Genomic DNA, 72,089 nt, shown 5'->3' with positions numbered 1-72,089 from the left:
TCATCCTACATTATATTATTTTTATATGGGTAATACTTCACTTTGTAAAATTTAAGCCAAAGTTCATATTCTGTTCTGAGCTTTCTAACAAAAGAATAAAATAGAAAAAGTGCTTATGCAAAGATCTTTTCTCTAGGTCACTCCACCCTATGATTGTATTGTCATCTAGATGAGGGCCATTTCACTGCAAGAAATAAAATCCCCACTCCCACTTTATAGCTTTCCCCAGCGACCAGTTGCCCCTGTGGTGTCCTTCACACGTAAGCCTTAGCACTGACAATCTGGTCACTTCTTGGGAGTCCAGAATGCCCCCAGGACAGAGACAGAGGCCTGGCACTATTCCAGTTCACATAATTGCACTCTTCTTACTTAACATTCTCTTATATTTTCAATTAAATGTAACACTTCAGTCTATCAAATCCCTGTGTGCCAGCATACAGTTGCTATGTCTCAGGTTTGTTCTTCACCTTCATGACAGGCAAAGTTTGCAAAGTCTGTGAATTTATAGCCTTGAAGATCCTATGTAAATGCAAACTATAATCAATTCCATCACACATCTGACTTTGGCCATTTATGAAGGATCTACAGAGCCCCAGTACCTCACCCATAATGTTGGTAATTTGCCCAGAATTGTATTTGGGCATTGTCCAAAAATTTGTTGTCAGGTGACCTTTGCTGTTTAATGGAAAAGATAAAAATTTTTATACCAAAGAAACAGAATCTGAATGGATTGGTGGCAACAGGCGGTGAATGATGAAAGCACATCACATAACACTGGAAGAAACCATAAAGCTCCATAAAGGCCACCTGCTTTCTAGGCGATTATATCAGATAACAAAAGTCAGACTAACACTTTGGTGAATTTACTCTTATATGGTTTCAATTCAAAGGAAATAACTGTGGATCTGACATAAAAATCTCAGCATTAGATTTCTGGGTTCATAGAATTACAGCATTTAATCATGTAACTACTTTTATAAAGGTATCTTATGCTTCATTTTGAACATCTTCACTTTAGAATCCATAGGAACCCCTTTGTTCAACTTAATTCTGCCAACAACCTTTTGTAGTGATATGTGGGTCGTCACTGACTACGGCTGCCAGTCATGATTTTGCTCTCTTTGCAAATTTTCAATAATACTTAGCCTGTAACCAACTAAGTAGAATGAAAATATACCATTTTAGTTTGTCCTTTGTCATGTCTGACGTTCTCCTTCCAGTTAAATCATGAAGTCCTTAAGCTTGTACCTACACTTTCTGGTGTTTAACGGTATTCAGGGCACAAGGCGTGCATTACATGAATGCTTACAGATGAGAACTGTCTGGCCTTGGGAGTTAACTGATTCAAGTCATCACAGCCAGGTAATGTACATACCAAATCTAATTGTAAGGTTTCTGACTCAGTGTATAGTCAGCTTTTCCCTTCATTGCAGAATTACTCCCTAGATAGAAAATTTGCCCTTAGCATCCTCAGCTGTCCTTTGGCACACTTTTCTGCAGAGTATACATTATGAAGTAAAACATGCCATTTCAACTCATAACAGCTTTATTGATCTGAGAATGAATCAGTTGTGGGTTGTTTTTTGTTTGTTTGTTTGTTTGTTTTGTTTTGTTTTGTTTTTAAATTTGGGGTAAGTGGTAAATCCTATTAGTACATAAATCCACAGCATTAGTAAGGGTTTTTCTGGCTGGTTAGGAAATCCACTTAAATCTAGACACTGAACAAAAGCATATTTAGGTTTTAGGCAGAATGTAATCAGTAACGCTACAACCACCAGCTGCATCAGAGCACTGACTGTTTACTGCACTTTGGCCCCTGGACCAATTTCTAAACGTCTCTTTACCTAGAACTGTGCCTAGAAAAAGAGTAAGCAGTTAATAAATGTTTAGTGGATTCGGTTTCACTGTTATATAATATATAAACTTTCTAATATGCTTATATGTTAATTCAAGGAGATGTAACATAAAAATAATAGAGATGTGGAAACTGCAGTATCCCAGCGGTTTTCCTGGGGAAGGCCACAGGGATACTGCAATTTCAGAGAAGAATATGATTTAGTGGCCACTGGGACTATGAAGAGCCGATGGTGGAAAAAAGGATAGAGAAGTTAGTTTACAAGGACCTTCTTGGGGATGCATTCTTGGGATGCATGAGTGTGCAGCAGATTAGAAAGGACATAGCTTTTGGGTATCAAAGCTTAAACTAAGCATCCACATATATTACTTTGTGTCATCCTCGAAGTAATCCCAGGACATAGGTACTGCTTTCTATTCTACAAAGCTAGAAAGCACATTTCAGAAAAAAAAAAAAAATTACAAACAGGTCTTTCTTACCTGAAAGCACTTGGCTTTACAGTTTATTCTGGTGATAATGAAATGCAAGTCAATGTGAAGATAAGAGTGTAAGAGAACATTGTTGAATGGAGGACCCTGACATATAATTTATAAGGGAGATAACTGAGATGGAATGCCACCCAGGATTAAATACATTTCAAGCTTCAAATGGCCCAGCTCAAAGCTTCAGATGTGCTAAGACTGAAACTCTGGAACATTTGTCCAGGGATTCCTTTGAATATTGGTGAATTTCTCTGGTTTTCCTTAACACACCCTTTCCCAGCTGGAAGGGGATGGGGAAAAACTAACTTGAAGTCCAAGCTTTGGGTTTTGTGTCTTGTATTGTGAGAAGCTTGAAAAGACCAAAACTCTGAAGATTCCTCATTGGTGACAGGGAAACGGATGTTAATCTCTGGCTATAACCTTCCAGTCAATGGTTTTAACCCTGTCTGTGCTTAAAACTTGAGTCACCTACAGGCTTCAAAATAAATGTCGTTATCTGGGCTTCTTCAGTCTATAAGATTCCAAATTTCACTGTCCAAAGTCTACTACTATTTATCTAGAGTTCAATTTTAGATAGTTTGTTGTTGTTATTGTTGTTGTTTTAAATTCCCCTTGGTGATTAACATCAGAATCTAAGTCTGAAATCAACTGATAATCCTTCTCCTCATCATGAAAGGAGGAGGGAAATTCATATCTCATAAGCAAAAACAAAACAAAAAAAGAGCATGAAGATCGTCATTAAAGTATAAAATCTGAAACTTTGATCATTTTAAATAGACTCAAAGCACATGAAAAACTAAAAAGCCAGAAGAAACAATTCCATATTGCAAAGACCCACATGAAAATAAGCATCACAATCTAGAAAAGGAAATAGATCTATATGGTGTATTTAAGCTGAGAATTCTAATTCGGAACAAAAGATAAGCAGTTTCCTTAACCTGTAAAGTCTAGAAGAATTAGTTAAAGTTAAAAGTGAAGGCACACAAGCAAAGGAAGAAAATCTATTCTTCTAAAATAATGGGTTTTTTTTTTTTTGTATTTTTGGATTAGGAAAAATTTAAACTATTTCTTAAGTATTATGATAACAGAAATTGAAAAAAACCTGTTAAATGAGTACTTGTCACTAAAAAGACAGAGAGACTTAGCAACTAGTTTGATAGAAGCAAATTAATTTTCAAAACATAAACTTATTTTTATTGTACGTCGAATCATTAAAAGTCTAAGATTGTACTGTTAAATAAGACATATAAGGCACATTCTGGACATTCAACCACTACATGTTTCAGCAAGGTTTATATGGCTTTTGTTGTTGTTTGTTGCATTGCAATAATAAATAATTAGATTTTGCATTCTGCAAAGATTATCACAGTTTACCTGTTTGATTTTTGAAAGTTCAGTTTTGGGAAGTCACTGATGGCACAAGAAATATGGAGGACTCAGTAATAAATACTTATATTTCCAACTATATTAAAGTCAGTGCAGCCCTGGAAATTAATATGCTCTGCCTGACGAGAGAAAGCTCAACCAAGATGTGTGCAGACACTTGGCTTTGTTCACTGTGAGAAGCTCTACTAACCAAGCATTTGCCAGCTTTATTAATTTTCCCTGACTGTTGGGTCTTCCTGATTGTTTATTTGTTTATTACCATTAGCAGAGTTATTTTATAAATTCTCTCAATGTTGCCATATGCTGCTGCCTACCACCAGCCAGGAGTGGACTGGAGCAGCCAGCAGAGGAAATTGCATTATGACAGAATTGAGGAAGAGTGTAGCTATTTCCTTCTTACTGAAATGCAATTTGTTCTTTTCAGCTGGTGATACAGAATTAGGAAGAATTGCCCAATGAAACAATTGTGGTACCATCCAAATGGACAGAACTTCACTACCAGCTCTGTATAGAAGTTAAGGAATAAAACAACTCATAGCTTTTGTGCCAAAATTATACTAGTCATGTTGAATTTCTTTATAATTCAATTTCATGTGGTAAATCATCTACACATATTTTCTTTTTGAGTAGTTTTCTAGGTAAGACTTTAGACAGCCAGATTGTTTTATTGCTGCTGATTATTTTAATAAGACACTAGCACAATTAAAATTTCTCCCTACAATCAAGAGAAATCTATTGAAAGATCTCCAATAGCATCCATGATTACATAAGAAACTTTTTTGAAAATACTAAAATTCTATAGATAGTATTTGAAAATAAATAGATTGCAAGGTAGGATTAATCAAAAAGTCAAAAAATAAACCCCATGTTTGCCTCAATATGTAACGTTTATACTTGAAAATACATTCATTGTTAGAATTTTAAATTTTAGATATCTAGAGAAAAAAACTATAGACAGAGATTAGGTTTCTGTCCTATTCTGCCTTAAATTGGGGGTATTTTAGTAACCAAGTCACATAATCCATCTACCTCAGTTTCTTCCTTCAATTAGTGAATATTTACTTTGTGCCTAAGGCCAGCAGAGAGAAAATCAGGTGAATTGAAGGTAGTGTGTATTTGATAAACACAAAGGAGGTGAGCTTGTGGATAGAGCGGAGCAATCAAAGAGCAGTGACAAGAGAAAAGAACAAGAGGTAAGAAGTATACCAAATTAGGCTTTTACTCTGAATAAGAAGGAAAGATATTGGACTGGCACAGCAGAAAGATGACTTCATGTATAAGGTGCATCTCTGGTTGCAACGTGGAAAATAGGAGAAAAAAGGAATACGACAAAGGGGCATGGAAATAAGTTAGCCTCTATTTTAATGGAATAGAAGAATACTATTGTGCTACCAATACTATTGGTCCAGAGTAGTAGTAGCACAAGCAAAAGAAACTGAAGGCAGAACCATCAGTATTTGTACATGGATTGCTTAGGTAGTGAGGAAGAGGAAAGCCAAGACTGCTTCCTTAGGCTTCCAGTCTCGAGAGCTGGGAGTATTGAGCTACCATTTTTGAGATGATAAGATGAGAGGAGGTGGTCTGGGAGCAACATCAAGACTTTGATTTTAAAAATATTAATTATGAGGTGTTCATTATACATCAATATACATTATGAATCTTTCTGATAGTCACCTTTGATAAGCCTGGAATTTAAGACAGTTGTCTGGCTTTGAGATATAAATTTGAGAGCCACCAGCTTGTAAATAGAATCTATAGCCTTGAAATAGGATAATACAACTTAAAGAGTAAATATAGAGAAGAAGTTCAAGAAATAAGTCATGGAGTATTCTAAGAGTGAAAGTTTGAAGAGGAGAGATCAGTAAAGTGGACCCAGTAGGAATAGATAGTAAGGTGGGGGTGAAAGCCTATAGAATAATGCCTTGTGGGCCAAGTAAATAAAGTATATCAAGAAAAAGAGGCTGATCAATTACTGCAAGTTCTGATGATTGATGAGTACCATGGGGTCAGGGATTAGGCTACACTAGCCTGGATTAGATTTGTTGTGGCAATTTTGAGATTACTGGTGACTTGGAAAAAATCTTTCTACAGAATGATAAAGACAAAAGTTTGGACTAAATTCAAAGGAAAATGAGAGAGGAAGTAGTAGAGGAGAGTACAGATTAACTTTTGAGGAATCTACCTCCACAGAGAAGCAGAGAAATGAGAGCAATTGATGGAGATCATTTTGAGCTAATGAGAGGGGCATGAGTTGCTTTTTCTTAAAGTACAGATTATTTGTATGCTATATAGGAAAAGGTACTGTTGAATCAAGAGCAAGATGGAAGAATTATTGAAGTGATGTCCTTGAGTTGGTGAGAGTAGATGACTCCTACTATACATGTGCAGGCATAAGTCATGGTGAATAGCATCAACCATTTGTTCAAGGTAATAATAGGGAAGACAGTGTATATGATGCCATCTGACTGTTCAGATGCCTCAGAACAGACGATTGTGTTGATATTAGCTTACCAAAGTTATCTTCTTATTGTTCAACTTTTCTCTATAATCTAGAAAACAAAGCCATCAGCTGGTAATGAAGAGAAGATAATTGGCAGAAGGTATGAGGAAAAAGGAAAATATTTATGGTCACCTAAGACCATAATACTCAAAGTGTAGAATTTATAGGGCTGCATGCTGCAAAGGAGGAGCTTTCAAGGAAAGACCTCTATAACATAAAATTCCATTATGCTGAATGAAGAACAACTTTCAAGGAAAGAATAATTGTAGGAGATCTATAAGTTGAATAATTAGCAGAACACATTAATAGCCAATGAGTCTTCAAATTCTCACTAGCCAGCATGGAGCAACTTTGTTGAATACTAGATGGCTGCAGCTGAATCTGCAGAAAGGCCATGCCTTAGTCGTGGGGCTAAATTAACTCAGTGGAAAAGTTATAACAAATCATTTTTAATAGCTTAAAAAATGTTAAGAAGATCAAACTACCCACAAATAACCTAACCAAATGCAAAAATAAAATCTAAGACTCTTTAAAGGAAAACAACAAACTGCACACTCAACAATATAAAGTACACGATGGCAATACACCAGTAAAAAATACCAGATGTGAAAAAACAAACAAATAAACAAATATTACCCATAACCATCAGGGTGGGGTGATGGGATCCAGAAATGACAGAAATAATGAATGAAGGCAAAGAGAAACAAGAACTAAATAACAAATGAGACAAATAGAAAACAAAGACTAAGGATGGTAGATAGAAAACATATCAAAATATCAATAATTACATTTTAAGCAAATAATCTAAATACATCATTAGAAAGCAGATCTTGTAAGATTGGATAGAGATAAAACACAACCCTTTGCCATTTAAAAAGAGATACATCTTAAATGAGACAAACAGAAATTAAAAGTAAAATAATAGAAAAAGAGATCTCACGCACATACTTATCAAAAAAAATATGAGTGATGGGATAAATATCAGAAAGTAGACGTTAGGACAAAGAATAATACCAGGAAGAGAGGGGGGTATTCCATAAGGAAAATAGGATCAATTCATGCAGAAGATATTATAATCCTAAATGTTCAAAATACACGAAGCAAACACTGAAAGAATTGACAGAAGAAATAAATCTACAATTGTGGTTGGAGATATTAACAGTCCTTTCAATAGCTAATACTGATAAAATTAAGAAGATAAAAATAAGTAAAGGGAGAGAAAATATGAAGTATACTATTCACCAACTGAACCTAACTTGCCTTCATGAAATACTGCCCACTACAGTGGGTGGTATAGTGTCCCTCTAAAACTTTATGTCCACTTAGAACCTCACAATGTAAAACTATTTGGAATGAGAGCTCCTGCAGATGTAATTAAGATAGGGATCTTGAGGAGAGATCATCCTGGATCAGGAGAAGGCCTAAATCCAATGACACCATCCTTATAAAGACACTAAGGAGAAGACACAGAATAAGATGATGTAAAGATAGAGGCATAAGGTGGAAAGATGCTTCTATAAACCAAAGAATACCAAAGATTGTTGGCAACCACCAAAAACTAGAAGAGAGGCGTGGAATGGATTCCCCCACAGAGCCTCCAAAAGGAACAAATCCTGTGAACACTTGATTTTAGACTTCTGATCTCCTGAATGGTGAGAAAATAAATTTCTGTTGCTTTAAGGAACCCAGTTTGTGGTAATTTATTACAACTGCCCTAAGAAACTAATATACCCATCAATGACAATGTAATACATATTCTTTCCAAGTGCACGTGGACCTTTTAACAAAATTGAAAACACTTGATAATTCCAAAAAAAAAAAAAAATCACTTGCATAGAGAATCTGCTCAGACTACAAGATTAAGTCAGAAATTAGTTACAGAAATATATTTTGAAAATTACAAATATTTTAAAAAATTAAACAGAAAACTAAATCATAGATCAAGGAGGAAATCATATGGTTAACTAGAAAATATCTTAAACTGAGTAGAAGTAAAAACACAACATATCAGAGTCTGTGGGAAGCAGTTACAACTATGATCAGAGTTATATGTTTTGTTTTAAATACTCCTATCAAAAATAAGAAAGATTTAAAATCAATAATTTAAAAATCTAGCTTTTTGCTAGATGACTATGAGCAAATTAAATCCAAATAAGTAGAAACAAAAAAAAAAAAAAAGTAAGAGAAGCTAATGAAAGAGAAAACAGAAAACACAAAGAAAAAATAGGGGAAAAATTAATAAAATAAAAATGTAGTTCTCTAAAAAGATTAAAAACATTTATACATCTGCAGTTAGAATCATCAAGGAAAAAAACTAAAAGACACAACTTACTAATATCAAAAATAGAAGGAGAGATTCACAGATCCAATAGACATTGCCAGGATAATGAAAGAATATAAAAAAACAATTAATGTCAATAAATTCAGCTATCTACAGGAAACTGACAAACTACTTGCAAGACAGAAATTACCAAAACTGACTCAGAAATAAAATAAAAAATCTAAATGGCTGTATAATTTATCACCAAAATTGATTTTGTAATGAAACACTGCATGCAAAGAAAACAAAAACCCCACACCTTTATGAGTTCTGTAAAACATTATTAGGAATAAATAACATAAATCCCACACAACCTCTTCTAAGTATCAACATGTAATGGACATAGTATACCTCAATCATAATATAGAAAACTACTCAGCAATAAAAATGAACAAACTACTAATCATGCAAAAAGATGGTTGCATCTACAAGTATTATACTGAGTGAAAGAAGTCAGATCCAAAGGAGAATATACTAAGATTTTACATATGAAACTTTAGAAATGAGACAGAAAACAGAACTTAAAAATTAGCAATTCACTTAAAATTTTAAAAAGTCTGTGAACAGATAGAAATCATATTAATTTTCCATCTCTTATTTCTGGCTAAGATCTATTTCTTTACATTGAAATATCCCTACTATTCTTATGACATTCCACTCCCCATTAGTGATTGTCTTTTTTTTTTTCTCTTTCTATATAAAGTTCTAACTACAGAAACTGATCTATTTTTAATAAGTTAATTCATTGTCACATGAATGGAAAAAATATATCAAATGAGAAATTTTGTATTTTAAGAAATAACTAGATTACTCAGCTTTAATTAAGCATTAATTTAGATTTTAATCCCATATGTCTTTATATTGTGTATATATCTCTATGTGTGTGATAAGGATATAATTACTTTAAAGATTTAAGTGAAGCTTTTTCCATTGATATTATTTTTCTGCCCATTTACTATTATTCTCAGATGTCATATTTGCTGACATGAAATCTACATTTAAGAAATGACATATGAATTCTATATCATAATAAAATAACCTTTTTTTTAACCTTTGGACATATTTTTCTAATAGTAGCAAAGTAAGAATAGATGTGAATATTTCAACTCAATTTAAGTTTGCTTAGTAAACAAATTTAAAAGAGTGTAATATCTCTTCAATAGATTTTGGGATTGAAAGGAAAAGTTGGCATTATGTTCTCAGTTATTTAGGTCTCTTATTAAATACGGAAGAGATTGGAAGAATCTTATCTAATCTAAAGAAGAGTTCAGCCACTGTTCATGTATTCATTCTTACACCTAGAGAGGCTAAAAACTTCTCCTAGAATAGGTTTTCTACTCATTTTTCACATTGATTGTCTCCAGACCCCGACAGAATTAAAAGTTATGGAGTTTCACCTATACACACACTTTTAAACAATGTATCCAAGTTTTGCTGAGCTTTGGAAAGTATGCTGGAGGTTTATTTTGTGTTCAGGGCAAAGGTTGACTTCTTTCTTATTACAAACTATTTTGCTACCTCAATCTTTCCATGAAACAAGAGACAGAAATTCCCTTCAGAAAGTCATAGTCTTGCAGGGATACAGAATTATAAGTCAAGTAAGCAGGCCTCAGGAAAAATAAAACTTAATAGCAAGTGACCTTATTTGCATGCTCATCCTATCAAACAATAGTCTCCTGGATTTCATGGCTTAGTGAGAAAATGATTTTTTTCCCTTAAATCTTGACAGTATGTTCCTGCTGCTTTCCTAATCTCACATGTTAAAACACCTTCTATTGATGGGATTCTGAGCAAATACAGTAATTACATTAAAAGACAGAAGTATCTATGATGTATTTCACATATGCAAATCTACTTAACATCATAATAAAGGATATCCTAAAATTTGGTAAACCCTGACCTCTAACAGCAGCTAATATAAAGACAATAGTCCAGGAACACTATGATGATTCCTCTTCAGGATTCACAAGTAAGAAAATAAGTGATCAGCATTAATTGCGAGTAATATAAGTATTTCCAAAAAAGATAGGACAAAATAAAAGAAATAAGCATATGTTCACACTTACTTAAACTTGCAAAAAAAATAAATAATCTGATTGGCATGCATTATTAAGCATGCAAAAAATAAAAATAACTACATTTTCTGAGAGGATCCAGGTTCTATTTAAGAATTCTTATTTGGAATCATTATTGATACACTCATCTGTCTCTACCTTACATAAGAGATGAATGCTCATAATTGATTTAGGTACGCTTCAGATAATATTTTTACCTTGCATGAATGAGAGCTCATACAATCCCACATATTTTCTAAGAAAGCTCAATTATCTTCTTTTGAACTTTAAAAAAATTATCAATGACTGACTTTAATACATAAAGAAAATATATAAGACTTGAATCTATATCCATAATACATATTTGTGAATATATGTGTCTATTGTGTATATGCCTGTTTGCAAGGAAAGAACTTCACAGAGAAGACTGAAGTACATCCTTTTGTCATCTGTTCTCCAGTTATTTTATTATCAATTCAGTAAATAGATTTTTAATGAATATTAATATGATCTCAATTAATCTTCTTAATGCATTACCAACATCTGAGTTCTTGTTTCTATGGAAAGTACCAACATTTGAGTACCTGTTCTACAGAAAGTACTTATTAGAAGCTGAGGATACAAAGATAGGGAATATGTCTGCACTCAAAATCCATAGTATAATGAACCTTACTAAATTTGAAATATTAAAAAAATGAAGCAAAAATTTCAATCTCTAAAAGGAAAATATATTAAGACTTCTTATTTATCTTTCTAGTCTTTTGAGAGATAATCCATATTTTAATCTATTTGCTCAATGTTATTTTAAGTTTGAAATACTATTCTTATTAAAGCAATACATCCTCCTAATTTAAAATCCCATGGGCTCAAAAGCCAGTGTTTTCCTTCCCCACTGCTCAACCCTCTGCTACTCTCATTTGAAGAACTACTGTTAACTGTTCACGTGTTCTCATTTTTCTGATGGCTATTTTCAAATCGAAATAATATGCTGACATACCTCTGTCTGGACGTTCCATTGCTACAGATTCTTGATAAAATCAAGCTGCTAGGTTATAGATCTTTTCTGTCATCATTTTACATCAGGGACAGAACTTATTCTCTGCTGCCTAATCATAATTAGAACTTCTCTTTGTTCTTTAGTGAGTTTTAAATACTGAAAATGCAGTAAACCAGATTATGTATTCCTGTGACTTTACAATTATTGTTTAATATACTGTCAAGCCATGTGCTATATGATTGCATTTCCTTTCTTGAACAACTCTTATAGTAGTTTGTATTTCTGGTCTTATATATAACAACTTAAATAACTTAGCTCTACTATATTTTATCTGGATTACTTTTAATATTTGTTTTTTTTTTTTTCCAAAAAATAGCATCTAAAATTTTGCTGATCATGAGATTTTTTTTCCTTAAAGTTTATTTCTGCTTTAATTATCTCTGTCTGCACTAGGGCTGATTTCAGATTAGTTTCTCTTTTATTTTTTTCTTCAAATATTTCATAGATTTTTTAAATTCATCCATATTTAAGAATGAGGCAATAGAAAGGTTGCTGGGATCTCTCAGTATCTCAGTGGGTGTTACTGACTGGCAGAAAAGTTTTAGGAACAGGTGTTGGGCAGATGATCCCAAATAGAATACAGAGGCTCTAATTTATAGCACAAATACCCACACTGGCTGAACTGTCATGTCATGATTACTATTTTTTTAATTTATTTTTAAACTATTTTTTTTTACAATTTTATTTATTTGTTAATGAGAGACAGAGAGAGAGAGAGAGAGAGAGAGAGAGGCAGAGACACAGGCAGAGGGAGAAGCAGGCTCCATGCAAGAAGCCTGACGTGAGACTCGATCCCCGATCTCCAGGATCAGACCCTGGGCTGAAGGTGGTCTAAACTGCTGAGCCACCTGGGCTGCCCTTTTTTTAATTTAAATTCCAGTTAGTTAACACACAGTGTAAGATTAGTTTCAGTTGAGTGCTTATATTTTTGTCAGAAATATTATTTTTCAAATATGTGTATATTTGAATTATTATTAATTATTTGCCTGTAAATTCTTTTCATATGCAGTGTTTGGAGAGTCAGTTATTATGTGCTGGTATCCTGAGTGAGTCTTCTGTTTCTTGCCTAACTTCTTACTGCTGCCTTTCGTTATCCATCTGAATCAGGAGCCCATGTTGATTTTGCTAACAGATTGCATATTCTGACGGCAATTCCTCTCTTCCATTTCCTGAATCACTCCTCTTCCATATGCTTTCTGTTGTTCTACTGCTACACTTTAAAACCTCCTTTATTTTCATCATAATGTAGTTTCACATAGGAGACACTATAAATGTTTCCTGTTGCCAGTGACCACATGGGTGATCTAAAACAAGGCATATAACTCACTTGGGTTTCTAATTTTCCATCTATAAAATGGAAGGGGATTCAGGCATTTGGCTTAAATTAGCATTCTCCTCACTATGTTCCACAGAATATTTGTTCCATTAAGTATTAATAGATATTTTATGATTAAATAATAGATGCAGCATAATATATCTATCACTAGCAATTCACATACACTTTAGTATAATAAAATCTGGGGAAATCCAGCAAAGGAACCTATTTAACATTTAGTAACCCAGCATCATTTACCATGGAAATCTATAATTAATGGAAAACCTATAGTATCTCTGAGAATTAGTGGTCTTTACTAATTTCATATATAATGATTCTATGAAATTTTAGGAAACATATATGTGACAAGAATCTCAGAAGGAAAAGTGGAAAATCTTCACAGCATATTTGATCAATTGTTTAGAAATTCCTGTAAAACAACCTGCAAAAAGAATCGATTGACAGAAGTACTAAAAAAAGGAAAGACATCATGATGGAGTCAATTCTCTGTTGACATTTGTAAAACAACAAGCCTTCTTCTTACAAATAAAGTCAAAAGTTTAGGCCCTGGTAAACATTCTCAGCCATTGTGCAAATCTGTACTTTATAAGACTTTAATAAGATGACCTAATTGTTCTGATGCTTAAAGGAAAGTAAGGCAATCAAAACTCTCCAAAAAACACTGTATGAAAAGTTTAAATAATAACAGAATACCGATTTTCTTGGCATTTTCAACTTGCCGTATGACTCTGACTCCTAAAATATTGTATATTCAACTATGAAATTCAATGTTGGGCTTTAAAACCTGAAATGAAAATCTTGAATAAAAGATAGCTTTCTAAGTCTGGAAGACATAGAGTTAATTCTAGGCATGTCCCCTTATTTCAGTTTCCTGTGTAGACTTGCGCTTGATGTCACTTCATCCTCCCCTATTCTCTGAAACCCTTCTCAACTTGTGCACATTGACAGAGAAATCACTTCTCTAAACTCTTGAAGTATCTGTAACTTTTGCCACGCAATTTAGCACTTGATTTTGGTGATTTTTGTGCTTTATTATTTATTGATTTGATGTTTATATTCTTATCCTTCCTATTTAAAGTGTGATTTCTTAAAAGCATGGCACCTACATAGTGAACAACCCATTAAAATCACCCAAGATGTTTGTTGGTTGATATGAACGTAAAAGTGAGAATCAAGAGTTGTTTGTAAGCCAAAATATTAATCATAGGAAATAAAAACCTGAATTGTTACAATGGAACTTTTAGAGAATACAGAAATTGATCAATAACCTTGAACTGTCTTTGCTAATAATTCAATGAACATATAATAAAAGCCCAGCTTTCTACCCAACTAACTGTACTGAAACATTTACTCCCTAACTGAGCATATACTTTGGCAGTATTCACAGAACCTTGAAACATAACCTTGCAATCCCCACTTTAAGATCCATGGCTACACAAATGAATAAAAACAATAAGAATATAAGTTCTCAACAATTTTTCAAGATCAGATAAAGCCAGTAACTACCCAATGAAACAATATAAACAGAAATATAACACTGCTATGAGTAGAATACTTTTCATGCTTTGGGAATTTGCTTTCATTACTTAATTGTCAAATATTCATACAACTATGAATCGATATTTTCAGCCATTTGACATATATAATTGACATAATTCTTTATAGTATGTTCAATGTAATTATATGTATCCACACTTCTTTGTGTAGCTGAAAATATCTCTCTAGATTAAGGGAAAAAATTAATAAAGACAATTCAAATACAATGACAATGATACAAGGTTTGCCAGATATATAAACAACTATCCTATAACATACCTAACTACACATTGTGTAGGATTAAAATTTAATAACCTTACCTATCTAATCTACCCTCAAAAATAGAGTAAAATAAATAAAGAGTATAAATAAATGTACTATATTAATTTTAATTTATCACTATTTTTAACATAAAAATAATAGAAGAAAACCAATGAGAAAGATGATGGGTAATGCCCTGTAAAGAGATAACAATTAAACTGGATACACTAGGCTTTGAAGAGGCATAAAGAATCTGGAGTATATTCTTCAGGATACATTTATTCAACAAATACCTAACAGATGCCTACTATGGACCAGAGGTGTTTTTAATAGTAACAAATCTTCAACTTTGAAGACTAGCTATGGTTCATTAAACTTTGCAAAATCACTAAATTCTACATAGTGATGAGTTTAGGTAATACTATGCTTGATCTAACAGTATATGTGAATTTAAAGTGATAAAATAGAGTTTTGATTATAGCTTGTAAAATAACTCCAAAGAAAATTTTTTTAAAGTGCTACATTATCTTGCTTGGTTGCAGTAGTTTTTGGAAGAAAAGGATAATTTATATTGAAAAACACATTCCTGGATGAAAAAAATTTTTTTTTTCTTTACAAATCATAGCCACAGCAAAGATCCACAGGCTGAAAACAGTATGAACCAAGGTCTAAAATAAGCCAAGGTCAAGACTGAAAATGTCACAGATCATTTAGATACAGCTTGTTTCTTTTACTTCATTGATTAAGTTAATTATCAATATTCCATACCTCATACGTCTAGTATGATGCTTAAGTAGATCAGACCTATTAAATAATTTGTGTTTTGAAGATAAATTTGCTCAACTCAGTAAGTATGAAATATATGTACTGCCAGGAATTAATTAGCTTGATTACTGTTTTCTAAAGTATATTCCTAGGAATCTTAGTCCAAAAAAATGTTCCTACAGTCAAAATAAATTTCAAGCCACAGACTTAGATATGCAAAGAATGCAATTTTCTATACTTTTCTTCTACTAAGCATAATTTCTAACTTGAGTCTCCATTCCAGCTGGTTGTAGAAATACAATTTCAATCGCTCAAGGCCCTTGGGGGGACAGGAGAAATTTTGTCTAGGTTGTCATTGCCTACCCTAGGTGGCATCTTCTTCTGAGGTGTTCCTTTCTGTTTCTAATGTTCAATGATTAGGCCATGCAGACCACCTCCACACTGCCTCATTATGTCCTGTTCAGGGATCTCAGTACTGGGTCCATGCTGGTACATAGTCATGTAAGAAACAGTGTTCTGCTGAACTTTCAAGGAGCTAGGACACAGATTCACTTTGCTTTTACTTCTTAGCTCTGTTTCCCCTACAGCACTCTCTCCTCTCTATCTAGTTCAAAAAAATAAACTCTAATGAGTTTCTGAAGAGGATATATAATCACAATAGTAATCTAAACATTATGAATCCAAGCCCTTTTCAATTTGGCATTCTTCAAACTTATTACAGGGTGCTTTAAAACAAACAAACAATTAACATTTACCTGAGCCAATGTTCCCTGGAACATAGCTTGAGAAACACCTGCATTCATCCTTGAAATAAACTGGTAGCAGTAAAAATGCTATTAAGACTTTTTGTCATTGTTTGGAAATAATGAAGAAAACTTATTTTGGTTTAAACAAAGTTACCAAATTGTTTTGACATGCAATCATATCTATTTTAAAATTCTGTTCAGTTATTTTATAAATGTTTTGTTTTTGAAAGAAATATTTAAAATAGGTACTCAGTGAACAGCATAGGACATTTTATTCTAAATCTAAATTATGTAATTTTGAAATAGTTTCCTTGTTTCAGGGAAATATCTACAGTCTTCACCATGAATCTGACACCATTAATAGATAATGAATGTCCTTTGTAACATTCTCTAGAGAAAGAGCAGTCTGCCTGCCATGTAATGTCATGTTTAGGAGTTTCATTAGGCTTATATAATGCCTCACTAGGTAGATCTCCAAAGCCTAAGACCTTTTCAAGATTTCTCCTTTTCAGGGCTAATCCACAGTTAGACAACTACTTTAACGTACAATTTTGAGCTATTACTAATGCATTTATAAATTTTCTAACAAAAATTTAAAAATAGACAAGTATATGCTTATCATTAAAAAGCATTCCTACATGTTATGAAATCAGCATCTTGTTTAATTTTATGTTGTAATGAATGTTCTTTGGGAAATAGAATATAAACTTATGATTGATGAAATCATAATTACCTTATGAATTTTGCTCTGCATTTATGAGCAAAATAAGTTATGTATATTAAAATTTCAGTTTCATCTATCAACTTGAAATTTTCCTGATTTACTAAAAGCCTTTTAGAAAAGGTCTGTAATATAAATATGGTAAAGGTATGTCATGAATGAGGGAGTGAGGATGCCTTATTTGTCTTCTGATAGTCAACCTTTGACTATGTTAAAATTTGATTCTTTAGGACTAAGAATCTCTGCAACAAGAAAAAATAAAGACTAGTACAAATAATATGAGAAACAAATACTGGGATTATGCAGATCTAGACAAATCATCGCATGATATAGAAGAATGAGTATTTTTTCATGTCATGAAAATTATGGAAACTTCAAACTTCACTTTTACACAATTGATGTATCTGAAATCTTTTGATTCTTGCTATTAAACAATATGTGGCTTTCTTGAACAATATGTTTTTAAAGATAGGATTTCAACATACAAACATCATTTTTTTAATTAAATAAACTGGTTTCAAATTCAGGAAAACTGGAATCTGTATCTTTGTGATTTAGTTGTTCCCAAATATAATGCTAATAAAATGGGTAAAATTGTGAGACTCACAATCAGCTGGGAAGTCATTCTCATTGGTGACTAAGTAGAAAAGGTCAGAAATCATTCTCTACCTCTCATTGGCTATTTGCCATTTGGTAAGGAACTTAATTATGTGCCTCAAATTAATCCATTTATAATAAATGCCTGTCTTCCAAAGAAATTTTATGACTCTATTAATATAAAACTGCTGTAACCTGTTGCATTCAAGGTCCCCCTAAAGTGTCGATCATTCAATTATATATTCATCTCAAGTTTTGCTTTATCATTGAAGTCTCTGTCAACCATGTGCTGAAGTCTGTTGGAGGGACCAAAAATTGAGGTATGTCTGTGTTTGATGAACTTCAACTCTATAATAACAGAGGGGTTTTTTTGAACAATGATCTTGGGTAGTATTTGGTTTACCACCAGTATAACCCACTGGATAATTTTCAAAATAGCCTAGGAAAAGAGAAACAAACACAAACTCTATTATTCTAAAATGACAAGATCAATAACAATTTGAATAATCGTGCAAAAATCTTCTTTGGGCAGCTGTCCATCTCTGCAGTGAGATCAAGCAAAGTAACTCAGAAGTAATGTAGAATATAATTTTCATACCATAAGAGCTCTCAGAATGCAAACGAGTACCTTAAACTCCATCAATGTTGGAAACAAACCTGGGCATGCAGATGCAAAGAAAAACAGAGTTCTCAGTAGGCCAATGAATGCCAAGTCTCCAATGTCGCCTAATCAAATTATAAGAAATCTCATTGGTGCAGTGTAGGTTTCCCTACACCAAATGTTATTTTGGTGGCAAAGTTCTATCAGCATGGTAACATACTCTGCAAAAGTCAAAAGTAAAGTTAAGGATAGTCTTTACCACTAAAATAAAAAACTTGGGGGCTTAAAAACTGGGAAAATCTTATTATACATAAGATTTATCATTTATTCATTGTACCTATAGTTGCTATTATAATATAAATTCTATTAAAAATGACATTATTTTCAGATCTTTAGTTCTATTTTTTGAGGTGGATTCTGATGATTATTTTCATAAAAATTTGGATGCTCTTAATTAGATTCACATCAAATGGGCTTTTTCATGGATCAGTTTGTTTGGGATAATGAGGAACATCCTCTATGTAGCAAGACCAGAACTCAAAATCATCGCACTTTTAATACTTAATCCAATGATCACATTATACCAGAAATCATTTAAATGCATTTCAACAAGGGATGCCTGGGTGACTCAGCAGTTGAGCTCAGGGCGATATCCCAGGTCCTGGGATAGAGTCCCGCAGCGGGCTCCCTATAAGGAGCCCGCTTCTCCCTCTGTCTGTGTCTCTGCCTCTCTCTCTCTGTGTCTCTTATGAATAAATAAATAAAATCCTTTTAAAAAAATTAAACAAATAAATGGATTTGAACTATATCACACATTTAAGTAGTTAGCTAGATCCTAATCTTTACAATATCTCTTGAGCAAATGATATCCATAGTAAAATAAGAAACTACCGGGAGAACAAAATATTGTGTTCACATTATTTTGATGTGCCACATATACCCACAGAATTAGAAAACTGAAATAATAACCATATATAAGTACAAAATAAAAATTCTCCCTTTCACCTGAACATGGATATATTGCATTCTTTCTAATAAAATTTATAGTGCTATTTTTAGTTATAATCTATTCTCTAATATAGTGTATTTGGAAAACATAAAAATTTTTTAAAATAACATAAAATCACTCATCATCACAATACCCAGAGATGACAACTTTGAACTCTTGATTGAGATGGCTGGCTATTCACCAGACCCTTTGAAGCTCCAAGACTGAGAAGATAAATACTAATTATTTGGGCAGCCCCAGGGAAGTCAGGATGTAGGACACATGGATCAATTATTTTCTTCTTCAGAGTAGGGGGAAGGACCTATGGCATCTACCAGCCCAAGGTGCCCTCCCCTTTTTCCTCCAGGAAGCTGTAATGTGTCAGTCTTCTGAGAAGCCTCCTCAGAAAAGTTGGGGTGCTGGATGCATAAAGCAACCCTTTCCCATCCCAGGAAGAAGCTAGGAGCTAGTGGGTCTCTTTGATTGTATGATTCAATATCAAGCATAGAGGTTCATCAGAATGTCCTGAATCCTCTACTGGCTTCAGTGAGTTCGGATTCACATTCTCCCAGAATGCAGGAGCCTTTCAATTCATTTCTCACAAAAAGCATTTATCAGTGAATTTTTGCTGACTCTTTCTGTTTATGGGAAGAAAAAGAGTCTAGAGCTTCCTACACTACCATCTTGCTGAAGCTACTTTCTTCTTTCTCTATTACTGCACATTGAGTTATTAGTAACATGGATGTCTTTAAGAAAAGTAATTTGAGTTTAAATCTTCTATCTTTTAAGGTATATCCATTTAAATAAACAGGAATCACAAGACCACAGCAAGAAAAGTGAGTAAAATCATAAGATTCTCCACCATGGCAGAAAGACCTCTTCTCAACTATTTCCTTATATTTAAAAATGCCACTTTTCCCTATCATTTGTTCCTGGATTTGTGTGAACATATAAATAACAAAAATAATACTGATAATAATGACTGTAATAGGTAAATAGCACGTTTACTGTGGGCAATTACATTATTAATCAGCTTTAAGTTGCCTCTCCTACCTATTTGAGAACACCTTTGGAATACATACAAATTGTAATAGAAGCAACTGTTAAGCAGAATTTGAATGAATGCTATTTACAACTCATGAAATTGTCCTTTCACCTAGTTCAAAATTATATATATATATATAACTTTTCCTGTTTTATAGTGCTATAATTATAAGCAATGATGAACAGTCAGAGTAAAAGCAATACTGTGTTATTTATAAGATGAATTTTGCTAGTTCTACAAAAGGAATCTCTTCCAAATAATAATCAGACATATGTATCTTTACCTTGGAGAAGGCATGGATTATACAAATTGTAATAATATCATAATTGCTCATTTCTAATATTTTTTGTTTTATAAATAAGGTTTTACTGGCACTTACTCATTTCTAATATTTTTGTTTTTATAAATAAGGTTTTATCAGTAACCCATTTGTTTGCATATTGCTTATGTCTGTTTTCATGTTCTAAAAACAAAATTGAACATCTGTGACAAGACATTGGCCTGCAAAGACTACCGTATTTAATAATTGGCCCCTTACAGAAAAAGTTAGCTGACCTCTTTTTAGATGATGTAAACAATCTAGATCTAGATGAAAGAAAGTATACCAGCAAGAATCACAAAAACATAAGATATATAAAAATATATTATTGGTAGAAATTAATGACAACTGGAAGAGGTGTAGTAAGAAAACAAAATTTTTAGAATGACTTTTAAAGCTATCCAGTTGTGCTGTGTGAGTAAATACTGTGTTAACTGAAGGAGGTAACATGAAGCCAGAAAGTTTGAATGAGGACTTGATACAGAGAGAGAATATGATCAGGATTTTACTCAGAGCTTTTCACATTTGAGTGTTCTTACAACCAAATAAGGATAATACAGATGACTTCAGTGTCCAGGAGGAAAATTGGGGCTAAAGAGAAAAAAACTGGGAATGTTTTTGTGTCAAGAAAAGAAAATATAGAACCTGAAAAGAAAATGCTAACAATTAAAAAGTTACCACACAATTTATCCTTCCTACAGACTCAATGTTTTTTTTTTCAGTATTCCAAGCTATAGGTTTTAAGTTTTTATTTAAATTCCAGTTAGTTAACACATAATGTAAGTTTCAGAAGTAGAGTTTAGTGATTCATTACTTACATATAATACCCAGTGCTCATCAAAAGTGCCCTCCTTAACTCCATCACCCATCTAGCCCATCTCCCACAGACCTCCCCCTTCAGCAACCCTGTTTCTTCTCTATAGTTAAGAGTCTGTTTTATGGATTGCCTCTCACTCTCCCCCCCCCAACCATGTTCATCTGTTTTGTTTCTTAAATTCCACATATGAGTGAAATCATAGGGTATTTATCTTTCTCTGACTTACTTCACTTAGTATGATACACTTTAGCTCTGTCCATGTCTTTGCAAATGGAAAGATTTCGTTCTTTTTGACGGATGAGTAATATTCATATCTCTATATATGAATATATATTATAATATATATAATAATATATATTATATGTGAATATCCTACATGTTCGTGGTATTTCTATATTCATATTATATATATATATATATATAGGCATATATATATATATATATATATAGGCAATTGAGTTTTGTATTCTAATTCTCAGAGTTAACAACTCACTTCTTGATTCATTCAGGCTGTATATATATACACACACACAGACATAATTTCTCTCACAACTTCTTTATCCATTCATCAGTTCATGGACATTTGGGTTGTTTCCATGATTTGCCTATTGTTAATAATGCTGCTGTAAACATCAGGGTGCATGTGTCCCTTCAGATCATTATTTTGTACTCTTTGGGTAAATACCTAGTAGTGCAATTGCTGGATCATAGGGTGGTTCTATTTTTAACTTTTTGAGGAACCTCACAGTTTTCCAGAGTGGCTGCACCAGTTTGCATTCCCCTCAACAGTGCAAGAGGGGTCCCCTTTCTCTGCATCCTCACCAACATCTTTGGTTCCTGTGTTGTTCATTTTAGCCATCCTGACAGGTGTGAGGTGGTATATCATTGTATTTTTTATTTGTATTTCCCTGATGATGAATGACATGGAGAATCTTTTCATGTGTCTGTTAGCTATCTGGATGTCTTCTTTGGAAAAACATCTATTCATGTTTTCTCCCCATTTCTTAACTGGCTTATTTGTCTTTGAGTGTTGAGTTTGGTAAGTTCTTTAAAAAAAAAGATTTTATTTATTTATTCATGAGAGACAGAGAGAGAGAGAGAGAGAGAGGCAGAGACACAGGCAGAGGGAGAAGCAGGCTCCATGCAGGGAGCCCGACGTGGGACTGGATCCTGGGTCTCCAGGATCACACCCTGGGCTGAAGGTGGCGCTAAACCACTGAGCCACTGGGGCTGCCCTGATAAGTTCTTTATAGATTTTGGATGCAAACGCTTTATGGGCTATATCATTTGGAAATAACTTCTCCCATTCCTAAGGGATGCCTTTTAGTTTGTTGAATGTTTCCTTTGCTGTGTAGGTTTTTATCTTGTTGAAATCTCAATAGTTCATTTCATTTCTAGTAATTTTGAACTGTATATTTCCTATACGTAAATGATGAATCACTAAATTCTACTCCTGAAACCAATATTACTATATATTAGCTAACTAGAATTTTAAATAAAAATTTGAAACAGAGAAAAATATAATTGAACCGAATAAAGTATATATAGAGAATATATATACATATATACATATATACATATATATATATATATATATAATTTCACGTCCACAAAAAAAAATCTATTTCTGTGTAATATACAAAGGTATTCCCATGCATTTTCCCATTTGATCATCACAAAATTAAAACCAGCACTTATCCATAACCAATGTATGGAGCTGCTTGAAATGGACAATTATTTTCCTTTCTACCAAGGGACCACTTCTTTTTTATCAGAATAGTTTGAATCTGACTCTTCACTTTACTATGAATTTCTATAATCATAACACCATGTTGTGGTCTTATAGTTAAAACTTGTCTGTAATAATTCTAATATTTAGACTTTCTTCCAGTTTCCAGAATTCTGCTAATGATTCTTTAAGAATAGCAGATGTATGTTGGGATAGGACATATGGTTTCAAAGGGACCACATAGGGATAATGCCTTCAAAGTTCTTTGCACAATTATGTGTTAAAATTCATTTCCTTTGCTTTTTGCACCATGCTCTGTCAGTGACAAAGGCAGATTGAGTTTTGGATTCTAATTCACACTCAGAGTTAACAACTCACTTCTTGGCACTTGATTCATTCAGGCTTACCTCTCAACTTTATTGTCCCTCTAAGATGAGACCCCTCCCTCTGGGTTCTTCATCTTCCATCCATGATCTCATGCTGGCTGTGTGTACATTTAAGAACCTGAGTCAAGTGCATTTCACATGGTTTCAGAAGCACATATCTTGTCAACACCTAAAAATTAGCATATATAAATTTAAAATTTCAAAATGTGCCTTCCTTCACTCCATTTCTTTCAAGCCTTCAATTCTCCATAGTGACACAGTCCAGCCAACAGAACTCAAAACCTAACTTCTCCTACATTCCCCAGCTAGCAGTTTTCAGTTCCCCTCAGGTTTTTTTTGTTGTTGTTGTTTTATTTATGTTTTTTTTAAGAGAGAGAGAGAGGAAGAGAGAGAATCCTAAGTAGGCTCCACGCCCAGCACAGAGCTTGACACAGGGCTCAACCTCATGACCCTGAGATCATGACCTGAGCCAAAATCAAGAGTTAGAAGCTTAACCAATTGAGCCACTCAGATGCCCTCAGGTCTCAATTTTTCTACAAAATTTCTTTCTATTCATTCTCCCTGAAAGACGTCCACACACATAGTCCTGCCCGCATTCCCGCATTCCTATACCCACTGAGAGACACCTAGGTAACCTCTAGCAACTAGACCTTCTTCAATCTAACTCTTCTATACCCTCTGCCAAAGTACTTACAAACCATAGTAAAATGTAATTATAAAGCTTCAAGGGGTCTAAGATATTTAATCCAAGGTTCTTACTGCATTTTCCTAAATCCAAGCTCAGAATGTGTCTGGCTTCATCCCTGGTTCAAAATTCTCACTGTCTTTCCTTAAATTAAGTTCAAACGTGACTTACTGGTGGAAACTTGTAACTATCTGCAGTCCATTCATGTTTCCAGCTTTATCTCTTTCTATTCCCCACCATGATTTTTACACGTCAAACTTCCAATCTCATCCCTTTCTAGACATGAACTAATACACTATTATTTTCCATCTCCCATCTATTAAGATTTAATTTTTATCTATCCTCAGGTACCAGTCTATACTTATCTCATTTCTATAGCTAACAAGATTTTCAGGCTTTGAGTTAACTATATCTATGAACATAAAACATAGCGGATCAGCATCTTGTGTACAATTTACTCAGATAGGTACCACTTAGTCTTTCTTCCCTATCAAGACAGCAATCTCATGGAGGAACTGAACTATCTGTATGAGGCTCACTTTTTTCCCCCTTTTTATAGGGCATCTCCCACTGAGCTTTGCATGTAATAAGTTTTCAATAAATCTTTGATGAGTGAGTGAATCAAATGAAGAGATAGATTTTATTCACTCCCCAAATCATCCTTTGGAATCCTTTGGGATATACGAGATGAGCTCAAAAATTTTCCAGACTCAGGAAAAAAATATTAATGACATTTTTTTTCTTGGATTTCTGTGTTTCAAAAATCATAAATCAAAGATTTTTATTTTATTTGTCCTGTGCTATTCTGTACAGTTCTAGCTACATTATTTTCCTTCTCTGATTGGATGTTCTGTGCTTACAAGTCATGATATCTTTATGGGTTCAGTGACTTTCTATAGTATATAAATAAGATGATTATGGCTTCAGTTAATATGGTAACTACACTGTGATAAAGGCATTTTACAGAATGCACTCTCAAAAACAATAAAAAAATGATGAAGTACTTACTATTTTGCCTTTTAATCCTCTTGTCTTTTTCACAGAAAACTCCCACCTCATGCTTTTTTCATTTACTATAAAAATTATGAACATTTGGGAGGAAAAAAAACCCTCCAACTTATTTTTATCACGTTTCATATTTTTAAAGAAAAGGGCACATTATTTACAATATCACTGAGTGAATTATTTTACGGGTGAATATATAGTATTGTCAGTCATTCCAAAGATTTGTTTATTAACTCTTTAGTCTTACATTAAAGTAAGAGAAATCCTTTTGTACTAACGCTTTATATTTTCTTTTCATCTTTAGCTACAGTATGATATTTAAATTTTACCCACATGACAATAAGTTTCAAACTCCTAGATGACCAAGAGAAGCCTATTTCATCTTTTTTTGTATAAAGAATGAAAAATTGTGTGAAAGAGTTCAAAAATTAAAATTAAAAATCTGGAAGGTACTCAGTAATAATCATTGTGCAGTATGACTCTAAGTTTAGAGTCATTCCAGTCTCAATGCCTACACTGTTTCAAAACTTCCTTGAGTACACAGCACAAATCTATAGACTAAAAACCACCTTTTTGCTTAACTATTAGCATATTCATAGTTCTGAATTTGAGCCTTCTAACATGAAAAATATATTATTTTGAAATATGTTTTTATTGAATGCTTTTTGCTTATGTAACATTATCTAATTTGATAATTTAAGTTGTAATGCAAAATTATTTTTCCTCCCTTCATTCATCCAATAAACATTTATTAAGTTCCAATTTTGTACCAGATTCTGTGTTTGGTACCAGTGATACAAAATTAAGTGAGGCACATTCCAGACATCAAAGCTCTTAGAGCTTAGCAGAGGGAGATATATGTACATAGGTGAGGACAATCTTATCTTACACTTTACCAACCCTTACTAGTATATGTAGATGAGGGGAAAATGTCAAGCTGAACCATACATATGACACAGTGGTTTTGTAATTCAAGAGTAGTTGAATAGCAGCAATTTCACATGGTTCTATTTATAGAAAGGAAAGGCAAGTCTGAAAGAAGAGAATGATGATGAGAAATAAAACAGGTCTTGAATAACAAGTCCATGTTCTCTAGAGCAGGTTGAATGCGGACAGCATCAGTCCTTAGCTTGTTCATCCTCTTATTCATTTCATCCTTCCTCTGTGCTGTGTCATCACAGGGCTGACCCAGTTAAGTTGCAGTTTGGCCAGTTGAGACTATAGCTGGGATTGGAAGGTAGCCCTTTTCTGTCCCTGCAAGTGCCTTTGGCAGTGTCTGTGTCTTCTCCGTGGCTTCAACTTCCACTGAGAAAGTTCACCACTATTTCTGCTTCTTCTGAATGAACGAAGAAGCCCTAAGGCTCTGGTCCTATCATCTCCCTCCTTTGTTTCTCTGAGAGTCTAGGATTTGCACTGTCCTTCCATTGCTGTGAATCTCTTAGTTGTCCTATTGTCCTGTCCCACTTCTCAGTTTTTAAAAAAATCATTTGCTTCAATTACCCGAGATTTATATATGTAGAATATTTTCTATTTTATGAATAGACCTGACTGATACAAAATTAAAAGGCGAATGTGCTCATAACACTCTTATTCCTGCCTGCTATGCAGATATATATTTTTTTCCTTCTGAAATAGCATGTGAGCCACCTCCATCCTAGTGAAGATAAAGGCTGTGAACAGCCCCCTCTCTTATTTCAGAGACAAATATGATTAAGCCTATTGATCAGCCGATGAACTGCCCTCATACCACCAACTCTTAAACCTTTCCAGTAATTGGGAATCCTTAACCTAAGCTGAAATACCCTATGCCAAGTAAACCTTTAACCTTTGTGATTCTGTTTACCTAGGGTTAAGAGCTTAGCAAAATCTTTTATAGCCACCAAACTATAAAATTATCATGATTGCTTGCTAGAAAACACAGATACAAATATATCCACCCAGAGATTCTGACTCAGAGGGTCTGAATATGGCTAAGGAATTTACATTTCAGCAAGTACCCAAGAATATTCAGGTGGAGATTTTCCACGTGCCATGCTAAGACAAATTGTACCAAGGAAAATAAATAACCAGATATGCTTGGATTTTGGGTTGTCTTCTTATTCAATGCAAGTGTAACAGTTATACTGAGCTATTCTTTTTCCAAAAACAAGCAAACAATAATTTAAAAAAAAAATGTAGGCCTAGAAACTTTGAAGTTATCACATTTCCTAAAGAACTCTATGGGAATTTTGTTTTTCAGGACCAGAATCCTTTTGACATAGGAGCACAAATATGGCTATAGAATAGGGGCTAGCATGGTAGATAGGTGATAGATGATTAGATAGATAGATAGATAGATAGATAGATAGATAGATAGATAATAGATAGAATAGACAGGAACCCAAATATCACTATATACACCACATATCTATATAATAAATGCAATATATACTTAACTGCTGAAATGAGATTCAGGTGGTATCAATTCACAGATGGATAATATGAGAGACAGGGTGGAAAACATGAGTCCATGTATGTTTATTTCTTTTTATTTAAAGACAATGAGTAAGTGACCTGTATGCCTCTGTTCAGGAGTTTGTATGGGGTATAAACATAATATGATTTCATTGAATCACGATGCTCAAGCTCACTAAAAGTAAACATTCTTTATTGTATTTCTTAAGCTATAAAGAATCAGTCTGAATCATGCAACATTCAAAGACAAAATAAATCAAAATTTGTATTTCTTAGTGATTGTCCTTTCAGTAATTACTCACTGATTAGGAATAAAGACTAAATTAAGCATAATTTCTCTGTCATCATTGGATAATATAAATAACCTTATATGGCCAGATTTATCAGTGAAAAAAGGTCAGATATTATTTAGCTGAAAACTCAGGTTTTTCATTGCAGAGGAAAAAGGCAATGATCCCTCAAATCATAGAAAGAAGATGAAAGTATTTTCAAGTATCAGCTTTGGGCTAAGCTCTCATTCCCCAGGTCTCATGATTGGTAAAAGTGTCTTTCATGCAGAGAGTTTGGGGTATCATAGAGAAATGAGAGTCTGAGAGCTCAAACTTCAGCAGGAAGGTGACCAAGAGATCTTTAAAACATTGTTGATAGAATTGGCATGCTATACTAAAAAAAGTTATTTTTTCACATATAAATTTGCATTGTTCTTTGTGTTCAAAGTATTTGCATGCTACTGGAAGCTGTGTGCAGTTATTTAAGTTATTGCACAAAGGAAATAAGGAGTTAAGCTAGAGAAGACTACCAAAATAATGGACAAAGAATGGTCTTTCCCTCACATTGCAGTACTGTCATAAAAGAAACTCTCTTGGCTTGGCGTGAAACAACCTGGTCTGCACCACTGATGTTATATGTGACAAATTATGAATAAATAAACCAGATTCCAGTAAATTCTTATCAATGAAGGAGCTGCTCTTTTATTACAAAATTTATAAGGAAGAAATGTAAGAAAATAACCTTACCTCTTCTACCTGTATATATATCTCCTGTACAGAAATTAAACAACTGTAATCTGAAATGATTGTTTTATTGGAATTAACAAGCAGACAGTATCCTTATGGCTAGATGTAGAGAATCCTTTAAGGGAAGTATACAGTCTTGCTGTCAATTATCTGGAAAAAATTATAAGATAAAGGGGGGAAAGGGCCACAAAATCTGAATCATTGCAGAATTGACTGAGACTGGGGAAAGAGAGAAAGTCCCTATTCTTTCTGGGTTTTGCTATCTTGGACTAGAACTCTGAGGATTCTTGTTTTTATTAGTGAGTACTGTCAGCAAGTGGAAAGAAAGCAGTCTCTGGAACTGGAAGAAAGGTTAAGACCTACCTAGAGAGAAAGTCTCAACTCTGGTACATGGCAGCCATGCCAATAGGAGGGTAGATATTTAGAAGATACCTTAAAGCTTGCTCAACAGTCTTGCTCAATGACATCAGCACTTTTAAAAAGTCCTATACCCAATATGGCTTCAGCTGTTAACAAGTCTGGTCATAGGTTGTTTTGTCTCTTCTCTCTTCTCTCTCTCTCTCTCTCTCTCTCTCCCTCTCTCTCTCTTTAAAATGATGAGTTAACTTAGTCTTTACTTGTGAGAGATAAATTACTCTGTAGGAGTAACTCCTTTATTTATTCCTCCATGTTTTTAAAGGGTTCTAATCATGAACTCTTTGCTGAAACAAGATAACTGTATGCCAAAAGAAGAGAGGAAAAAAAAAAAGAATGTTGACCCTTTTACCTCATACACAAAATTAACTTGAAATAGATCATAGACCTAACTATAGAAACTAAAGCTAAGAATTTAAGGACAGAATATTGGAAAAAAATCTTTACTTTAAAATAGTCAAAAAAATTTAGATTAAATACAAACAGCATAGATCACAAAAGAAAAAAATCATATATTGAACTCCATCTAAAGTAAAATCTAGAGGAAAGAGGAAAAGACAGACAAATCACAAACAGAAAGAAAACATCTGACAAGGGCTGCTAAGAGAAGCAAAGGGTATAAATCAATAATAAAGACACACAACCAATTTTTTTTCAAATGGGGAAAAACACTTTGAACTGACATTTAAAAGAATATGATGTGCAGTTGTCCAATAATCACATGAAAAAGTGTCCAGTGTCACTGTCATCAGGGAAAAGCAAAATAAAATGACAAAGAGATAACATTCCACATGCCTCAGAATAGCTACAAATAAAAAGACTGACAACATCAAATGTTAGCAAGGATGTGGAGCAACTGGAGCTCTTATACGTTGTTGGTGGAAGTGGAAAGTGGTACAATACAACTGGAAAATTTTATGACAGTTTCTTATAAAGCTAAACATAAACATACCCTATATTCCAACAATCCCACTCATAGAAATTTACTCTAGAAAAATGCCGACATATGCTCACAAAAAGCATTGTACAAGTATGTTTATATACTTTTACTCCTAAAAGACTCAAACAGGGAAAAGAAATCCATCAATAGGAGAATGGATAGATAAATATTCAATGGAATGTTACTCAGTAATAGAAAAGGAACTAAAATAACAACATGAATAAATCTCAAAAAATTATGCTGAACCAAAAAATATGTAAAATTGTAAATTTTCTATAATTTATAAATCATATTCCAGAACAGAAAAAAACTAACCAATGGCAAAAAAAATAAAAATAAAATAAAAATAAAAAAGTGACTTTCAGTTGGGATTGACTGGAAAATAGCATGAGGAAATATTCTGGGGTGAAGGCAACATTCTATGTATCAGTATGGGTATAATATACATGTATATGCATTTTTCTTACAAAAATCACATCAAAACTGTAACCATAGTACAATCTAGCTAATGGATTTTATATTCATGTATTAGAGGGGAAAGCAATTTACTCTAAATTAAAAAAAAATAAGACTAATTTGTGGATAGAAAGAAGGATAAATAGATGAATATGATTTTTTTAAACCTTGCTATGAAATGTAATGATTGGGTATAGGTGGCAGATGGACACATGTTAATTGCAAAGCTCTTTAAAATTTGCTGTATTTTTGGAATTTTTATAATAATGATTTTAGAAAAATGAGTAAAGATTTCAAATAGTTTTGCAAGAGAATATAAACAAAATAAGCATATGTAAAGATGTTCAGCATCATTAATTGTCAGAAAAAGTTTAATTAAAACACAGTGAAAAAAAAACACAGCGAGATACCACTACACAGCTACAAGGATGGCTAAAATTAAAGACTGATGATAGAAAGTGTTGATGAGGTCTTGGAATAACAGAGACTTTCATACTAGAATGGTGGAAATATAAAATTGTCAACCACTTTGGATAACAATATGGCAGTTTCTTAAACTATAAAACTCCAAAACTCCTTTTCAAAGTCTTTAACCATATTCTCATAAAGGCCTGGACATGAATCTTAATAATGACTTTATTCATGATATCCAAAAACTAGAAACAAATCAAATGCCTAACACCCAGTGATAAATATTGTGATAAATACTGTGATATATTCATATAATTGAATATTATTACTGAACAATAATATGGAATGAATTACTGATACATCAACATCATGGATGAATTCAAAATCATTTTGTTGAACAACGGAAGTCAAAATCAAAAGAATACATTTATATGAAAGTATAAGATAGCCAGCTAATGTAGTGTTGACTATTGAAAAATGTGGGGGTTTGCAGCACCAACCCCTGCCCCATGCAGCTGAAAATCCACCCATAACTTTTGACTCTGCACTTTATCAATTGTTTACCAATAATATAAACAGACAACAAATATTTTGTGTGTTATATGTATTAATTACTATATTCTAATAATCTAGAGAAAAGAAAATGTTATTAAGAAATCATAAGAAAGAGAAAATACATTTATAGTACTGTAGTATATTTATTGAAAAAAATCTGTGGATAAGTGGACCCGCATGGTTCAACCCCATGCTGTTTAAGGGTCAACTGTATAATTTCAGAAAACAGGACAGGGCTGGTAAAGATGAGTGAAGTTTTTGAGGTGTTGGAAATATTATACATCTTCTTTAGAGTGACGTGTATATACGTTGGTGTGTTTATCAAGACTCACAGAACTCTGAACTTAAAATGACCGTATTAAAAAATAAATAAATAAAAAATAAAATGACCGTATTTAATTGTAAGTAAATTAAACCTTGATATAGTTAATTTTATATAAAAACATGCATTGCTATTATTAGCTCCGCTGTGGAAAATTTGGAGAATCCCATGGTTGAAGAAAGAGTAGAAAAGCTGAGGGCAGTGTCTCCTAAATTGTGAAGGAGACCAGCAAGCTGCTGAAGGTCTAGCTCAGTGTTCTCTAACTTCACAGGGGATTAGAGGTGTGCTTGATGCAGAAATGACCTCTATCATCACTGAAGGGAGGCAGAAAGGAGAATAGGAAAAGGAGATAGAAAAACCTATGTCAAACACCTTGACATTGGTCATGGTCCTAAAATTGGAGTTATTTAGAGTGAGCGTATGTCCCTATTTGCCCAGGGTCATTTTCTGTTTATTATTCTCATCTCATGTAATTGCTAATAGTGTACCCTCTTACTCTGGAAGGGTATTTTCCAGTTTAGTATCTAAATATTACAATCATCCAAACTTTGCCACATTGGAAACACTTTTATAGACCATTCCTAGAATTTTACAATTTGTTTGTATCTTTAGTCAAACCTACCTGTCAAGTTTAAACCCCAGAACTCTACACTAAAGCAGGTCAAGACCCATGTCTTTGGTCCTGATCCCTGACTCAGTCCTTGTGACTCACACTTGCATCTTGGATTCTTTTCATCCGCTCTGCTTGACCACTACACTTTACAGCAGAGTAGAAAGTTAGTTTTTTTTTAAATGCCCTCTAACATTTATTAGACATACCTGTTAATTTTTGGTGTTGTTTAGCAAGGACTTTGATTATAATACTAGAGTTTAATTTGAAAACACCTGTTAAGATACTCATATGAATTTAGTCTGAAGACGAGTTCATCCTGTCCTTTCTGGACCCCAACAGAACCATATATTCCTCAACTATCAGGACATCCCCTTCTCTGATTGTCTCATGGCTGTTCACATGTTTGTTTCTCTATTGTTATCAATTATCCTCAGTCTCCAATTCCATGCCTGGCAGAGGGACAGTTTTATAATAATGATTTTCAGGCTGAAATAAATTTTACTTATATGTGATTTCATAAAATGAAAGTGAGAGAGACAAAGAGAAACTGTAAGAAATTTTACTGCCTGAGGAAGAAGTCCACAAAGCTAGGAATCTCATATGGAATAGTGGGTACACTGAAGAAAACCTTCATCGAGGCACCACAGAGGCAGGGCAGCCCTGTTATTGGCTGGTATGATCCTCACTTACAAGGGATGACTATTTTGGAGTTTAGTGAGCTTCCATAGCATATAGGTAATCAAAGTTATTAAGAGAATTGCTTTACCTTAAAAAGCCATGTAAACAAAATGGCAACATACACAAGGAGATAAATGAAAATGTTAAGTATAGAAAGACACACTTTTTGACCTTTCATCAAAAAATTGCAAGCACATTAGTATCATTTTCCTCTTCTTCTGCTCCAAGCACCACTTTTCTTGGAATATCAAGCATAATGGCATGTTTTCCATCTTTTGAAAGAAAAACATGAGTAATCATTGAAACAATCATACTATTTTGACATTGTATTATTATTATTACAACTAGTTACCAGCACTGGTTGCTAAGGGGTGTGGGTGTCTTGTTTGTAGTGCACTTTCATAAGTCACTTTTTAATTACAAAAGTGCAAGCATATAAAATATTAAATTGCTGGAGGAAAAGGGAAAGCAAGGATGAAGCCTTATCTAATCTGCAAAATACAATGATTAAGTGTACTGTCTTCAGTAGGGTGTTATAGAAAGTCAAACAATGAAATTCCCCATCATGATTCTGCATTTCGCAGGGGGGAAGCATTCAATAGCAACATTAACAGCCACACGAGTGTCAGGAGGCAGAAGGAAATTGTAAAATGCTGGCTGCACTTTACAAGGGCTTCTTTCTTTCTCTGACATAAGGAAACATTGATTGGAGTGATTAAAAAAAAACTTTATATAATTCGTGAATAGTTTAGAGGAAAAATCACACTAAATTATACTCCTTATTTATAACTTCGGGTAATATATCAGTTGTAAGACTTATTGTTTGAGTAGCTGATTCAGAAAATAATAAACACACACACACACACAAATCCTTAAATTAAAACTCGATTGAGAATGAAAAATGATCCCATAACCCTAAAGGTTTTTTCCTATAATGTATTATTGCTTTAATAAAAAATCTATGTTCTCCAACTGACCCACTTTTCCTTTGGTGGAGATTTTAACTACTACATAAGAAAAATAAAATTAAAATATGAAAAAAGGACCTTTTACAGTTGGTCTTATTTTTCAAATTTTCACTTTAAGACCACGGTTTGATTACGTTTCAAATTTTCACTTTAAGACCACTGGTTTGATTATGTAAACAACAACAACAAAATAGAAACAAACTGGTATGCAGAAACAGTAACAAAACATTTTTAAATATTATTTTTAAAACTTCTTAAAATATATTTTAAAATATTTTAAAGTATCTTAAAAATAATTCCCAATTTATGTAGCATTTTCACAAATATTACCACACAACTCCATTCTAATATAGGCAATGTTATTCCCAACTTATGGACGAAGCAATTGAACAGTGGAGAATTCAAGTGGGTGCCTACAGTCACTAGCTAGTAAAGAATAGAGGAGTCAACCCCTGTTTTCTTTCTCTAAAACTACATGGCTGCAACCCTTGTTATAATCCCACCTATTTGGGTTCAAACTTTCCATTGTCAGTCTGGAAGCTGAGGCAAAACTACAACTGATAATACAAATCATCCATAGCTTCAGCACAGCTCAGCTTTTGAAAATACCATGAGTATTTGGAATATCAGAAACTTTTAGATTTATCATAGTCGTAAAACTCTTGTGTGTGTGTCTATCTTGTTTTTTACTAGAGTACACATTCAAGAACTGACCATTTTATAAATAAGCTTGCTAGGTAAAGCTAAGTCATTTTTGGAGAAATTATTTAGAATCTTAAGTTTCTTTCTGGAAAAATAACAAAACAACCTACTCAAGTTGAAAAATGCTCATCATTGTTTCTCTGCTTCTTAAATGTCATATAGTTGAGATTTCAATACGACAGTGCCCATACTGCTTCGTAGTGCATTTTTTTCTAGTTTGTTCTATGAGGAAAATTTAAAATTGGCATCTGTTTTTACCAAGAACTGCCTTTGGAAGTGTCAATACCTCAACAGGTTTCTAATGATCCTATGAAAACACTTAAGGCCTTTTGGGAAGGGCTGCTTTCATGGTCATCATTTTAATATAACTCTTCTCACTTCACCCATATCTTGACCTTTCTGTGATTATTCATTCACTTCAATCAAGTGGAGTGGAGCTTCTCTCGCTCCTTCCATGAAATGATGAACCAAAATGTTCTTTTCTCATTTTTCCAATGAGGTCTTTAGCCTTAAATTGCCTCCTCCTTAACCCATCTGAATCCCTACAACCAAATCTGATTATGAGAATCCCCATGTTCTTGCCTTTTTCCTTTATCTTGCTAAATGATTTGCTTTGAGAAGCAAACAGCAGCAGCAAAGAGCATTTCAAGTCTCGGGCTTGAATATATTCAATCTCCAGTCCGCCACCTGCTAACTGAGTAAATTTTAACGAGTTATTTATGTTTCGTGAGCACCACTTCCACCTCTATAAATGGGGCAGGGATGCAAATGATAATACGTGTTTCCAAGAGTTGTGAGAATTAATAAAATAACATGTGAAGCACTAAGCAAAGTGGAACATAATTAAGATTTAATAAATGGCAGTTAATTTTATCATAAATGATGATCTGATTACTTCCCATTGCTTCTGATCCTGGGTACTGTGTACATGATTTCCAAATCCAATATCCTTCATAATTCCCAATATTTCTATTAGAGATCTTTTTTTTACAACAAAGCTGGTCAAAAACTTTGGAGTCTTATTTCATTCACCTCTCCCATTTGATTCATTTTAGGCTATGGATATATTTTACGTTTCTGAAGAATACCTCTGAACATGTCTTTGCCTCAGCACCCCATACCCATTCTTAGTTTCTCCTTACTTAAACATGTTCAGTGGTGTAGACTTTCTTTTTTAAAAAGGTGTTATTTATTTATTTGACAGAGAGAGCAAGTAAGCACAAGCAGGAGGAGTGGCAGAGGGAGAGGGAGAAGCAGGCTCCCTGCTAAACAGGGAGCCCAACATGGGGCTCTATCCCAGGACTCTGAGATCATGACCTGAGCTGAAGGCAGACACTTAACTGATTGAACCACCCAAGGGACATTGACTTTCCATAAATAAAGTTGAAATTTCCCAGACATTCATTCATCCATTTTCTACTATGTCTTTGTTTATTCTATTCCTTTGCCTAGAATTCTTTAGCCAGTATTGGTATTTAGCTAAATGTCCTTCACTGTTGTTGTTGTTGTTTTTAAAGATTGATTTATTTATTTTAGAGTGAAAGGAGAAAACGCAGAGGAGAGGGGCAGAAGAAGAAGGAGAGAAAGTCTCAGCCAGACTGCTGTGCTGAGTAACAAGCCAGATGTGGGGCTGGACCTCAGGACCCTGAGATGATGACCTGAGCCACCAACAGGAGACAGATGCTTAACCAACTGTGCCACCCACCCACCCCAAAATGTTCTTCACTGTTAAGTTTAACTCAAAAACCTTTACTAACCCTACCTCCTTCAAGTAATTATAAAGTTTCTTATGTTATCTACATTTTACATTATATCCTAGGTATTTGCATTTGTGCCAAATCTCCTATTTTAGGTGTTGGATCTTGTTACACTTATATTCTCATGTTTTGTTATTCTTAAGAATATAATACTTGTACCTAAAAAGCTGGTAGATATGAGGTTATTGAATTTACATATATACATATATAAACTATATATAAAGTATATATATATAAATAAATACATCGGCTGCATATACTAATATAAATACCCATTCCATCTCTCCTGATTCATATTTATAAAAAAATGATTATTGTACAGTTGTTTAGATGATTAATTATGAGGGGTTGGATACTTCTCAGTGCTTCTCCAAAAGTATTTTGCAACTGGTTTACATCGGAAGTTTCTTGTCTATATGCCTCAGACTGTACATATTTTCCTTTTGCCACTTAGAAAGGGATGGAGTATTAGGACATATATGGAAAAAGAATTATTAAAGGAAGACAGAGAAACCCTGCTCTTTCTTCATCTATCTTCATGGATACTATTTCCACTCCCCATTCTATTCCACTGTCATTATTACGTATGTTTCTTTACTGAAGCACACCTGTAAAATCAGGCCATTTTGTAAGTAAGTTTGCCTGTGTGGAGTCAGTCATGTTTACGTAAGTTATTTAGGGTCTTGGGTTGCTTTCACAAGAACAAAACAATCTGTTCAGGTTGGAAAATGGGGGTATAAACATTTATATGCTTTTACCAAGATAGATAAGAAACATGCTTAGGTATATACGATTCTTAACTGCTGTTGAGTTTTGTACATCCCCAAACTTTAGGCATAATAGCCTTTCTATACCACATTGGATTCTACTGCATAGAATGTACTTCCATGGACTGCTAACATGTCTAGGACCTCAGAGTAGATACCAGAGAAAGTTTATTCTCTGAACTTTCACGTCGTAGCATTATCACTGATGACTGTTTCTATCTCTTCAACTTGTTTAGTGGTTGAGAGGTAATTTAAAGGTCAGCATATATGCCTTATAGACCTTAGTCCAATTATAAGCTATGTGTCATCTCTCCCTCCAAATTACTTTTCACACACTCCCCCATACAGCTAAATCAACTTCAAAGAAATGCTTTGCTAAGCAACATGAAGCTTCTGAGAGTAACTTTTGGCTTTCCTTTGCAGTTCTACAAAGTTTGTCCACCCTCCTCCTTGTCCTTTACATTTTTCTCCTTCTTTGTAAGAAAATTCTCATTTTTCTCTTTTATCTCAAATATCTCTAGCCACTGATGTAGGTTAGGTAGTACTTGAAATTTAAATATACTAAAAATACCATCAATCAAGGACTAAAGTTTTTAAGATAAACTGACTCAATTGGACAACTCATCAAAGACTGATAATCAACTTTTTAAAACTCTATTTTTAACAATCATAGAAAAAATATTTCCAAGATTTTCTATAACTAGACTTAACTGACTTTCCTCATACTACTTCTGGAATAAGGATTTTAGTCAAATATTTGGGTCTCTGTGGCTATGGATTATGAAGCTCAACCTTCTGATGCCCAAAGAAAATGACTGAAAGTCATTTTGGTACATTTCAAATATTTTGGAATGGTTCTTCAGAAAACATCTATTTTATTAACAAATCAAGAGTGGGAGCACTGTTGGATGAGGTGGCATGAAAAAAGTTTATTTAAGAGAATAGGAGAAGATGAGGACATCTGAAAATAGCATCAATATTAAAAGAGGAAGCAGAAGAAACCAAAAGAGAGAAATAAAAAATAACCAGCAACGTAGACTTGTAAGGAGAACAAGGAGTGACATCTCAGAGAGAAAGAAAAATTTACTAAGTCATATGCCTCCCCTTTTCAAAAATAGCTTTCTTGAAATATATTTTAGTGTCATATGGATTTGACTATATTTCCTGCCAAAGTGGGAAACCAGTCTCTAAAAGAAGTAACAGGACAAGTCACTCTGGGTGCTATGTGCTTTTGGATGGAAATCGGCAACATCCTGGCAAAACAAAGACCAACACAGTAAACAGTGTCATTTAATGAAAAGCGTGTTATAAATAGGAAATTGAACATCCATGAAGGTCTGTGTCTATTAACCAATTTATAGCATGACACAATGTTTTCATTTATGTTTTCAGTCATGATATAATCAAAATAGATATAAGAAGTTTACAAAAAAATACTTTAAATACTATTTAAGTTTCTACAGCTTTTTCATGTTATTTTAGTTTTGCAGTTGTTAAAATAAACACTGACGTTGATAATTTTCCTCATTCTATGTGCTATTTAATTTTCATTTTAATGGATGCAACTCATACATATATTCTCTAATAATATCCAGCTTCACTTGGACTTTTTACATTTTTGTCTCCAGGATGTCCAAGACCTGAGATGTCTCCCTGAGTCCTTTATCTAATTCCCTTTTCTGAAGGGGAGCTAAATAGCACACATGTTTGCTTTCTGCCTTCACCTAGTTGCTAGAAAAGCTCAGTCCAAAAGCAGTTGGTGACAGAAAGTGAAGACGGCCAATCTGAGGTGACAATATTTTCATCACAACTAAGAATGGAGATTAAAGCCAAAACCAAGAGAGACTACAGGGAAAAACCTAGAGGAAAATATCATTAAGATAGTGGTAACTCACATGTATATAGTGCTTGGTATGTGCTGGGCACTTTTCTAGGTTGTTTGCATATTTAGTTAGTTAGGTCTTCCCCAAACACTATGAAATAGAAGATAATACAGTATTTTCCATTTTACAGATACAGAAACTGAGGTACAGAACGTGTAAGTAGCTTGGCAAGGTCGTACAGACTGGCAGATTTCAATCCAGGCATCTTAATTTTCACAGATCATTGTCTTAACCACAACAATGTTTTGCTTCTCAGGAAAGGAAAACACTTTGACTTCAACAGGAAGGTCTTAGGTTTTGGCTCTTACTCAGGAAGTTGCCAACTCCTCCTCTTACTGATGTTCTTCTGGCCTCTGAGATTCCTCAGGATGGGCCACTAGATGAACTAGACCCAGTTCAGGTGTAGAGTTACACTAACATATAAATGACTCGTTTTGTACTACTCTCTACTTGTTCTTATTTTAACTCAGCAGGGAAAGTGGGCTGATGAGAATGGACACGGATATTTTTACTCTGGAATTGTAAGAAGAAAACATTAAAACCAAATGATATGAGAACTTGTGGCCATATTGATGAACTCTCCCAGCTTCTCAGTAGGCCAGTTTCCAACTCAGAGGTCTTATTGACAAGTTCAGAACTCATTTTCTACTGATAAGTGCTGATATAGGTCTTAGCGTTAATTTGTGCATCATCCCATTTTGACCGGTCACTGCTCATTCCATGCCAGTTAAAACTTTCACCCTTGTCACCATGCTAGTGTTTTTCAACCTATTCCTTCATTTCTCACCTTCCACACCCAACACTTATAGGTGGGACAGCAGATTACAGTCAGAGCAGAGGTTGAGAGAATTGCAATATGTTATTTTACCTCAAAATGGATAAGGCCAAATGGACTTTAGTGTCTAGGTAGGAAAACAAAATATGGAATATGAAGGCACAATACAAGTGTGCCTGATTTCAGTTATTCAGAGACACCTCTGAACATGGTCATCAGAAATTCTGTCTTTCTTATCCACGGTACAGATGACTACAAGCTTCTCTCTAGAACCTACTTTGAATTCCTAACACTGGAAAGCATAATTTGAAGATTTCAGGGAACACAGACTCATTCCAAGATTTTGCATCACCTTCAAACTCTTTCAAAGACCATGACTTGGAAGGATAGACCTAAATGGGGGAGAGGGAGGTGTAATTTCTTGGTTTTCTCTTTTTCTTAATTGTGTCCATATTCATATAGATATGTTTAATTTGAATATCCGTGAGGTTCTTTTCTTTATGTCCTCAGAATTATGCATCTGTCTAACTTCTGGCCATTGTTTTAAGATCATACTACTAGAAAATTCTAATGGCTAAAATCATCTCATTTTTCTTTTTTGCAAAGTTCTTCTTCTTTCCTTCTTGTTTCTTTGGTTTTACATTCTCTTTCAGTTCTCGTTTCTCATTCTGTCTAACATAACTGATTCTAATTCTTCCTCACAGCAGACTTTCTTCATTTTTATTTCACTTTGGAGCAACATAATTTAGATGCTAGGAATGTCTTTACTTTAATATAGTATATCCTATAAATAAGAGCCAAAACTTTAAGCAAATATATCAAATAAATATACATATATTAGAAATAATTGAAAATTCAAAGCAGTCAGGAAGGCATGGGAGGTAACTCCATCCTACAAAATGCTTGCTCTGTATCCAAATGTCCCCATCCTTGACCATATTTTAGCACCTGCCTTAAGGCAGTGCTATGCTCTTCGGCTAATGGACAATAATGACCTCGGTCGAGAGATTAGTACTAGTCATGGAGTAGTTGCACCGAAAGTAATACACATGGGAAACACTATTATTTACGAGGTAAAGTAGAAGTTTTGTTCTGCCAAATTTTTGATGGAAAGTTACTCTAGACTAGGATACTTCCATTTCCATGACAGAGGAAAAGATATGGAAGGTCACTGGGGATTCTTAAACTTTTTTCTTGTAAGGAACATGCATCACTGCTTCTCGCAACTCATTGTTTAAACCAAGTCACATGACAAGGTTTCTATCAACGGGTGGAGAAGAAATCTTTTCATAAGGAAGACTAATAAAAACCACATGATCAAACCTGAATATGGAGGGGGAGGGTGTTTTCACAAGTGAAGCGAGGAAACACTTGGAAATTGGAATTTAATCTAGACAAACACCTATACAATTAAAAGCAAGACCACAGTTTACAATCAAGAACAACTCTTAGCATTTTTCATTTTTTAATGAAGGGTCAAAATTGAAATCTGCTACAGAATTAGCTTTTTTTTTTTTTTTACATCACTGCCTGTAGATATTCAATTAGAAATTGAAATTTAAATATTTTAAAAAGAATGGAGCTGTGTGGTGGATTTTTTTTTCTCCAGAACATTTAAATTCCTCCACATCAAAAACTATTTCTTTTGATATCTCTAAAAGCAACCACATGACTTTCTATATGGAATTCACTTTCAAACAAGAATATTTATTCTCCCCAGTTGCTGGCACCATAAGGTGAAAAGTGCTTCTCAGAAGTTGTCTCGCCACTAATGGGAATTTTTAATCAGGAAATGTTGTCGGACTAATCTAATAGACTTAAGTTAAGACCTCAGTGTCACTGAAGCCTAAAATATCCCTGTAGTTACACATATAGAAATCTCTGAATGATGTAGTCCATCCCTAAAGAGGTATTATGCAAATGAATGCATTTAGTTAATATGTACTGTAAACAGATCACTACTTCTTTATTCCTTTCTAAATCACAGCAGAGATTAAAACTGTAATACTCTTATTACCTAACAAAATAGCTAAATATTTAAAGTAGATTTGCAAAGAGCTTCAAGCCCAAGATAACACCCCCTTAAATTTGAATTGGGTTTTTCCTCCAAAGGTCATAACATCTTCTTACATGCTTTGTCCCAAACTCCCAGGAAAACAAACAAACAAACAAACAAACAAACAAACAAACAAAAAAACCACCACATTTATCCTAGAAGTAAAGTATCAAGTCATAGCAGCTTTCTCTGGCCACTGAGAGATTACTGAATCTTTTATATTCTCATCTTACTAAATTCCAACCCAGTACTCACTGACAAAGGAAAGAGTGACGATCAGATGTAACATATAAGTCGGAAAAATCAGACTCAAGATGCAGAACACAATTGATTGGTTCCTTCTGATTTAGTGGCCTCACAGTTAACGGCAGTCTCCGTTAGAACTCATCCCTGTCACATTGACCGGTTTTACCACTAGCAAATGATTTCAGGTGAGAATGAAAACTGAATAATGATCTTTTCATTTGTCTTTTAAACCTTTATTGAATACAGACAATGAAGTAGGATGCTATGGCTTTGGCTCTATCATTTTAAAAGGTTCATTTTTATGAAGATATTTTTGAGCCATCATAAAAGCTGGATGCAACTGACAGCAAAGCTTTTCCTCTCAATTATGCAGAAGCCAATTGATCAAACAGTACTGGTTTTATTAAACATGCCCAACATCCCCTTGGGATCACCTATATTCTGCCAGAGAACTTTCCTTCTCTTTTGAAAGACATAAAAAAAGAACATGGATAAATGATGACTTTCAAATCAGCAAATTTGCTTTTGCTTTTCTGTTTTTAATCTGTTGCTGAACTGAGGTAATATATTTCTTTATTGTTCAAGAACAGAAAGAACCAAAGGACCCAAGTGCAGTTTTGCGGTTGGAGCAGAAAAGTTGTGTGATCTTAGGCAGGAGAAAGAAGAGAGGAAACAGATAAATCTACACTGGTCACTCTCAGAGAAAGAGAGACTCAATCAAATGCATTACAGCTTCCTTAGAGAGGAAAATGGGCCTCAGTGCAGCACTGAAAGGCAAGTTTTAAGAGTGAAGGAAGTGATCAGCTCAGAACAGTGTAGCAGCCGATAAGTAAATGTTGTCAGAGGGTCTTCTGTATTCTTACTAATGGCCATTGTGACTTGCCATTGGCACATAATAGATCATTGTCCTGGAGATGTGAAGAGGTCTGAAATGTCCAGAGTGGTAAAAGAGTTTTCCAACACCCAGCATTCTCTGAGGCAGCGAGGCCGGATACACAAATGTCAGGGGAGAAGCAGAAAATACCAGAAAATCTGAAATACAACCTATACATTCATCAGGTTTTCAAATACCTATTTCACTTGTGCCTTAACCCTTTTGAAAGTCATGTTTTTGTTTTATTTCTGCTGGTTTGCATAAATGCTTCCTTTTTATTTTATTAAAATTCTTTCTTTTTTTTTTCAATCCTATTTTCCTATATCGGTGCTTCAATGTGTCCAGACCTTCTCTATTATTTTTTTGTCCTTTGTCACAAAAAAAGAAAAAAGGTATCACTTTGACCTTTTACTTCTTACTGGTATTTTATATAACATTTAATTTTATGCAGAAACAGAAGGTTGTCTAAGTAACTAAGGGGATTCGTGGCAGGAGTGAAGAAAATCAAGTCGATTATATGATATGTCTCTGTTTTCATCAAAGTTAACCAATTATTTCCCCATGAAAATATAAAGTTCAGTCAATACTTTCAGATGGTACATGTTACAATTTATAAAATTGCACTGTTATTCTGTATTTTAGTTTCTAAAATATTTTCATTGCGTATATTGATAGGACATAATTAGGAACCATGCCAAAGATTTTAAGTTATAAAACCATTGGAATAAAAATACAATTACCAAAATAAAAATCAAAGCCCCTGTAGTGGATTGAATGGTAGACCCCAAAAGGACATATATGTTCAAGTGCTAATCACAGAATTTATTATCGTTAGCACTATACTTTTGAAAAAGAATCTTCTCAGATGTAATAAAATTAAGGACCTTCATGAAAAGATCTTCGTGGATTATCTCTGTAGGTCTAATAGAGTAGGCAGTTAGTTGGACCTGAGCTGGAGGCAAGGGTAGCGATAAATAAGTCACACATTAGAAGCCTGAGGGTACAACATCCTGACTGCCTGACTTTCAACATCCTAGCCTTGTGGCTTCCAACACTGTTGGCTGACAAAGATCCACAGGTGTGAAACATGTACTCTTCTCTTCAACTTCTGCCCCAAGATGACCCCCTATGTTCATTATGATGTACTTGCTTTGCAGTTGCAGTGCCACCCCACCATGGGGGAAGGCTGCCAAGTCAGTTCAGGTATAAACCTGGTAGGATCAAAACCTCCCCCCATCCCTTCCTGACCGGTGGGAGGAGTTCCCCAAATGACTGGAAGCAGTCTGCATTAGAGACCACACCCTCCATGTCCATGACCTAAGACCCCACTTACATAAAAAGGAAAGACCTTTGTAGCCTCAGGCCAGTTACCATCTCTATGCCTTCCTACCTCCCACCTGGAGAGTATACTGTCTTAATAACCTGCTTTGTGCTTGCTACCTGCTTTCTGGTTGTCTTTACTGGAACATGGATCCTCACATAGGTCTTTTGTGGGGAATCCAAGAACCAGCACCTCCATTCTCACAACGCAGACCCTCCTATCAGTAATAAGCCCTAAATACAATGACAAGTGTTTTTATAAGGAACACACAGAGACAGAAGAGGGAAAGACACACAAAGTAGAAAGGCAATGTGAAGACAGAGGCAGAGGTTGGAGTGATGTAGTCACAAACCAAGGAAGCCAAGGAATACTGACAGCCATGAAAACCTGGAAGAGACAAGGAAGGATTATCCCCTAGAAACTTAAGAGGTAGTGTGACCCCACTAACACCTTAATTTTGGATATATGGCGCCCAGAATTCAGAATTGTGAGAAAATAATTTTATGTGACCTAGTTTGTGTGATTTGTGATAGCAATCATAGGACAATAATACATCTTCCAAAAGTGCGTGTGTGTGTGTGCATATGCATGTGTAGTTGCCCCTTGAACAGCATGGGTTTGAACTTCGTGGGTCTACTTATATGCGGATTGTTTTTGGTAAATATAGAACTGTAAATGTATTTTATTTGCCTTATGATTTTCTTAATTACATATTCTTTTATTTAGCTTACTGTATTATGAGAATACAGTGTATAATACATATACAACATATGTGTTAATCAACTGTTTATGTTATTGGTAAGGCTTCTGGTCAGCAGTAGGCTATTAAAGGTTAAGTTTGGGGGTAAATGGGGCAAGGTTACTTTTTTCTGTCCTTAGGCATTTCCACACTTGATGAATATGAGCTTTGGATTTCATGGCCTTGGTTCATGCCCAAAGAATACATTGGGAAATAATCCTTTCAATAATCTAAGATTCATTCTCTCAGGATGGATTCATATCAAATCTGCATCCTGTCCTTGCAGAGGAATTCACTGAAAATAGCTAGGCTGACTCAAAGCAGGAGAGCATGAGTAAGGAATATTGTCAAGGGTTTGAAACCACATGTGGCCCCATGAGGATCTGCTGCTTCAATTCACACTCTAGTCCTAAAAAATAAACCACATTGTCTCTGGAAAATTCTCCTTTTATTGCAATCTTTTCCCCTGTATCTACATTTCTCTCTCTCTCTCTCTCTCTCTCTCTCTCTCTGTTTCTGTGTCTTAGAAAGAGGAGTAGCAAAAATAACTAAGGATAGAAGGAAATAAGGCACCATGAACAAAAGCCAGCAAGTGACAAAAGAAACTTATCTAGAAAATTTTAAATATTTGAATTACACACAGAGATTTTAAAAAACTAGTGATTATGCCTAAGGACATAAAACCTAAGCTTGAAAGATACATAGCAAGCAAGAAACAATAAAGAATAATCAAAGATATTTGAAAAATAGCTCAAGAGAACTGTTAGAAATTAAAACCTGAATAATTGGAATAAGAACCCAGTGGACGTTTTTTACACAGATTAAGAATGGAATTATTAAATCAGGCTGCCGCTTTTAGGAAAGAGTACAACAAAAAGATATAAAAAAAGATAAAAAGAAAGATGTTGATATATGAAGAATAAAATAAGAAAGTTTAATAAGCATGTAATTTAAAATAAATAAATAAATAAACGTGTAATTTTGGTTCCAGAAGTGAAGAAGAAAGAGATCATGTCAGAAAATATAATGTAAAAAAAAAATTCAGAACTGATAAAATTAGAAAACCATCGAAGTGCAACAAAGCTCAAGCAAGGTAAACAAAAAATACCCATCCCCATATACCCACAGCTAAATATGACAACCCAAAAAAGAGATCGTAGGAGCAGGCACAAAGGAGAAGATTCGTACTAATGGTGCAATGATTATAGTGACAGCTGCCTTCGCTTATATGAGAGTGACAACCAGAAGATGGTGGCATCACATCTTGAATGTGCTAAAAGAAAATATCTCTCAAATCAGTATACTGTAAGCAGTGTAAACTTATTTCAAGAACAAGAGCAGGCAAATAAAAACTAAGAGTTTGTCATTAGCACATTCATAACAAAATAAATTTTCAAGTATATGCTTCAGAAAGAAGGAAAGTGATCCTGGAAAGAAGATTAGATATTCAAGAAATAATAAAGAACACAGAAAATGATAAATACGTGAATAGATTTTAAAACAACAATTGACTTCAGAAACAATGTCTGGTGGTCTATTATTTGTATTTTACAGATGTGGAAAGAGAGCGACAGAGAGCTTGAGTAATTTTCTCAATATCATATAACTATTAAGTGGCAGACCTAAATTTGAACCCAAGAATACTGATTCCCAAACTCTATGATTAAATCCTCTGTTTGATTACTTTTCTGAAAAAAAAAGAATACAGGATGAATGAAAGGACAGAACCCATCTTACAGAATTAATAAGTTATGAGACAGATCTGAAAAAAGAATACAGGAAGACAGAGATAAAAAGTCAGGATTCACGATCTGTGGCCCCACCACTGAATCTCCTAGCCATCTAAACTTGTATAAGTTCCTTAATATAGCTCAGCTCAGCTCCAGGGGAATAAAATGTGGTGTCCCCTCTGCTAAACTTTTACAAGGACAAACTGCAGAAAAGCTTTAGGAATAGAATGAGAAAGTAAGGACCAGCTTCTGCATCTTTATATTTTACTTACCACTCAACTCAAGGGAGCCCTATAAAAAAGGGAGAGAGTGCTGTGGGGGCCAGGGGAAGGTGCTGCTGAGACCTCAGTGACAAGAGGCAAAGCAACAAAGTTATGCACTCCCCTTTCCTGTTTCTGTTTTTTTTTTTTTTTTTTTTCTAAGATTCTTGTTAAGGATGGATGTGGATGATTTTGAATTCAAGGTTCCTAACCCTTTTGGGGTCATAATTTACTCCATCCCCTAATATTTTAATGTTTTGCTTATTCTTAAGGGCTGTTATAATAACAGAATCACTGAATTAGAAGTGGGAATTGCAGAAATCACCGACTGCGATGTTGCCTCAAGTTTTGATTTCTTCCTCCTCCATCCTCTCACGTGTTCTTGAGCTTCAGAACCAGAGGTTCTCGTTTTCCCAAATTTCCAAGTACATTGGTTGGGGCTTATTTCATTTAGACCTGGCCAAAGGGGAATGGAAATAATCATTCATTTGTTTATTCAGTACACGTTGAGTACTGACCATGAATTGTTCCATGTGGGAATAGAACATACCAAGATCTCTAGCCTCTTAGAGCTTGTATTTGAGCAAGGCTGGCAGACAATCAACAAAATAAATAAGGATTCACAATGTTAATAGAAACCTATGAGTAACAGTAGATTATAAATGGACCCTCTTCCAAAAACAAACAAAAAAACAAGAGGAAGGAAGGAAGGAAGGAAGGAAGGAAGGAAGGAAGGAAGGAAAGAAGGAAGGCAGGCAGTAAAGCAGTAAGAAGTCAGGAATGCTGAGGTTGGATTAGACCTCAAGGATAAAACTGAAATGTTTTATTTTACTTATGAGACCAATTTTTAGAAAATAATTAGTGGTAAAAAAGTATATACTACCTCAAAATCAAAAGATTAATTCCTTTCTGACTCATCCAAAATTTTTAAACTGTAGCAAACTCGAACACAAATATCTTCAATATGATTTCATTCCTATTTTCTGAGGAGAGATAAGCATAACAGTTTTCTGTTGAAAATTTCTCACTCACAGAGATCTGCTTCTCTATTTTACTCATTGCCACAAGTCTAGATAATCACAAATAGGACTTGAAGAAAATCTGTATATAAGCATGAAAGAAAATGATGTGGGTTCAAATGTACTTCAAGAAAAAGCTGTAAATAACTATAAAGTGAAAAAACTTATTTCAATCTATAAAAGGATCTCCATATATATGTATCTTTTAAAAACTCATTCAGAAGGCGTTGATATACAGCTGAACCTTGAACAATACTGGGGGAGGTAGTTAGGGACAGTGACCTTCTGCAAGGTCAAAAATCTCATATAACTTTTGACTCCCCCAAAACATAATTATAAATAGCCTACCATTGGCTGGAAGTCTTGCAATAACATAAACAACTGATTAACACATTTTTTGTATGCTATATATATTATATACTGTATTATTATAATAAAGTAAACCAAAGAATATGTTATTAAGGAAATCATAAGGAAGATAAAAAATATTTATGGTACTGTACTACTATATATGTCGATTGGTCGGTTTCTGATGAGTGCTCTCTGCCTGACTTGCAGGTGGCCATCTTCTCTCCATTTCCTCACATGACAGAGGAAAAGAGGATAAGGGAGAGAAATATTCCTGTTATTATAAGACTATGGTCTTGTCAGATTAGGACGAGACATAATTATTTACTAAAGACTATATCTAGGTATAGACATATTGGGTATTAGGGCTTCAACATAAGAATTCTGAGAAAACAATTCAGTCCATAAAACCCTGCTTCTTTGTGCAAAGTATGAAGTCATTCAGACTGCAATAAATTCCCTCACAATCTATTAATGTGTAAGACATGAGTAAGCATCACTGGACATCAATTTGACACACCCATCTATTTGACACAATATATTAAGCAGATGTGTATCTTTAAACCATTAAGTTAAATATTCCATAATTCTTAGCTCACTCTTCACCAACTCCTTTTCCAGGCCTGTGCGTCAGTGATATGTGGTCACATGAGTTCCTAAATGAAGTTATAGGGAAAGAACTGAAAATGGAAACATAAATGTTGATATAAAAAGCAGGCCCTCCTTGAAAGAAACAGAAAGTCAGTGATAGCAGATAGAGAAATATATTTTTAGAAAAGATTAGAATTAAGCTATTTACATGTGTGGAATATATAATGATAGTAGGATGCCCATGTAAATGTGACGAATGCTTATCCAGAAAAGTAGGATGGCTATTCCAGAGACATTTCATAAGTGGAGGTATATGACAGAGTAATCATTTCAAAGCAAAACGTTATAAAGGACAGAACATAAACTTAGGATTTGGGTATTCTTGAATTTGTATTATGGACCTACTATAAAATTTGACTATGAAATAGTGGATAGCTCAGTCCTCATCTTTCGTCTGAAATACTGCAAACTAACTACTAGAAATCGTATTACTAAGTCTGAGATTACCGAATAATTTCAATTAAGTAAAAAAGAATACAAAGCTAGGTATATAAGAAGTGCTTTCTAAAATATGTTTACATCATATTCGACCTTCGTTTTTTACCTGTAAAATGTTGATAAACAATATCCCTGGTTTTTTTTTTTTTCACAGAATAAATTAAATTATTTATGTAACATTTCCAATCTAGTGGCTGGTACATAATAAGTACACAAATGCTATATTGTTACCTTTTTTTTTTCTTTCTTGCTCAACTGAACTAGTTACTTAATCACTAATAAAGAGATTACAGAAAGAAAAGAAGGTCAACAGCGAAACATTGGTTCAACCTTACCCTAAAATTTGAAAAATGAAGAGAACAAGCAACAGAGTTAAAGAATTCACAAAGGCAGGAAGAGAAAATCAGGTGAGAAAAAAATGTATGGGAAGTGAAAGGTACATAGAGTTTATAAATAAGGGGCAGTCAACAATGTTAAAGCCAACAGAGAAATACAAATTTTGAGTGCTAAGAAAAAGGTATTGATTTTGCAATTTGAAATTTGTTGGTTTCTTCAAAGAATGGTTTAAAAAGAATGGCAGGAGAGGAAATCATATTGTGTGGAATTGATGAAAAAATTGGAAGGACATAGTGATAAAAGAATAGGGGGAAAAGTGGGTAATTGCCTGAGGGCTGGAGAAATCAATGTGAAATGGGCTTTTTTCCCTTAATAAGAAAAAAAATATTTTACATGTTTATGGAATATAATTAGTGAAAGTGATTATTTTGAGAGAAGACAATAAAGAAGGAGGGATTAGGAGCATAGGTGAAGGCAGCCGTTTGGGAAAGATGGCACATACCTTTCTTCAAAACAGCCAGAAATGGGGGGTGGGGGGGAGATGGCAGAATGATGTGGTGGTTTCTAAGAGTAGAGGATGTGGTCACAAGAATATATTTTTACAAGGAAGAGACAGGCTATAGAAATACACCCCAGGTGACTGATCTTTTTCAGTGAAGTAGCCTGTAAATTCACCTCCAAAAGGGTTTAAAGAGTGATGCCTTCTGTGGAAGCTCATGGAAAGTAGAACAATACCTAATTGATCTCAGTATTTCAGCACATAGGGAAGTAGTTGGATACTTGGCATTCAAAAATAATTGCTGGGCTGAAATGTGTGTTTGGGTCTTGAAGAGGCTGGAAATGGATTGGAAGAGCCAAATGAAAAAACAAAAACAAAATAGGAATGAATTGAAGACATATGCACACACAATTGAAGAGTTGCAGTGACAGCTCAATTGAAGTTAGAGAACATAAATTTGGAATGAACCCAGTCTTGGAAGATAAGTCCTATTTTAAATCCTAAGGGAGGCTTGGTAATGAAATCCATTAAGAATACACTACCCAATTGAAAGTTGAAAAGGAGATTAGGGAAGACAAATGTAATTACCCGAATTGTAATTTGGTCAAGACACCAAGGTTAATAACATTCCTCCTTTTTCAAAAGTTGCCATGAATTTTTTAATACCTTATAATGGCCAGTGTCACAATTCTTATTTCTTATACAAGAGATGAACTCTTTGATATGCATTTTTAAATGTTAAGCATGTATATTAGGGATATGTACTCACCATTACACAGACACATATAGTTGTACCTATACAAATACTAGAGAATACATTTGTTTCAATTCGGTAAAGTGCTTAGATGGAAAACAGCTGTTTCTTTCTATTGCAAATTTGACAAAAAGTTGAGATTAAAAATGGGTTCTATCATGATAACTAAAGGTAAAAATAATGTTTGGGCTACAATGATGTTTAGAAGTTAAGGGCATGGTCATTAGACCTCAGTGCAAATCAGATTCCACCACTCTCAAGTTACGTATACTCTAGAAAGTCATTTTTTAACTGGAAAGCAAGGAAGAAACTATGTCATATTATAGGGATTTTGAATAATAAATAAGATAAAGTATGTAGAATGCTTACCACATTTTTATTTCTCCGTAAATATAAATTATTATATTACCTATTAACAGTTTTAATTTAATGCTCTTTGATCCTAACTATTGATATATAGACCAACAGTAATGGAAAGCATTGTTCAGAAAATACCATCATCCTTTAGTAATTTCAGAATATGAAACAACTGTCTGAATCTTACATATTTATTATGCTAATTTTTTCTGATACATATGTATATTTCTTGATGTAAATTTTGACCTATTTGCATTTGTAAAATGAGCCATTTTATAAAGGGATTCTATCGTTTGTTTAAACTTAAAAACAATGTTAAGATGGTATTAAGCATTAAGCATATATAAAAGTTCTGTGAATCTTTAATACCCCTTCAGAAATTGTCTCTTCTCTTTTGAGTAAAGTAGATTTGTATTTGGCTAATACATATTCCTAAAAATATATGGTAGCTTAAAAATAAACTAAATTTTATATATATACATATTTATATACATAACATATTACTTGAATAAATTTCATGTATATGTTATACTTAACTATTGTCTCCTATAGTAACAATATGATAATAATTCAATAATCACACATGACTGTTGACTTTAATATTAAATAAAATACATTAAAGAAAACTAACTTTTGAAAAACTCCCTGGATGAAACAGGTGAGGGAGGTTTGAAAGCAATACTACACAATACACTTAACATTGTCATTGCCCTTTCCTTCTACAGTGCCTCTAAAGGAAAAGTAATAGAAAGTGTTTAAGAAATAAACAAAATGTGTAACTCTATGTCTTTATCGATTTATAGCCCATATCCAAATATGTCAGTCATAAGTCAGTTTTCTAATCAGTTTAAACAAAAATGCATTTCATTAACCCCAAAAATGGGAAACCCAGGAGATGGAATTATTTTAGAGATTATTGAATGTGTGTGTGTGCGCGTGTGTGTTTACCCACACGTGCAGATGTATTTCTTTTATCTGCTTAGTTTCTCCTCATTTTCTGCACTGTTATCTATGTGTTATCTGTGTATTAATAGTATTGTTTCTTATTGAAGAACTGAAGAAAATGGCTGAAAACAACTTTAAAGTTACGTGAATTCAGCTGGAGAACTTCTGAATAAAGAAAGAAACTGTAGTTCCCAGTGCCTTTGTGGATGGATCTTTGTGGAAACCCTTGGGATTCACTTGTGTTGGGGTTTGTGTCCATTTCTGGGTTAACTACTCTGACCAGAATAGTGGATGTCTGGCTGCTTGCTAGGTATGTGTCACATGCCTACCTGTATGTTGGGCAGGAGCAGGAAAACTAATGAGTAACCACATAAACTAGTACCTATTAACAGCGAAGAGACAAGCTTCAAAGCAAAAGGAGTACTGTGGCCAGAAGAATGGAAAGAGGAACAGTGTGCAGATAAAAAGAGAAGCTAAGTCAACTTTCTGACGAGATTCCAATAAATACTGATGGGCCCCAACTTACAATGGTTCAACCTCTGATTTTTTTTTCTTTTACTTCATGATGATAAAAAAGTGACATATATTCAATAGAAACTGTACTTTTAATTTTGAATTTAGATCTTTCCCTGGCCTAGCATGTGTGGTACAATTCTCCCTTAAGATGAGGCCTGGTCAGCAAGCTGCAGCTGGCAGTCTGCCATGTGATCACGAGGGTAAACAACTGGTACACTTATAACCTTTCCGGCCCCAAACAAGCTTTCTGATTTTCACTTTCAGTATATTATTCAACAAATTACATGGGATATTTAACACTTATTTATAAAATGGGTTGGATTTGGGTTGGATTATTTTGCCCAATTGTAGGCTAATGTGAGTGTTCTTAGCATGTTTTATGTAGGCTAGGCTAAACTATGATGTTCAGTGAAGATTAGTTGTATTAAATGCATTTTCAACTTACATGGATTTATTGGGACATATCCCTATTGTAAGTCAAGGAAGATCTGTAAAGAAGACATGGAATTACAGAAAATATTACGTGAAAATAAACATAGTTTTGCATGACATGCTATGCACTGGAGTCTAGGCCCTTTGCTAACTTAGTCTAGGACTTTGTTCAAATCATTGATATTCTTTATAACTTAGTATCCTCATTTCTAAAACTAGGAGACTGAATCTATCTTTATGATGCCCACTAGATTCAAAACATTTTAGCTTTTAATAAGTTAACAAGTATGTTTCCTGGATATTATCGATTTAAAGAGAAGCAGCAGAAGAAAGTAGATAGGTAATTGGCTTTGGGGTCACATAGATCTATATCTTAGATCTATCATTCAGAAGCTATATAAACTTGCACAAAGAAGCAGTTTCCTCTTCTGTACAATGGTGATGGGCAGACAGAAATATTTACCCCAGCAAAGTGGTTGCAATAAATACAGGGGATGACTATAGAGCCTGCCGTAGATATACTACTTAATAAATGTCAAGTTTTTTTTTTATTCTTGCCATTATTATTTGTTATTTTTATATTCCTCAGAAAATATTTTGCACATTTCTCATTGGGCACATGTCTAAATACTTGACATTTTTGTTTGAATATAGAAAATAAAAAGTCATCCTTCAACCAATTTCTGAGTTCAGTTGGTTATGAGTCAAAAGTGAAGTGTTTTTAAATAACCTGCAGCAGCATTTGGAATTTATAAAAAGGCAAGGTTCAATTCTATCTAGAGTATTTGGAATACAATTTTTCTATTCAGACTAATTTTGGGGTCACAGAAACTATGTATGTTGTTGCTTCCTTCTCTCTGTTCCCTTGTCCCTATAGATATGGACATGGAGAAAGTGGAACAGTCATTACAGGCACTTCTCCATAGAATGATGCCATTAAAAAAATTCTCATCAGAAAATGACACTTAACTGACATGAGAAGTTAAATGCTATTTTATGTTGAGTGGCTATCACCAGCATTTTCAATACTTAATTAAAGAAAAGCACATTTCTTTTGAATAAGCACTTATTAAACACACTACATTCAAAATGATCTTTAGGTAATTGCAGAAAGAGGGATGGAGAACTCTCTGCAATTTGTATCTCCTGATGCAACGTTTTATTTTATTGGTTATCATAATGGGATATGAATGTCATTGAATTCAAAAGAGAAACCAAAGGGAAAAAAATTAATGAACAAATGGATGAATAACACATCACAATGGTCTATTTTTAATTCTCAGAGAATAGAATTGATAGCTCCCTTTAGGATCTATTTCAATATACATATTTATGTTTAAAGATATTAATTTAAGCCAATGCACACATGTATCAACAGATAAACCGCATATATATTTTAGTTGACTATCTAAGGGCTAAATGTTGAAATCAACATTAATCCAAACTAACACCAAAGTCAACTATCTCCATCATAGAACAAATTGTATGAACTCTGTGGTGTAAGAGTAAATCTAAAATGAAAATCAAAGAAACAGGGAAGCGAGGATAATTCAAAACATCTAAACATATCCATATGATGGATTAATTCACAGCTATAAAACATATTGGCAAATCTCAGAAATATTATATTGAGTGAAAACTAAGCATAATGTTAAATTATATAATGATATTTACACATATTTTATGAAACACAAGAAATGCATATAGTTCATGAAGTCGTATGTGTAGTCAGATTAATTAAAAATATAGTCACCTCTGGAGAGTGAAAGAGGCTGACAGAGACTAGGAAAGGATTGAAAATCTAACTTTACTTTTAATAATTATTGTATAAAAAATTGAAACAAAAATGGCAAGGTGATGGGTAAACAGGTATACAAACAGGTATACAGATATGTCTAATTATCTTTATTATTTTCTATATGTTTTAAATCTTCAAGTAAAACCCGAGGGACTGATTCAGAGTAAGTTCATCTCTCTAGTTTTATATTTTAGAAAAGATAATATAACTATTTGAAGATTCTCTACTAATCTATACTTCCGTTATTGACAAATTTCAGAGTCTCCAAATTAAACAAGAATAATATATAGCAATTATAAACAAATGACGTTGCTGTTTCTTTCCACCAGGTTCAAGAAAAAAATCCTAATTTAAAAATGAAGTTAAACTTCCCATGACTCATAAGGCTCAGAGGCAACTGAGACTACATCTGTGTATGTGTGATTAAGGAAAAATAGAAACTAAAGCTGTAGAAACAGTGAAGGAATGACTAAAATTTTTGACTATCAAAACCACTAATCTTTAAAAATTAAAATGCTTTTAGATGATAATGAGTACACTGCATGTGTTTTTATTTTTCTGAACAATGAACATAAAGAGAGTTGTAAACATTTTGCTTAATAATACTGACTGGTGTTGAGATGCTATACAGACATTCTATTCTGTATGTATTGAGATTTTTCTTTGTCATTCAGCTGTATATAATTCCTTTGATGACTCTCTAGCTCTATGCATTACATAGCTAGCCAGTCAAACAAACACAAAGGTCAGATTAGCTTGGGATTCCTAAATGCTCCTAGAATCATTTTTACATTTTGTTCATGTATAGTCAAAAGAGAACCTAAGGTTTATAAGAAGTTTTTAATTCCTTCTTAAATGTGTTACATTATGAAAATTTTCACATTCAGTCACTATGAAGTCACTTTGAAGACTACCTAGAAAGCATGAAATGTGATCCTGAACATCATGTTCCATATCAACTACCGAATAAACAGAGACACGCTCCACATATGTGTATGTAGCTATCCTTAACAATAGTGGCATTCCAAAATCATCCTCATATTAATAATATCTCCCCAAATACTTCACATAGTGGTAAATGCTGCTTAGACAACATTATTGTTGACCCCACAACCAGTATAATTCAAAATTCTTAATTTTGAATCTTAAGACCTAGAAAACTTCAGATACTGGAATCTGAGGCAGAAAAAAAGGCAGGAGATTTTAACATTACAAACTCACTTAATATATTCATGGTTATAAAAACAGACATGCTTAGCTCTATTGCGGATTTATTACTTCCTAATCAATGACTCCCAGCTTGCTTAATAATGCTTTGGATTCTTTATTAAACAATAACCCTTCTCCATTGTTTTAAATGTTTAGTAAAAACCGCTGCCCTTAGAGACAGTTCTTCTCAGATGTGATTGTGTAGTATCCAGCAGGGTGATCTACTGTGGAAATGGAATAGCATATACATCGGTGACATACACTCTAGAGATCAGTTTGGTAGGAAAAGGTTGTTGGGACCAAGGAAGTCCAGGTGAAATTTAAGCCCCCACCAAAAATCCCTGGAGATACTCGAAGCTAAGCTGGGTTCCACCTTTGGAGGAAAGGGTATGCAAGGCAATTTGATGCAGACCTTATAAGTTCTATCTAATCAAGTGAGCCAAGGACTTGGGGGATATCTAGGTGTCTCAATTCTCAAGTATAGTATTTCTTATATTAAATATGTCTTGGTCTTAAATTATGTTATTTATTTATTTATTTATTTATTTATTTATTTATTTATTTATGTCTTTTCTAAATGCTTTATACATGGGAGATTTTGCCTGAATCCTCACTATTTTACAATGAACCAGCAGCTCTTTATTTTTTTTTTTTAATTTATTTATGATAGTCACAGAGAGAGAGAGAGAGAGGCAGAGACACAGGCAGAGGGAGAAGCAGGCTCCATGCACCGGGAGCCCGACGTGGGATTCGATCCCGGGTCTCCAGGATCGCGCCCTGGGCCAAAGGCAGGCGCCAAACCGCTGCGCCACCCAGGGATCCCAACCAGCAGCTCTTTAGAAGGATATTGCCAGTTTTAAAAGTTTATATGCTTCCTATCTGTGCGCCCACATCATCTTTTATTAACACAAACTCTGAGGAAAGCCATGTTTATACATAGACAAGAAGAGATTTCCTGTTGTGTTGATTGGAATCTTCCAAGGAAAATTCCCCTCAGAAAATACAATTTTCTCCATCTACATGTGAAAGTGCTTAAGAATAAAGAGTTACGTTATTTGGATTCATCATAGTCCTCTGTGAGGAATCTCTGTTAAACTTCAAATACCCTAAGAAAAAAGAAAAGACACAACAGAGAAACTGTCAAGTTATTGCCCTACACCATAAAGAGCAGACGCTAGCTGGCCACATGAAGGATTTAACATAATGACAAAATCCAGATATGGATAATGTGTGAAAAATAAATTTGAATGGAACTGATAATTACTCAAAAACAGAGATTAAGATGACTTAGACAACAGCAAGAGTGGGATGGGATGGCTGTGAACTTTGATATGAAGACAAAACAAGTAACTGAATTTGTCAGTTCCGAAAAATGAAGAGGGACCATGCTAGATGCTGTATACATTTGTGTATTACTGTTTAAAGGAATTATGTTTCCCTTCATCAAACACCAAAATACAAATAGAAGACAGAGCTTCTTACAATTAGAATGCAGGAGAATTAAGATAACAAAAGGATTTATTATCACAAGAAAGAAGTGTTATAGCCAGAAATATGAATGAAGACCAAATAATTTGGGCAAATTTATGAATGCTTAAATGATAAATTGCTAGTAAATATACAGAACCTTGAGACAACTCCAGGCCCCCTAGGCAGGGCAGGACCAGGGGTAATTTATAAATCATGTTTGACAAGAAAACTATGGAGAGGATTAATGTTAACACAGATAGCAATTCCCGTGCCTCTATAAAAAGGTGACGAATGAGGATTCTTCTTTTCAGGATGAAAAAAAAAAAAGGTTCCTCTTTTTAAAGACTGAGCTTTATAAAAAGGAACAAAATCATGCTGAAATTTCCCATAGGGTCCACCCTGATGACCTCAGGGATTCCCAATACTGTTAAGGCATTCAATATTTTCCAATACTCAAAATCTTTATTGAGTATATGAAATACATTATTTCTGTATCAGGTACAGTAAGCAAGACACACATGATTTCTGTACTCACTGATGTTACTGTATATAAGAATGATAATCAAGAAGAAATTGCAATGCCCGTTTTTGTTATATTGCTCCTATAGCAATACTGACTTAAAAGAAAGGCAGATTATTCTATAGAACTGAATAACAGGAGTAGACAGCATAGAGGAGGTGGGCAGTGGGGGCTGTTGATCAGGGTTGACTTCCTGGTCCAAGTGAAATTTGACTGAAACATGACAATAATAAAAAATAATCCAATAGATTGAAATAGTACATGTATGCTACAAAAAGATATGAGATTTGAAGGAGTAAACAAAGTTTACTGTGATTGAAGTTTATTATTGCAATGGGGACTAGGAGTGAAGGTGAGAAAGGTGTTAGTGGAGGCCTTTGAAATCATCCTAACAAATCAGGCATTTTTTTTTTTGCCCTCGAAGAGCAGTAAAAAGAAATTAAAAGTATTTCACTAGTGGAGTTTGTCTCGATTTTAGAAAAATAAAAATTTACCCAGAGGAAAAAAAATACCTTGGATCAAAACTGGAGATTGGAAAAGCAGTTGACAGGCTATAGAAGGACTCTAAATCTAAAATAATAATTGTTTCCTTGATACATGATGGTAATGGCAAGGATGGAGATACGGTCGCATTAGAAAGATAGGATATTGTGCCTCAGTGGCAAGTAAAGGAGGGAAAGAAAAGAGTTAAGAAGGACTCCCAGGGTACTCACTTAGACTACAAGGTTGCTGCTGCCACCGTGATGTAAATTAGGAAGCCCACTGAAGACACAGGGTCTGCCTTCCAGCCCCTGAAAACCAAAGATGGGGGTAGGAGTAGTTTGTGGAGATGATACGTTTAATTTAGGAAATTCTGAGTTCCAGGTAACAAAGATACCTCCAATTAAAAATGTTCTCTAGATGGGGCACTTGGGTGGCTCAGTTGGCCAAGCATCTCTCCGACTACTGGTTTCAACTCAGATGATGATCTCAGGGAATGGTGAGATCGAGCCCAGAGTCTGCTTGTCCCTCTCTGCCAGCTCCCACTCTCTCTCTCTCGCTCTCTCTCTCTCTCTCTCTCTCAATCTCTCTCAAATAAATAAATTAAAATCTTAAAAAAAAATGTTCTCTAGGCAGTTTGCTGTATGGGCTTAGTGAACAGAAAGAAGATGTGTCAGCCAGCCAGGAAGTGGATCTTTACTGACGGCCTACTGTGTGCCAGGAACTGTTTGGCATTGGTGGACACAGCCCAGGATCATGTTCTCCTGAGTTTACAGTCCAGCTCTAGGTACATATTTTGGGGTCAGTCACTAAGGAGGACAGGGAGTGAGTCGCCTAGAAATCCGTCTCCAGTCCAGAAGAGAATCCAACTCAGGAAGAACCCAGACAAGCCTACACATATGTGAGCAACGTGCAAAAATAATGTAAAAAGGAAGGGATTTTTTTTGTTTTTTCTTTGCCAACTACAGTGCTCTAGTAGCAACTAATAAAAGGAAGACAGTGATGGAAAGTTCAAATGTGATTTAAATGTCAGTTACTAGCGACCTTGCTGTGAGCTGAGCAGGAGAAGGTCAGTGAAGAAGCTATGTGACAGTCTGCTGGGGACAGGGTCGCGGGTGAAGAGATGCAGAGAACCTTTCCCTATTTGTGAAGAGGATGAGACAAGGCACAAGAGCACCTAGAGTAGTAACTGTGGGACGATGAAGCATCCATAGGGGAATTTTTTTTTTTTTTTTAAGAGAGAGACTGTTGAAGCGTTACTGGGAAGGAGCCCACTGAGAGAATATCAGAAAAATTGCCATTTGTCCACAGTCTGAAACAAGATAGGATACTATTCCCTCAAACAAGATGCTCAGGGTCATACCTCCTTAGTTGAGGAATATATATTAGTAAAGGAGAATGTCCTCATGATCCCCATTCAGTGCACAGCCTCTCAGATACCAAATATAATTTAATGAAGGCCATTAAAGGCTAATAAAGTTCAGCCACTGTCAAATGCAAACTGAGCATGTGAAAGGTCTTAACAATGACTTAAATCACCTCATGTAACTTTGGTATTAGTCCTGTCGTTTTGTCCTCTAAACTTTAGGCTTTTCTTGTTTATATTTTATCGCAATACCTTATCCCCCTAAAAATTATTTTCTCCAGTTATATTAATTACTTGAGTTTCAAACGAAGTCCAAAAAGTCACTTAATGGCACTAAAGTTAAGGGAAAAAGGAGAAGATTAAACTGTTTTGGCACTCTGTCTTTCTTTAAAGCCTGGCTTTGGGCCTCGTTTTAAAAGATATCACTGAAGGTCTTCTCGTATTTCTTCCTGTATTCAATAAACGGTTAAGTGGTCATGCATTCATTATGCCATAAGCTGCACACAGATGCAAATGGATACCATTTATAATATTTTACAGTGTTTTGAAGTTCCAAGCCCATCTAGAATGATAAAGACCTGGAAAATGTTAACCCACCTCAAAGTCTTTTTTTATTGCATTCTTTAATAGATTGGTGCAATTTCTTTGCATGCTATAAAAGTCAGGAAAGTATTTCCATGGTATTAAATGGTAACACATGGAGACCATTTCGTTTTTAAGAAGAATGTTCTCCACTTTGTGATTTGTGTTTTTTAATGCCCTTTTCCTTCCTCTTGTTCTTTCAGGGACAGTTTGATTCAGAGTAATGGACCGGTGGAAATTAAATGAGTGTGCATGAAGTCCAATGAACTCAGTATACTGCTTATCTTGTAACTATACTTAATCTAAATAACCTTTTTTATGCTCTGCTGGAATGGCATTTTCAAAAGGCTATATAGTAGTAAATGAGAGTATATGTCAGTAAGGATTTGCTAGACAAATCAGATCTCACAGAGAAGTATATCTATCCATTACTATTTAATACACACTTCAGTTTGAAGGACAATTTTTGCGTGTGTGATCAGACCATTAACATTTACTGTCATTTGGGCTATGTTTTCTAACTTTTCTACTTTCCCTTTTTATTTTAATTTCATTTACTTTTTATTTATTTTTTCCAAGGGAGGTCTTCAGACCGAAATTGCCTCTGAAAGGAAGAATGAAGTGATTTATATCTGCACAAGTCATTGACTCAGTTTTTCTTACCAGATATACATTTTTTGGAAGTAAAGGATTTCTAAGGGATAATGTCAACTCAAATGGCACTGTGCTGGAGAGAATTTCATGCACGTACATAAAACACATGGCAGGCACATCCTTTGATAACAACATTTACCTTCCTTTCATTGATATAGCTTTCCGTTATTATTATGTTGGAAGGAATGATTTACTAAACAGTATTTAGAAAACAGCTTTTCAGTCTTAGCTACTGCCCCTCCCTTTGGTCTTTAGTGGAAAATGGTTAAGTGTGTGCTCCAGGCACCACACACGTGTAAGTAAATGATCCTGTAATATGTCTTCCCATAAAGCAAACCTTATGGTGCACTTGGGCATTTAGGCTGTGGCCTATGTCTTCAACCCATCCTACCACAGCAGGCATGGCTCTCTCTCTGCCAGATCCCACCCTATGGACCAACATTTTGCCTGAGATACAGCAACAGTGAGGCCATCTCTCAGGCTACCTGATTGGTGTGAAGCTAACTTCCTCTCATCTGCCACCATGTGTGCCTGCTTTCCCCAGGGGCCCACTGTTTGAAGGTGCCCTAAGAGTGGAGCCAGTAAATTGGATTTTAATAAGCTCCCCCATAACTTTGATATTCAATAAAGTTTGGGAACCATTAGTTATTTTTCCCATCTATTTGTTTCTTAGTGAATATCATATGAATGATTTTTTTCGAACTAATTACATAAACTACATCCTCTGCTTACAACTAATAGTATTGAATGAAATAAAGTTTTACACAACTTAAAAACCAAATCACTTGATAATTCAAATGTATCATGTAAATTTTGAAGAAGAAAACAAAGTTGCAATTGTAGTCTCTAATAAGAACTATGCTGTATATCCAAATTTATGGAATGTGAACAAAACCATACTTAAATTAATAGTTATATCTATCAACATTGTGGTTATTAGACTAGAAAGAAATCAATAATTGAACTAAACTTTCAACTCAAGAACTTAGAATAAGAACAAAATAATTCCAAGAATAGCATGAATTAAAAGTAGAATTAATGAATTAGAAAACAATTAAAAATACAATTATAGAAGAGAACAAAAAAATAGAGTTCCCCTTGGAAAATCTAATAAAAAAGGCAATATAAACACACAGAGAAATTAAACTAAACTTCCTGTCTGACAGAAAGAAGAGAATACTACACTAATATATTGAAAAAAAAGTCATGTTTTTTTAAATATAAATAACTAGCAGTAACTTAATAAGAAGACAAAAATCTGAAAAACATTAAGAACATTTTGACCAATGATTTTGCTCCAAAACGATTGCTACAAACAAAAACTTTTATCAATGACTTCTTTCAAAATCTTCAAAGAACTGTATTCCAAGAGTTCCAGAACTTCTAAGAATGTAAGCTTTGAGATTTACTTCACTAGTGTAACTTCTGACATCGTCCAACAAGAGAACTCAATGACAGGAAATCTCAGTTCTAGACAGTCCACTCAACTAATACATTAAATTAATAAACACCATGGTTAAGTTGACTTTATTTCAAGATTATCTGAAACCTGAAACATAATATACTAACTATTATTAACTATCTCAGCAGGTAAGGAAAGAAAAAAACATAATCATCTTGTTAATTATCAAAAAGTCCTATAGTAAAAGTAAATATCTTTTTTAAATAAAAAAGATTCCAGCATCTCAGGATTTGTTATTAAATGTACACAGACTGCTTATTATACAGATCTTAAATGAAAAACTAACAGTATGCTCAGCTCTTAACATAAATATACACCTAAAAAAGAATGCCTACTAATACTTTTATTGTTCGATACAGCTTTAGAAGTTATAGCCAGTTTACTGAGACAAAAATGAATAAAGTGTCCATCGAAAGATGAATGGAAAAAGATGTGGTCTATGTATACAATGGAATATTCCTCAGCCATTAGAAACGACAAATATCCACCATTTGCTTTGACGTGGATGAAACTGGAGGGTATTATGCTGAGTGAAGTAAGTCATCAGAGAAGGACAAACATATGGTCTCATTCATTTGGAGAATATAAAAATAGTGAAAGGGAATAAAGGGGAAAGGAGAAAAAATGAGTGGGAAATATCAGAAAGGGAGACAGAACATGAGAGACTCCTAACTCTGGGAAACGAACAAGGGGTGGTGGAAAGGGAGGTGGGCGGGGGGTGGGGGTGACTGGGTGAGGGCACTGAGGGGGGCACTTGATGGGATGAGCATTGGGTGTTATGCTATATGTTGGAAAATTGAACTCCAATTAAAAAAATATATGTAAAAAATTTAAAAATAAAAATAAAAATAAATAATAAATTAATATGTTCGAAACAATATTTTAAATCAAAGATAATGAATGAATTATATAATATGTACTGCTGAGACAATTTACTAACCTCTTTAACAAAAGATGAACAGTAGGTAGTATCTTTTTAAAATTGAGAGAAAAGGGTGCCTGGGTGACTTAGGCAACTGATTCTTGGTTTTGGCTCAGGTCATGATCTCAGGGTCCTGAGATTGAGTCTGGCGTCCAGCTCTTCATCCAGCCCTGCATTGGGCTCCATCCTCAATGGGGAGTCTAATTAAGATTCTCTCCCTTCATCCCTCCTCCCACTCGTGTTCTCCCTCACTTTTGCTCTCTCAAACAAATAAATCTTTAAAAAAATAAAATAAAATTGAGAGAAAATATTGATGTTTGATTTATTAAAACACTGTTTTTAATTTAGATAATGAATATAAAGGATTTAAGAGAGTAACTATCTCATAATAATAATAGCAAATATCCCATAATAGTAATTAGGCAATTCCTAAATCCTCATAACTCCTAAGGCTCTTTGCTATCAACGATATTTTCTTTTCAAATGTTGAGGAAAAGTCAACTCTTCCTTCCTGTTTTTCACCACTGTTTATATCTTCATATTTAGAATTACCCTAATGAGACCATGGTTCATCTGAGATCCATTAGATTCTGAACTTTTCAATTATCTCTATCACCACCCCAATGAAAGCCCTTCTATGAGTATGACATATTTGGTGTTTTTTTTTAATTTTTTCTTAAGATTTAATTTATTTATTTGAGAGAGAGAGAGGCAGAGGGAGAAGGAGACGCAGACTCCGCACTAAGCAGGGAGCCTGAGTTGGGGCTTGATTCTGGGACCCAGAGATCATGACCTGAGCTGAAAAGCAAATGCTTAACTGACTGAGCCACCCAGGCGCCCAGGGTGACATATTTAAACTATAATCCCAACTAGCCTTCTTAAATTCATTCTCCATTTTCTATCCAAATCATTTGAAAAGTATTCCAGCTTTTCATAATTTTATTTCACTACTTCTTTATCATCTACCTCTTCTTACCTCTAATTCAGCCTCAAGCTGAAACTCTGCAGCCTAAAATTAAAATAATCGACCACACATAAAATAGCATTTCTTGTCATTCACTTGAAAGGCTCATTTTTTTCTTTTTTTAGTTAAAACAAATCTCACCAAGCTCCTCAACATGCCAGCCCCTCAAACTGGCTTTTTTTATGTCAGTTCTTTTTACAGCTTTCCCATTACACCCCATTATTTTCCCTTCTACTCACTTAAAATGGTCACTTCCTTTCAACCATTCTAAATACACATCATTCCTTAGACTGTTCCATACCATAGTGACAGCGTCCATTTCTGAAATTTACACCTTACGATGTAACTACACCTCTTTATAAATGTAATCATTTGCTCAACTACATTATAAATTCCCTCTAAAATGCCCCACACAATATGTGCAAATAATACTCATTAATATTTGCTCAATAATTATATAATTGAAAGGATAAATCCAATCCAATGCCTAGGAAAGTGAAATCTTTTCCTAGAGAAAAAAAAAAGGAGTAAGTGCATATCTAATTACAAAAGTGTCAATGAAAAGAAATAATTTATTTCCTCTTCCAGGTATTGAATTTGGGAGATTCACTTCTAATAATTCAGAACAACAACAAAAAGCAAGAAGCATAACTGAAATATCCTCTCATTCCAAACACAAAAACTATTTTTAATGACATAATAGCTAGAAATTATTTTAAATATAAAACATAACCAGAAACTCATTCATGAACAGACCTATGCTAAAATGCATTTTAAGAACACTTTAAAATATGAGTATTTCACAGGGATTTGAAATATAAACCCTGCAAATATTTATTTCCTCTTCTCTTCCCTGTTATTATCATTTCTTTTTTAGAAGATCTCTGGCTGAGTTATTTTATTCTTGATGGCAGCATTGAATGAATTGGCACCCAAAACAACAACAAGGAATTCTAAGCCAAGGTACATCAGCTTTCAAAAGCAGAGAAAACCCTCAAAAGATGCAGGTCCATGAAGAGAGAAAACAAAGCAACAGCCCCTGGAATTCATTCTCATCTATTTCATTGACTTGGTACAGATTCTTCCCTCTGACAACTTTTTAATTAATTGGATGATCCATTGTTTGTATAAAAATTCACATAAAAGGAAAATTCATTTTGAAAAATGCCATGTGTTATATATATAAATTATTATATAATCTAATTCAATGTTGGCAGCCTGATTCTGCTTGCTTGATTGATTGATCAAATATGTGATGTTTGTATTTTAACATCAAAAGAAATTTGGCTTTTTTCTCTTTTGCCCTCCTCTGGAACACATGCTTTCTTAGAAGCCTCATTATATAGAGAAATCAAAAGAATAGGTCTATTTTAAAAAAACACATGTTTCATTACATTCAACTTAAGCTTTAAATTGTTCAAAACATAATGGCTATTTCTTAAGCCCAGATTTTTAGGTAAAGATAGAAAGGTAATGCTGAAACAAATAATTTCCCTTCTTCAATTGTTATCAAGTAAGAACAGAAACAGTAAAAGGAAAAAAAAAAACGTAATTCGACATTAACAACCACACAACCATTTAAGCTCATGCCATAAACCTTAGAAACTATTAGAAAGTTATGGCATACTGCTGCTTATATACTAACTCTAGCCCAACCAACAAGCAGTACTGAGGATTGAACGGGAAGTGAAAATAACCTGAGAATTGTTATTAACACCCCCATCACCGCCTCAAAATCATATACATACACACACACATACACCACCATCATGACCACAGTAAATTGGAGAAAAAAAGAGATCAAGTGTAACAAGTAAGAGAAACATTAGGGTGAAAAGAGCAAGCACAGAGGCAGTAGCTTAGTTAAGTCAGGGAAAGTGGCCATGATAAGCTGCTCTTCTATGTTTTCTGCTGAAAAAACATGAAATGTATGAACAAAGAAAAAGATTATGTGAACTTAGGAACACTGGAAACTAATTGTGTTATGTGTTTAAAGATCCATTTCTTAATATTTTTGTTTTAACTTGGAATTATCCATTTTTATTTATATATGGAATGTATATTCCTTATATTTACAACATTCTAAAAGAAAATGTCTCCTTTTTTGGAGTGAAATATCTGATATTTTTATCTTGAACTCCTAGCAGCAATTTGTCTTTTATATTTATTCCGAACAGCTATCAAAAGACAAATACAATTTTATTTTGATAAACAAGTCTAAGAAAAAATTTAAGGATATCTAAAGATGACTACCTTGGACAAAATAGCATTATTTTTAGGTTTTCATCTTGCACTTAGAACAAAATTTTAATTATCAGTAATCTTGTTTGGCTTGACCATTCTAAGACAAAAGCTAACAGCCAGGTCTGACTCTGGACTTCTTAAGCATTTCCACTGGAACCTTAAATCTCTGAAGCAACTCCTGTGGATTATCAACATGCTCCAAACCCAGACAGTGAGGACTTGAGGAACATGGTGAATAGGAAGAACAAATGATGTAAATCAGATCTCTAGGACTTGCTTTCTCTCTCTGGGTAGAAATTACAAGCCTCATTTCAGTATAAAGAAACTGATCAAGCAAACCAGCTACAAAAGTTCAAAAGTTTTCAAAACCTAAGAATAAAATTGTATAATAAATTGTTTGAGAATGTATAAATAACACCAGTGTTTGGAGGGTCTTGGGATTATTTCACTCATCATAACTATTTACGAAAAGTTATGATTTTTAATAACTGAAAATCTTACCAACGTTAAGGAAACAACTATAATTTTAGAGTACAGCATGAATTAAAATTATTACCATAGCTGTTTAGAGGAATAATTTTGTATGGAGTTATTACCTTTCAAATTATTAGAAATTGCATTATTTGAGTGATAGTCTAAAAGAGATGCACTACAATTTCAAATCACCAACTACATGTTAGAATAGTAATAGGTATTACATACATAAAATGTGTGTATTTCAATATGGCAATTATAAGTAGCCATAAATTGAAAACATTTATGAGAATCTTTAGAAAATCAAAAAAGTAAAGAATCAAACATTATCTTCAGAAATATGCTATTATCCACCATATAATTCCACAGGTTTTAAGCAAATGGTCTTCTCTGATAATTTATAACATAAAAATAAATAAGATATTCATAGATTTTATTGCAGGAGATGAAAAGAACAGAGAATATCAGCTTAATATGTGTGTACATACGCATTCATGTGTACATATATAAATACGTGTTCATATTTTCATATTATTCATATATTATTTATTAATGTATTCTTAACATTTCATATTATTTTCATAATATTTCAATCTTATTTTAAACAAGTTGAGGGGGTAAGATGGTACTACTAAGGTTCGTCACTTATCCGTGTGAGGAAGAGGTAAAATGAAAAAGTTCTACCAGATAATCCCTAATATTTTTTTTATAGTAGCCAGGTATAGCACAGTTTTGAAATACATACTTTGAAAGGTATTAAATGGAAAGAAAAACTTAATTACAAGATCAAGCCCTTCTGCTGCTCAGATTGTATAAATCATACTTTTTCCTTTCTGAATGAGTTTCTATTGCATGGCCTATTAAAGTTTCCTCCAACAATATAATTAATTCCCTGCTTAATGCTAATCTGGACTATTCAATATATTATCCCAGATAGATTTTGGTTATAAGTTCTATTGATATATGCATTTTTCTATGCAATAGCCTCCGACTTTGTCTTCTTGCCTCTGTTTCTTGCTTATCAACACAGTCACTATTCTACTGTCTATTAGATACAAACAGTCCATCCTAATTTAGGATTCAAGTTGATTCTCTTTGGCTTCCACAATACAGGCCAAACATCATACTATCAAGATCCTTAACAATGCAGCACCTATTTTCTTTCCAATCTTATTTCCTACTCCTTCTTTCCCCCCTTCTTCCATGCTGCAGAGTCCCTTCGTGCATTCATGCACACACACACACACACACACACACACACAGCACACATACACATACTCTAACATACACACATATACACAGCATCTCTGTTCACTCTGAAGTGCTCAGTGTTTCTCAATGATTCACTCTTTTTCTATCTTCTAAGGTTTTGTTAAAAAGCACTTTCAACTATTTTCCCTCTGGAGAAGTTCTACTCATCTCTCAGGTCTCATTTCAAAAGATACTTCTCCTCCATGTTTTTTCTAACTTCCCAGACTGGTGTCCTTATCTTCACTAGATACCCAATGAATATCTATCTCATTCATTGATTCAACACTAAATTAAGGTTTCTGCACTCAAACACATAATAAACATCAATTGTTAAGAATCAAAAAGAAATTAATACAAGCACTTATCCCCTTGGTGTGTAATTACATATGCGTCTTGAGTACCTAATGGGTTCCAGACGCTGCGCTGGGTACTAGAATTTAACACTGAATAAGGCAGCCCCTGCCCTCGAATACATTAAATAAAAACAAATCATAAGAATCATGAAGGAATCAAAGTGAGTACTTAACACTTTGTGATTTTTATTTTTATTTTTTTGCCTTTTTCTAATCTAAGCCATAGGAGACGCAGAGAAGTCATTACTACGTCTGTAACTCCAGCTTTTAGCATAGCACAGTTATAGAATAAATGTAGAAATATATTATCCAAAAGCAGCTGAGACTATATGATGAATGAAAAAAAATCTAAGGAAAAATAAAACAAAGGCAAACACAAAGTCTACCCCAAAGAAAGGAAAATAATACATAAAAATAGAGAAATCAATAGGCATACAATAAATGTCACTGTCATAAATAAAAACAAAAGTGTTAATGAGATATTAGCATCAAGTCTGATGGAGTAATAGGGACCAGATTTACCCTCCCACCTAGCGCAAACAAAAATTACAAAATATTTGAAAACAATTTTCAAGACATTGGACATCACACAATAAAGGGCAATGATCCCTTACCAATAGAACATAAATGATGTGACCCTACATTTGCCCCACTTACTTCCTTGAACGACTTTTCAGGCCACATTTCAGAAAATGGAACTTAAGTGGATGGAGCCCAATAAATTATCCAAGTTAGAGAGGAATTGCAAGTCTGAGGATATAGCATTAGCTAAAATCTGCCAGACAGAGTGCCAGGGAAAAGGGACTTGCACAAAGAGAATGCCAGAGATGTGTAGAAGATTCCCCTTAATTATTCGGCAGAGTACTGTTTGTCATGTAAGGAAGCTCCCTGAGGCTATAGGAAAAAAACACCCTAAAGGATTAGAGGTACCAGCATCCCATACTGTGGACATGCCTGAATGCCCAGAAGGTGAGGAACTGGGGAACACTTGAATAAATAGAAAGAAAAAGGAAGCAAGCCAGGTTTCTACCTTAAGTCTCTGGCTAGAAAAACCAGGTATATGAAATTTAAAATTCAAAATTTGAAATTAAACAAAATCCTCATTTCATTATAAGAAAAATTATCAAGTAAACCAGATATTCTAAATATATAAAGAACTCTCAAAACTTAAGAAAACACAATAAAACAATGGACAGATATTTGAACGGATACTTCATCAAGAAAGATACATGGATGGCAAATAAGCATGTGAAAAGATGCCCAACATCATTAGTCAAAATGCAAATTAAAACCACAATGAAATTATAGTAGAGATTTACTAGACTATCAAAATTTAAAAGCTAGACCACACCAAACACCGGCAAGGATGTGTAAGAAGAACTCTCATGGGTTAGAAGGTTTAAACTCATTTTGAAAATAGTGTACAGTTTCTTAAAAAACTATGATGAGTTTATGTGGAATATTACACAGCAATAAAAAGTAATGGACTATAATACATGTAACGGTGTGAGTGAATTTCAAAATAATTATGCCGAATGAAAGAAGATAAACAAAGAAATACATAATGATGGTGTATAATTCTATTTAAGATTCTATAATATGCAAACTAGCCTAGAGTGGTAGCTGATCAGTGGGTGCCCCAGTACTTTGGAAATGGGGAGCGATAGCAGAGAGGAATTGCAAAAGAACATAAGCGAATTTCTGAGGTGATATATACTCATTATCCTTATTATGATGATAGTTTTGTGGATATAAGCACATCCCAAAATTTATTTAGTTTACTAAATATGTGTGGTTTATTGCATGTCACAATTATGTTTACAAAGCTGTTAAAAAATCGTGGGTTATGTATTATAGGACACTTCAACTAGTGCTCACATCTGCCAAAATATTGTATATACAATATCTCTTTTCTGTCTTTGCAAATGTTCACTTCTGTGTCCAAAGTATACTCACAATAATAATTTACTAATCATACTCATCACAACATAGTCAATCTAAGTATGTGTTTAGACTTCATATCAAAACCGCAATTTCTAATTAAAAAAAATCACAAAGAAAGAAATTCTAAACTTTGACTTTGGGAAAACAACCCATTCCAGGGGAGTCAAAGCATTTGATATTTTCAACATTTAACACGAGCTCCTTAACTTCAATGTTTTTGTTCAGTGAAGACTAAAACTCTGCTGAGTTTCAAAATGGTCTTCAGATATGCTTTCTTTCTATCAGCTTCACTAACCCACTTCACTAACCCACTTACCCACTTATTGATTCTGGATGCATGTGTTTCTTAGTTCTCTAACAGTGAGTGCAGTCCTCTCGGTAGAGAGTGCAGTTGATCTGTGTTCTTCTAAAACCCAGAGGCATACCTGCTGGTTAATGGTGTCCAGTCATCAAATGAGCAGATGCTGGCCTAAAGTAGAACTCTTTGAATCTTAGTTTTGTCTCTTTTAAAGAAGTTGATTTGTGGCATGGCCATAGTTCTCTAAGCTTCAATTTCATCATCTTTAAACATAGTATAACTGTAATTCCGACAACATAGACAACATATGCAAAGCAATTCACGTAGTACCTGACATATGGTAAGTTTTTTGACAGGTGAATGTTTATAAAAGTTATTATCATTATTTTGACCAATAATTAAAAACAAACGTTAAAACATGAGACATCACATTATAGAAACTTAGAACCAAAAAAATAATAATGATCATGAATATAATGCCATCATTTTTCACTAGGTTATGTTTTTGGAGTTCTTTGTTGTTGTTTTTTTTTTTTTCAGTCAAGTAAGTATGAACATTAAAACACTGGTAAAAAGGTTAGCTTCATAGAGAAGATTTTAAAACTTTACAAAAGGAAGTAAAAATTACACACTCTACAAACCATGAACTCAGCATTCCCCAAAGTGTACTTGGTG

The 72,089-nt window shown here is 34.0% G+C and overlaps 2 long non-coding RNA genes across 3 annotated transcripts; one reads left to right on the top strand and one right to left on the bottom strand.

Annotated features, from left to right (window-relative positions):
* Positions 1 to 18,302: 18,302 nt before the first annotated feature.
* Positions 18,303 to 52,773, bottom strand: LOC119871579. Its single transcript, XR_005358632.1, has 3 exons — positions 52,620 to 52,773; positions 23,523 to 23,670; positions 18,303 to 18,438 (listed from the first exon to the last, which is right to left on the bottom strand). It is a non-coding gene; the product is annotated as an uncharacterized LOC119871579 (long non-coding RNA).
* On the top strand, positions 43,154 to 55,710 carry LOC102156164. Of its 2 annotated transcripts, XR_005358631.1 has the most exons (4): positions 43,154 to 43,263; positions 49,849 to 49,991; positions 52,583 to 52,785; positions 55,551 to 55,710. It is a non-coding gene; the product is annotated as an uncharacterized LOC102156164 (long non-coding RNA). The 2 variants fall into 2 exon arrangements; XR_005358630.1 differs by lacking the exon at positions 55,551 to 55,710 and having other exon boundaries at positions 52,583 to 53,013.
* Positions 55,711 to 72,089: the final 16,379 nt, after the last annotated feature.

Source organism: Canis lupus, chromosome 4 (genome assembly GCF_011100685.1).
Source record: "Canis lupus familiaris isolate Mischka breed German Shepherd chromosome 4, alternate assembly UU_Cfam_GSD_1.0, whole genome shotgun sequence".
In the NCBI taxonomy this organism is placed as follows: domain Eukaryota; kingdom Metazoa; phylum Chordata; class Mammalia; order Carnivora; family Canidae; genus Canis; species Canis lupus.
This window is presented reverse-complemented; position numbering and strand designations above follow the sequence as displayed.